Below are 72,089 nucleotides of genomic sequence, written 5' to 3'. Positions count from 1 at the left end.
AAATGTTCATTGTATTAACTGAAATTTTTTCTAAATATTTTTTTCCATTGCAGAGGTCAGGTACCCAAGAAATCTAGACGCACACTAGCGGCAGCAAATTTAATCTGCCCGCAAGTGTTGTCTCTCAACTCTCAATACCCTTCTGAGCTGTATTCCTCAGAATCTGGACGGGCCAATCACATCGTGTATAGAGTCGTGGGCGGGGCCATAATGACGACGGCCGAGTTGCGTTTGCGTGCTTCTAGTAAACACAGAAACTGGCGAACGGCGGTCTTTCGAATCAGCTTTGACTGCGATTCTGGAAGACTTGGAGTTAAGCTTTTCTCTGAGAAAAGAACAAAGAACGGCACTGAAGTCATTCTTAAAAAGGGAAGATGTGTTCTGAGTTTTGCCGACCGGATACGGCGAATGTTTAATCTATCAACAAGCTCTGTTTCACCTTTGTTACTCTGGTTGGTGTAGCGCTATCCTATCGCGTGCAGAGGGAGTTTGAAAGACAACCGTTTATCCCGCCCCTCGGATTGAGCCCTGTCTATGGTGAGTTTCCAGACCAAACATCTTGATGTGGGTCTGGCTTGTCAGGCTAGAGGTCAGGGGGAAATTTGTTGATTTAATGTCTGCTTCAAAGATTAAATAATACTTTAATTTACTATAATATTCCAATATTTAATATATGGATGGCTTTATTTACCCAGGACTTCAATAACATTCTCTATTAGATTCCAATTCAATATAATGGCTTATCTTTCCTCTTTTAGGTGTTTTTGTGTGTGCGCTTGTGGCTTTTTTGGAAAATTGAGCGTCTGGTTGGGAACGTGGCCATTCATGAGTCCATCTCCGGAGAGCCCCCTGTGAGAGCTGATGCTTATTCCTGCAGCTCCTATTTATATACAGAATTCTGAATGAAGAGGAGCTGGTAAAGCCGACCGGAGAGACTGTCAATGTGGAACGGTCCGGAGTTGATTTACAAAGAGATACCCACAAGACTTCTGAAGAGTCTGTTCCACTATAGATCAATAATTCAATAATAATAAGTCAATAATTTAAAAAGAAAATCCAGTTATTTTCCATAAAATTATGCTATACACATGTTACCATGGAATTATTTGAAGTAGTATAATAATATGGTTTGAATGTATTTCCTTCAAAAGCAGGCATACAGTGCGAGTGTTTTCACTGTCACTTCTGTGGCTTGATCAGGCCTTGTCAGGGCTTCCTTGGGGCCGACGAGCAGGGCTTTTTAGCCTGCAGAATACCTTGGTCCAAAGCAGATCAGCTCAGACTAGAGGAGTGATTGCGAACAAAGGCGGAATTTACCTGAATTTGGAGTGTTTAAAATAACTTCTGTTTGCGATACAATGTGAATTCTGATCACTGTATAAGACAGAAATAGTGATGTAAAAGAATATTTGCGCTAACCGTTAACACAGTAAGCATGGTAAATAGGACTGCTTGAAGAAATCGGTTGAGATGCACAATCATTTATGTATTTTATCTGTCACTACAGAACTGTTTTATAGACATATGGGTTGACAGATTTTTTTTTTTAGAGCTTGAAATGTAAGTGAAGAGTCAAATGTCACACCCGGATTTTTAACAGTGTGAGATGGAATCAACGAGGCCCTGTCAATAGGAAGACTCAATCCAGGTGTTTTCAACAGGGATGGTGGACCGTAAACAGTAACCTCTGTTTAATACATGGAATCATGAGGTCTAGCAAATACCAACAGTTAAAAAATCAAAGCCTGACCGCTTCTGAAATTGTATAATGGGCCATGGTTGGATATTCCATCAGAACAATGATCCAAAACAAACATCAAAATCAACACACAAATGCGTCACTAAGCAGAAAATGACGCTTCTGCCACGGCTGTCCCAGTTCCCTGACCTGAATCCTATAGAAAATGAGTGAACTGAAGAGAAGAAGCACCAGCATGGAGCTCTGAATCTGAAGGATCAGTAGAGATTCTGTATAAAGGAATGATCTCTGATCTCCAAACTTACCAGGCATTATAGAAGAAGACTCTGAGCTGGTATCTTGTCAAAAGGAGGTTAAAAAAGGGTGCCAATTTAACCCCTCCTGTTCGAACCGCCCGCTCCATGTGGGACTCAAACCCGGGCGGGCGCATGAGTCGGACAGTCTAACATGGAGGCTAAAGGCTGCAACCTCAAGCATCAATCGCTAGAGCGTATGTATCTTGAAGTGAGATTTACTCGCAGAGCAACTACTAGTTTGCCTCCTTTACACAAATAATTCCCCCCCCCCCCTTTTTTTATTTTTTAAATAATTTGTATAGACAATTTTTGATCTTATTTACCTGGGGTGCAAACAAATTATTTAATATGGCATATAATGTAGTACCATAGGTTTTGTCATCTAATAAGAGTACTTGATTTGTAAGGGCTGAAAATGTTTTTCCTGTGTGTTTCTTGGTTTCTTTTTGCATTGGTAAAACACTGTATGCTGTTGTTAAAATATAATGCAGGTTCTTGTTTGCCACTGCTTGCTCATTTAAAAGCCAACTGCTTCCTCTCTGTGAATGTGTTCTGCTTCAGTCCCCTGCGGGTGAACTTCCTAATCGCTCGCTTTTTGTAATGAGAGATTTGGTCAGTGGGCTGCACAGTGCTGTAAATGAACACTTATTCCTCCCTCATTAATGGAACCATTTTTTCCACAGTCTCATGACTCAGAGGAACCAGGTGTTGAGATCTCAGCAGGTGTGAGGACAAACCCAACAAAAAGAAAATAAACACCTGAAGGTAAACTATCTTACCCGTTTGGTGTCAGCTTTTAACATACATAAATATATCATTTCTTTATTTTTCTTTTCTTATTCTTTGTCTTACTTTTGCCCATACCCATGCAATTCTAAAATGAGTTTCTTGCATTTGTACTATTTTTTATATAAATATATGTATTTCATATAAAGGATAGCTTTTCCCCATGTACATACATTATATTGCCAAAAATATAGGGACACGTCTCCAAATCATTGAATTCAGGTGTTCCAACCACTTCCATGGCCACAGGTGTATAAAATCAAACACTAGACTACAAACATTTGTGAAAGAATGGGTCGCTCTCAGGAGGAGGTCCATTTGTATAAATGTCCTCACTACTAAATAGTCCACGGTCAACTGTTAGTGGTATTATAACAAAGTGGAAGCAACTGGGAACAACTGCAACTTAGCCACGAAGTTGTAAGCCACGTATAATCACAGAACGGGGTCAGCGCATGCTGAGGTACACAGTGCACAGAAGTCGACAACTTTCTGCAGAGTCATTAGCTACAGACCTCAAAACCTTGTGTGGCTTTCAGATTAGCTCAGGAACAGTTTATGGAGAGCTTCATGGATTCCATGGGTTGCCCCTGAACTCTAGAGCAGTGGAGACATGTTCTCTGGAGTGACGAATCACACTTCTCTGTGTGACAATCCGATGTATGAGTCTGGATTTGGTGGTGGCCAGGAGAACGGTACTTGCCTAAATGCATTGTGCAAAATGTAAATTTTGGTGGAGGGGGAATTATGGTGTGGAGTTGTTTTTCAGGGGTTGGGCTTGGCCCGTTAGTTCCAGTGAAAGGAACTCTCAATGCTTCAGCATACCAAGACATTTTGGACAATTTCATGCTCCCAACTGTGTGGGACAGTTTAGGGATGGCCCCCTTCCTTTTCCAACATGACTGCGCACTGGTGCACAAAACAAGATCCATAAAGACATGGATGAGCGAGTTTGGTGTTGAGGAACTTGACTGGCCTGCAGAGAGTCCTGACCTCAACCTGACAGAACACCTTTGGGATGAATTAGAGCGGAGACTGTGAGCCAGACCTTCCGTTTAACATCAGTGCCTGACCTCACATATGCACTTCTAGAAGAATGGTCAACAATTCCCATAAACACACTCCTAAACCTTGTAGAAAGTCTTCCCAGAAGAGTTGAAGCTCTTATAGCTGCAAGGAGTGGGCCGACTCCATATTAAACCCTACAGATTAAGAATGAGAAGTCATTAAAGTTCAGGTGCATGTAGCAGCATGTGTCCCAAAACCATATATATCCATTATAGTGTATGTCCTTACTATAGCAATTACAATAGCTAGGTATCAACAAAGTACTAACCCTTAACCTATCCCTAAACCTTACTTTAACCCATGTAGTTAACATATTACCAGTACTTTCTTCGGTAAGTACACTGTAAGTACAAATACTGTAAAATTAAGTATAACAGAAAATGCTTTTCACTTATTTATTTTCCATTAAAATAATATTATCAGCATAACATTTGATAAACATTAATTTCATAAATTAAATAATTTATTTTGAATGTTTTAAAGAGCATTGTGTGGTTTTAGATGAGTTTCAGATTTTCAATGTGAACTATATATTCTATATTTTCATGTTGTCAACATTTGTACATCAGCTATACTATATATTTGCCCACCATTTTTAACAAGCACTTTTTATTATAAATTTACAATGCCTTCCTCTCATGTTTTCTGACGTATGACACTGTTTCCACAGGGACACTGATGAATGAGTGTTGATTTCCGACCCTCCTGTTAATGTAGTTACTAACACGTTTCCTATTTTCATTTCCCTTTTCCCCCACAGAGACTACAGCATCTTTTTAGCGGCACAGAACAGAGCAGCATTGCACGTCCTCATACATCATGCGTGTCAACACTCAAATCTACTGCATTGAAAATTGCCCCACAAATCAGCAAGCAATAAAGGAAGCAGAGCGTTGAAAAAACACATTTTTACAATTACGCACAGCTGTGGATCTGTGTATTGAGCACAAAACAAGTTTAGTTTGAATTTCTGATAGAGAAAAGAAAAAGCAAAGCTACAGTTATTCAAATTGTTCATATGAATCCAAACTGACTGCGGAAGCTGTTGTACAGGTTATCCCGTTGCGTGTCTGATCTGGTCACTTTATGCAATAGATTTTCATTTTGGACTGCATTTATATATGGACTGCATTTATATAGCGCTTTTATCCAAAGCGCTTTACATTTTTGCCTCACATTCACCCATTCATACACCGACGGCGATGTCAGCCATGTAAGGCGCCATCCAGCTCGTCGGGAGCAGCTGGGGTTAGGTGTCTTGCTCATGGACACCTCGACACTTGGTCAAGTGGAACCGGGGATTGAACCACCAACCTTCTGGTTTGTAGACAACCTACATGAACCACTGAGCCACTGCCGCCCATTTTGATCCAGTGATTTACATTAAGCACAGTGTGTTTGCCCTTAATACAAACATCTGTGGCTATTATAGCAGTTGACATAGTTAACACACACATTTAGTTAAGCTCATGCATTCAAGTAGACATTTGGATGTGCATTATAGCATTAAGAGAATGGTACAAATTATGTCCTCATTGACGTCATTCTAAATCAATGTGACATTATTTCTTCTGTAGAAAACAAACAAAAATATAACGTAATTTTTCTATGCAATTACAATGAACAGAGACTAAAAAAATAATTCAATTTATTGCATCATTATTGTGGCCAATATGACTTGTGTTCTGTATTTCAAGTCTTCTTCTGGAACAGATAACAATTTAAGTTTTTATTTCCTGAAAATCAAAAACTCTTTAATATGATTGTTGTTATTTTAAAATAAAGCTGAAATAAAATCTAAATGTTATATAAAAAACATTTTTAGAAATTTTGCCTTGGTAATTAACTGAAATAAAATAAGTTTTTGATAAAGTACTAAAATTGCTAAAACTAAGATTAAAATCATTAAAATACAAAATTACATAACAAAATGTTTAAAACTTAATGTAAAATTAAAACCACTGCAACCAGATCAGTGAACTCATTTGTGAACTCAAACTTAAATTCATGAATCTGTGAAGGAATAATTCAGACCAGTTTTTGTGAAATGGTTTTGCAATCTCACATCCATTTTTGGCTCTAGTATGGTCTGGAACATCCCCAATCAAATTGAATTTTATAATTCAGAATGGTATGATATTACGGATGTGAAATGGGTTCCAAATACCATTTCCATGTAAGGTGTATTTAATCCAGAACATTCATTGGTAACCCTTAAAGCTACACTGTGTGATATTTTCCCCCATCTAGCGATGTAAAGGTATATGACCATCCAGTGAATATTAGTTTCTGTTCCTCTCAATTCCGATTTTGTTTTAAATCCTACAGTGGCCTATTTAGTCCAAGATTAACATGGCTTCCAGTTCGACCTCGTTCATGACTGCCATCAAGTGTTAAAACGCGAAAAGCGAAGCTTGAATTTACGGGTATGTCCCTCTTTGGCTAATGTACTTTCAAGATGGAGGGACAACATGGCGACCAGCATTCAAACCCCTCACCCGTATGTATTTTCAATGGCATATTATAAACTTACGAGAATACTTTATTACTTGAAAGAAGTAAATATACATTAATGAGCACATATATTTTTGAAAGAGTTGAAAGTGTTTTTAACTAAGAATAAACTAAAAAAGTTACACTGTCGTTTTAACAATAACTGCATTCTATGAATAATTAGTTATGCATTAATAGACATTAATAAGCAGTTTATAAATACAGCTATAAATTAATGCTGTGTTCTTGAAAAGCATATCTATAATGTTTAATTATTGTATTATCATTTCTAAATTAAGTATTACATTATTTACAAACCAGTTATTAAGTTGACCAAGATCATATATTTAAGTAAATGAATGATAAACTATTTAAAAATACATTTATACATTATTAAGACACACATTAATAGTTACTCAGTGTGTTATTCAGTGTAACATGTAATCATATTACAATGCATGATTATTCAGGTAGTTATAAAACATTTAGTAGTTGTCAGTATTTTTGTGAGCTCATCTAAAGTGAGGGCTATTCATGCCTTGTAAAGCTTTTACAAAGGAGATAAGTAAGATTTAGTATGAAAAAACAAATTTTAAATATATTATAGATATGCTTATAAATCACAAATTAAGGATTTATATCTGTATTTATAAACTGCTTATTAACATCTAGCAATGCTTTATAAATGATTAATTAACTATTTACTAATGCTTGACTGATGAAGTGTTACCCATTCATTTAATGCTTTCCATGCCAGCGTTAAAAAAAGAAAAGAAAAAAAAAAAGTTGCCAGCTAGGCAACTAGGCAACCAGCTAGGCAAATACCGCTAGTGTTTTTGACAATTTTCACAAAAATGTAATAGCCCATAGAATATTTTGTTTAAATATCTGAGCATGCAGTATAGCAAAATAAAGAGCTGCCCCTTTCTTTAAACAACAAAAAAAACCTTTTTATTCTAGCTTCATGCATTCCTTTTTATCAACGCTTGGGTTTCATAAAAAAAGCTACATTTTGAACAAAAAGCTGAGAAAATCATATTTTTGTGAAAGACTGTTTTCAGATCAGATTCAGAGATGATCAAACGCAGATGGAGTAGATCAAGTCCATCAACACCACTAATGCTTCACAGTCCTCTAGCTCGCCTTGGGTCCATATTTCCACATGGTAACACTTTAGTATGGGGAACACATATTCACTATTAACTACGACTTTTACAACAATAAACGTATAATTAAGTGCTTATTAATAGTTAGTAAGGTAGTTTTTGTAGCATTTACGTTTAGGTATTGGGTAGGATTAAGGGATGTAGAATAAGTTCATTCAGAATAAAGAATTAACATGTGCTTTATACGTAAGTATTAATAAACAGCCAATATCCTAGTATTATGCTTGCTTATAAGCAACTAGTTAATAGTTAATAACTGAACCTTAAAATAAAGTGTTACCGATAGTTTTAATTAAAATGCTGTTCAATGATGATGATCATGTTATTTTACATATGCATATGATTACATGCGATTGCTTGTTTTACTGCGTCATAGTCGTGTGTGTTTTGATCAGGATATTCAGTACTCATTCGGAGGATGCGTAATAGCGCCCCCCGAGCATCTGACAGTGGAAACACAGAAAATTCAGTTTTTGGCCGGGAAGAGTTTTCTCAAAAATAAAGGAAAATTCTGTGTTTGGCAGGGAAAGAGTTAATACTGTTCGAACTGTGTAACATATTAATATAAATCATGTGAGACTCCAGTCTGTTCCACTGTAGCACGACACCACAAACTGCATGAAGAACATCTCTCCTGATGTTTTTTTCAGCTCATAACACAAATCACAAATTCTTTCTGCTCTTCACTGTCTTCCCCGAGCATCAGGACAGAGTAAAATCTATACAGACAGCTGAGTTGCGGGACGTAGCGTAAGAGGGGGGAACTAAGCTGGATATAATCCCAGTGCAGTGAAGTCTGTGGATCTGGTCAGAGTTGAGCTGTTACTCTGGATTTAGACTGACTGGTGTGTGCAGCGAGTGATGCTGCTTATGTTGCAGGGGCTGTGTAGGTGGCAGGTATTTATTGCTTTAACATGGGCGGCAATGAGGCGTCGACGAACACTGGCCATTTACACACCGCTAACGCTCTTGCCCCAGGCCAGAGAGAGAGGGGGGAGGGAAATGTAGAGGTGGTGGAAGAACACAAGGTGATGTTGTTGGATAAAAGGGCAAGATATATAAGTCTGGGGTTTATGCTTGTGTGCCATAGAGGGTTTCTTTCTGCCTTTTTTTCTTTTTTCATCACTCTATCTCCCTTTGCTTTTGTGCATTCATACACAGAGCCTGAATATTGCAGCAGAAGGCAGCGGAAAGCATGCAGCCTCCTGTTGATTTGGGGGTTATCGAGTTAAGTTCTGATGTTTGACAGTAGCTTCATCACTACCGCTTTAATGCGCCCGCAGGGACCTACAGGTGCCAAGTGGGTCCATTTCTAGCCTTGTCCCGAGGCCGTTGGATCAGAGTTAATTGTTTAAACTGCAAAAAAGGAAGAAATCTAACTGTAGATCAGAATTTGCCCGTCTTGACTTTTTGTTTGACACACTCTCCTCTTCTTTTTTAAACCAAATTAAATATTTAGTCTTGCAGGCTTCACAGTTCTGTTGTAAATCATCCAGTAATCTCCACACGTTCCTGCAGCACAATACAGCAGCTTCCCAGCTTGATTTCCGAGCTACTCTTTTTAATTAGGTGACATATTTAAGCACCCCTCCCCCTGGTTTTTATATCCATGCCTTCCATGCCACATTTCTATCTCTACCCCTCAAAAAATGCGCTCCACTCTTTTCCTGCGGTTCCTGTGAAGAGAATCAACACCCCTAATGAATTTCATCAGTGTAATTGATGCTGTAGGGTTGCTTTTACAACCATATAGACCACTTAGATCCCCAGGGTTCGCCGTCTAAGATCTATCTGGGTCTGAAACCACTTCAAGCACGCACAGTACCATCTAATCTGTGAAATTACACAGACTGTACATGAGTCACTGTATAGGAAAAAAGTAAACTTAGGGAACTGTGCACATTGTAAGTATGCATGTAAAAATGGGTCTTTAACTTTTAAATATTAGAAAGTAATATATTAAATAATGAGGCTAGCTAATGCTTTTACATGATTTATAACTTAATAGAAGGCTTATAGTATATAATAGAACTAATAAAAGACCTATTATATGTTTACCTCCAGTTTCACAGACATAAACCCTATTCGGACGAGACTGGTTTAACATGGGGACGTTGGAGTAAAGTAATTATTACCAGAGGTTATCGGAGATTTTAGTCTTGTCCGAATGTGCCATCTCGGACAATGAATCACGGACAATAAATTACACCTCGGGTAATTTACCCCGATCGAATAGACCCGGTGTAAAAATTAATGTAAAATTATGTCATTTCCTGTTTAAAAGTTTAAAAAAGCGCATTTTGCGAGCTTGGGGGCACTTGAAGCATTCGGTTGCGTGGTAGGTGGTGGGAAGACTCAGTGGCAAATGTCCAGTATTTTCCGCATATCATTTAAAGCAAAAAGAAGATCAAAAGCACGAATTAGAGGCACAACACTTATTTTAACTCTAGGAAAGTGTCTATTACCAACACAATCCAGTCAGAATTGTTAGACTGGACCTTACTGTTTTATAAAACATATGGAGACAGAGTTCAGACTGGCACTCATGTTGTGTGTTTGCTCACGTGATAAAAGCAACGTCATACACACATAATGACAAGGAGTTTACTGTGGTGCGTAAAGCGAGTTACTCCTCCCACTTCTGCTAGGTTTACTGAGATGTCTTATCCCGTGCGAATTGCCCATTATTATTACAGATGTCCTGAGGTAAATTTACTTTTCCCCCACATCTCCGTGTTAATCTAATCCAGTCCGAATAGGGCTTAATGCGTGTTTGAACTGCTTTAAATCTTATGTCAGTGCCATGGTTTTGGCTCAAGGTGCACACCAGTAATGCTTTTTTCTAAAGCACGTTTATTCAAGCTGCAGATTTGCTAAACAGGGCAAATTAGCGCAAGAGCGCAAAACCAAAAAAGCACAGACGGGAAAGTCTTGTGTGTGATCTACTGACAGCATGCAAACTGAAGAACGCAGATGTAGGATCATTTTCATAATGGCCAACACAATCTTCCAAGAGCAGTGCAAATTAGCGTCTGGGTCCTGTTTTTTGGGAGGGAGCATCAAATAATGGTTAAAATATCAGTAAATTGACAAGTGCAAACCTTAGTAAATCACCTTTCATGATGCATTAAAATACTCTCCTCTTATAAGCTTAGCGTCTGTAAGGGAAGCTCCTACAAATGCATATGCAATAAGGTCATCCGCAAAAATAACCCTGTCCACACCTTATAGCGCGATATCGCCCTTTAGTAAATCCTGACTGTATTTTTTTTACTGCTAAAATAGGGTTTGTGCTGGGGCAAGCTGTTAGTAAATCTGGCCCTAATTAAACAAAGACCTAATCCTGGCTTAATCAAAGCCCTGTCTGTGAAACTAAGCCATGTATTAAGCTTACATATTTATATATATATATAAGTTGTGGTCAGAATTATTGACACCCCTGGTATTTATGATCAAAGGTGGCTGTAAAAGTAGATAGATCAACCCCTTCATGGCAAGCATCTTTAGTACTTAGTAGAACACCCCTTTGCTGCTGTGATCTGCTGAATAACAATATGCATAACCAGACAGCTTCTGGCAGGGTTTCTGATGAATCTTTGCCCATTCCTCATGAGCAATGGCCTCAAAGCTCAGTAATATTCTTAAGTGTATGTGCTGCAACCACCTTCTTCAAATCCCACCAAATATTTTCTATGGGGCTAAAGTCAGGCCACTTTAGAATCTTCCAGAATCTTCCAGGGCTGCAAAAAAAAGCCTTTAGAGGAATTTACGGTATGTTTGGGATCATTTTCCTTTTGGAAGCTCCCTCACTGACGGCATGACATTTTCTCCTAGGATTTCCTGAAACCTCATTGAATCCATCTTGCCTTCCACCCGCTGCAGGTTTCCAGTTTCCAGAGGATGCGAAGCAGCCCCACAGCATCACCGAGCCACCAGCATGCTTAACTGTAGGCCGAGTGTTCTTTTCAGCATGTGCGTCATTCTTCTTCCTCCAGACATACCACTGATCCATAGGGCCGAAAAGTTCCAGTTTTGTTTCACCGCTCCACAGAACAGAATCCCAAAACTTCTGGGGCTTATTTATGATTTTGAATAAACTGGAGCTGACTTTTCATGTGCTTTTGGTAGTGGTGTACATCTTGAAGTTCTGGCATGGAAACCAAATGCATTTAGTATGTGCCTTACTGTGCAAGCTGAAACCTCAGTGCCTGTTTTCACCAAGACTAGCTGCAGGTCTTCACTCAAGGGTTTTTCCTGAACATCAGACATCGTTGTTCTGCCCCTTCCAGGTAGTGTAACCACTGTTTCCTTTAACTTTGAGCTCCCGAACTATGCTTCCAACTGTGTCTCTAGGAACATTTAGTGCCTTCACTATCTTTTTGTTTCCTGTTCCTTGTGAAGGGTGATGATATCTTCACTTGACTTTTTGGACCATTCTGTTGACTTGTTTGATCAAATATACAGTAAAATCTCTTTTTTTTCTTTTTTTTTTTCGTTAATACATTTTAATATGATTTATTCCTGTGATCAAAGGTGAATTTTCAGAATCATTCCTCCAGTATTAACTAGTTGCTTATTATCATGCATATAACTACATATTGGCTGTTTATTAGCACTTATAAAGCACATAATAATGCCTTATTCTGCATGACCTTATTCTACATCCCTTAATCCTACCTAATACCTAAACTTAAATGCTACAAAAACTACCTTACTAACTATTAATTAGCAGTAAAAATATGAGTTTAATGAGGCAAAAGTCGTAGTTAACACTGAACATGTGTTCCCCATGCTGAAGTGTTACCATATATATATATATATATATATATATATATATATATATATATATATATATATATATATATATATATATATATATATATATATATATATATATATATATATATATATATATATATATATATATATATATCCTTTATTTTTATTTTTATTTTTTTAAATAAATGAAAAAGTTTCCAGCAGAACTTTTATGTGTCCTTCATATTATCTTCAAAAGATCAAAATTAACCCAAGGGATTTAAAAAGTGAAATTAGTCACAGTAACTGCAAAGAATCAAATGCGCCTGATAAGTTATGTTTCTCTGTTATCAGCACTAATTGTTAGATAGGCACAACGTTTGAATGTCTCTCTCTCTCTCTCTCTTTCTCTGAAGGCTACTAATATCTATCATGCTTCATTTCAGGTGGGTGGTGCTTTCAATGCCCTTCAGTGTGTGGATATGTCTCTTCCTTAATTGTTCCCTGTGTGGCCATTTCTTTCACTCCTTTTTTTAGAATATATATATTTTTTTTTTTAAATCGACTTTTTTCCATTCCTTCATCCTCATGGAAAAACATTTCTCTGTTGGCTCCCGCATCACTTCCTCAGCCATCGCCGTGGCGACACCACCCCCCGCCAACAGCAGCAGATGTAGCCCCAGCACTTTTCTAGGGCTTTTGCTGAGCTGAGAAAACAGCACTGAACCCGATGGAGCAACATCGCTCCCTCAGAAAAACCCTGAAAACCCACACAACTAAGGTAGAAATACAGCGTCTGGGGCGACAACTGCATTTTGTTTTTTTGATAATCTCGGAGAATTGTTTTGCAGGTTTCAGCTGTACATATTGTCCTGCTGCTCGATCTTTGCCTGAGGCCAGATCATAGATTGTTGATGCGGTGTATCCACAATCTCACCTTTGAGATGGTATAGATACATTCATAATACAACAGTGGTTCTCAATGTTTCTGGACTTAGGTGTGCAGACCAAAATGCTACCGAAATTCTTTATGGTATAAAAGTGTTTCGAATTTTTACGGTTTCATGCCAGTTGGTAACCACACAATAGAGGTTATGTTCTGCAAACCATGTTTATTCTTGCTGTGATCTATATTTAATATGGTCTGGGTTGTATTTCTGTGCCTTGTGTAGTTTTATTCATGGTTTTCGAGGATGAGGGCATGTCATGCAACCTGTCCATGCTGGCATCTGCTTAGTTTGGCTGCTTCTTCTAACTCAGATCAATTCTTGCCAAAATACTATAGGGTTTGATTGGACGCAGCTTTTGACAACAAAATGTATGGCAAGCATTTACCCTGTTTATAGGTCTATTGTTTTTTAAAGGTTTGGTTAGTTAGTATACCATCTGGCTGCAAAGAGCATCTTTTACAAATATAGCTATTTTCTTGCAAGCAACCTATACCCTCATAAGAATAAAGGTTCTTCATTGGCATCTGTGGTCTCATGAAGAAGCTTTAAAATCCATTGAACCTTTTTATTGCAAGATTATTTAGCTAATTAAAATGTTCCTCACACTAAACAAAAAAAGGTGTTTTTTGTGTTTTGTTTGTTTTTTAAGAAGTGTTAACTAGAAGGTTCTCTGAATAAGAAAAAAATGGTTCACTGCGAAAAACATACTTTTGTAACCTTTATTTTTAACAGTGTATTTGGGTAAATGGTAGCACCATTTATTATTACTATTTTTTTTTCCTGTTCATACTGTGTATGTATTATAATAATTACAATAACTAGGTAATAACCAAAGTCCTTTAAGGCAAGTCATTTCACTTGGTGGACATCTTTGAAATGCCTCTTGTGCAGCTACTTCAGTCATAAAAGTGCATCTCTTTGAATGAGGAAACATAAAATTCTCCAAAGCTGTTCACCGGGCTTAAAAATATATAACATTTTTGAACTCACCAATGAAATCTAAAATCAATTGTCTCATAAATATGGTTTTGTATGTTTCATTTTTATTTTATTTTTTTCAAGCTGGACCAGTCAATATGCATGTGTAACCCCTCCTGTTCCAACCAACTGCTCCAAGCAATACTCGAACCCGGGTCTGCCAGCATGAGAGTCGGACGATCTAACAAGCAGGCTAAAGGCTGCAACCTCTAGCGTCAGACACTAGAGCATCTCTTGAGGTCAGAGGAGTGAGGTTTACTCGCACATTGACTACTAGCTGGCCTCTGTTACACATGCACAGTCCTATGTCTCAGAACATTGTCTGTGGGTGTGTCTCAATTAGCCCCCTAGTTTAGTAGTCAGGGCACGGATCAGGGAATCGGCTGTCTCAATCGGAAAATCCCCCAGGGCACTGAAATGTTCACTCCCTAAAAGTTGAGTTATAATTCTACATCAAACCTATGCCATAGCTATGTCGTAGTCTCTAAGCAGCATGCATATCATATGGCATAGCCTGACGTGCACCTCTCCAAAAATGTAACGATGTGTCAATTCTATGTGGACTGCAAGCTCTGTGATCGGTCTGCTAGAACCATAGACTGTAAAAAAATATGTACGTAGTGTCCCTGACGTCACCCAGAGGATTCTGATAAGCCGTTCTGAAACTTAAAGTAGGGGCGAGCTGGCCGTTGCCATCTTACTAGCACGTCATCCCCTTGTCACTCCCGGATAACAGAAAATAGGCAAAGATGCGGGGATGTGGGCGGAGCTTATGTGATGAAATGACTATAGACGGCAGATAAATGGCTATCAACCTGTCACTCAAAGTAACCACGCCCTTAATTATGCAGAACTTTATTGCTTTATGTGAATGAGTTCTAAAAAAAAATCACCCCCCTCAGAGTTTTTTCCTCATATGCATTTCCCCTTGCGGATTATAAATGTTCTGATCTTCGATATTTAACAACAATTTAAGCTGCAACAAAATTAGATTTTGTATTTGTCGCCATCACTGCGGCTGTTTCTCTGAAAACGTACACAAGCTGCTTCTTCTTTGGCTTTGGCCTTGATACTGTGGGTTACACCATCAACATTCCTGTGGACATTGCCTACCAGTGTTGTACATGTGTAATTGCACATTCGTTTGTAAATACCAGTAGTAATGTTATACAATGAGGACATTGTCACGTCGCCAGAAATAGTCAACGGTGTCCCAATGTGTAGTGAACCAGCGTCCTTTACTGTCCTTCCCAGTACTCATATTTGTGAACATGATTGTAGTAAAGTTCGTTGTGTATGGAAGGAAGAAGACAGGGGTCGGCTTTGTCTGGGACTTGCTTTTATTCAGTCTCTTTGAATTCAAACAAAACAAACACTCCGTGGCGTGACTCTCTATTCCTTCGATCTCGATCGTTCCTTTAAGGATCCTCTTTTAACAGCTCAGGTTCACTTTCTCAGTTGCGAACAGTCGCGAAGTCCCAGTCCAACTCTCTCTCCCAGCTCTCTCCCGGCCACGGCTTAAATGCGCTCTCTCCCTGCCAATTACTGCAATCAGAAACAGGTGTTCATCATCTGTGCTTGACCTACTTACCTGCCGCTCCGCTCTGAGCTCTCTCTCCCGCTGCAGACCTCGCAGAACCACGCCCCCTTTGCCACAATGATATACTTGGCTCTTTTATTTGGAAGGTGGGACTTATTCAACCATATTGTGCATGCCAGTTTCTCCCATTCATAGGCCCTGTCCCAAATGGCACCCGAAAAAAATGGATCTTCCAACGAGTCCACACTTTCATGACGTGAACTCGCTTCAGTTCAGTTCGGGCTCTACAGAATTGCACATTGAGGGCGAACACCCTTCTGAAACTTAAGTCCCAAATGGCACACTTCATATGCACTTTCGGTCTTGTGGATCTACAATGGCTGCCACGAGTGTCTGGTAAGTCCATGAGATCATAGGTTGTCCCAGGGGTAAGGCCTATAATGACAAACGGAACACCCTATGGTCTCATGGACTTAATGGACACGTGCACTAGTCTTAATAACTAGGTACTAACCCTGAAAAAACTGTCATTACATCAGTCAATCCATGATGTCATGATGTAATTTCTTCTGTCTCCATACTCTAGAATAATCACATTTCCACCTCAAGTGGCTCAAAAAACACCTGGATAACGGAGGGCCCAACAACTCCATTGAGATGACTGGGAATGTTTACAAAACAGCTTTATCCAGGTATTTCGAACCTAACTATGCATGATTATGTAGTTAGTTGCATTTAGTGTTGTTTTTATCCAGCTCTCAGTGACTTTATCATAACAAAACAGCTGTTTGTTTTTGGGGCAAAACCCACCAGTTGAGAATCACTGCAATAAAACACACATTAAAACACAAAGTGCCTTTAAGAAAGTGTCTGCCAACAGCCAGAGCGCAAAACACCATGGATCTTACAAAAGCGAGCTGGACAAACCGATAACATGGTGACGGACGCCATGCCGTATGCAGACAAATGAGAACGGAGGGTGCGATAGGATATCTGAAATGCGAGCAGGACAGCTGTGAAGCTCTGAAACGCTGGAGCGTGGCTGTTAGAGATTGCATGTAGTGTGGGAGAACGATTGTGGGCAGCGGATGGGCTTTTTTCAGCACAATAATACAGGGATTTGTCAGGGGCAATGGTGATCACAAGAAAATGTGGCATGTTTTGTGTGTGTTTTCATCTGCGTGCGTATGTTTGCTCATGTCAAGTGCTTTTCTGTGGATAGGATTTGATTACCAGACAGTTTGAGTCACAGTTCTGAGTCATTAGTTTCATTTGCCAGTCCTTCCATAAGAGCTTTGAAAACATGCCGTAAAAGCGCCCTCTCCTCTCTCGGCCTCTCTCTCTCTTTTCCTGCTCTCATTTTTCTCTTCCTTTTTATCAACGCTCTCGCTAACACCTCTATGCGCTGTTCCCTTAATGTTCCCCCAATATTCCTTCATGTTCCTGAGTGTTGTTAATGTACATCGATTAACAGTGCATCTGCTGTCTGCCGGATAAAATTAAAACAAATTATACCACTTGACACAGGACGTGATGTCACATGAAAAAAAAGGAAAATTCTATATATATATATATATATATATATATATATATATATATATATATATATATATATATATATATATATATATATATATATATATATATATATATATATATACATGGCATAACATTATTATCACGTCAACTGTCCTCAAAGTTTATATGTTAGCAGCAGGAAAAATGCTACACAAATTTGACAAGAACCAAATTGTGATGGCTAGACAGCTGGGACAGAGCATCTCCAAAACTGCAGCTCTTGTGGGGTGTTTCCGGTCTGCAGTGGTCAGTATCTATCAAAGGTGCTCCAAGGAAGGAACAGTGGTGAACCGGTGACAGGGTCATGAATGGCCAAGGCTCATTGATGCACGTGGGGAGCAAAAGCTGGCATGTGTGGTCCGATCAAACAGATGAGCTACTGTAGCTCAACTTGCTCTAGCTGTCAGAATACACAGTGCATCACAGCGTGCAATGTTGCTAATGGGGCTGCATAGCAGCAGACCAGTCAGGGTGCCCATGCTGACCCCTGTACACTACTGAAAGCGCCAACAGTCGACATATGAGCATCAGAACTGAACCACAGAGCAATGGAACAAGGTAGAAGAAGGCCTGGCCTGATGAATCAAGTTTTTTTTTTTTACATCACGTGGATGGCCGGGTGTGTGTGCGATTGCTTACCTGGGGAACACATGGCACCAGGATGCACTATGAGAAGAAGGCAAGCCGACGGAGGCAGTGTGATGATTTGGGCAATGTTCTGCTGGGAAACCTTGGGTCCTGCCATCCATGTGGATGGTACTTTGACACGTACCACCTACCTAAGCATTGTTACAGACCATGTCCACCCTTTGATGGAAAAGGTATTCCCTGGTGGCTGTGGCCTCATTCAGCAGGATAATGTGCCCTGCCACAAAGCAAAAAAGGTTCAGGAATGGTTTGTGGAGGACAAAAACAACTTCAGGGTTCTAGTGGAGTCAATGCTTCGATGGGTCATGGCTGTTTTAGCAGCTAATGTGGGTCCATCAGAATATTAGAAATTGTGTCATAATGTCATAATATTATGTCTGATCTCTCTCTCTCTCTCTCTCTCTCTCTCTCTCTCTCTCTCTCTCTCTCTCTCTCTCTCTCTCTCTCTCTCTCTGTGTGTGTGTGTGTGTGTGTTTGTGTGTATATATATATATATATATATATATATATATATATATATATATATATATATATATATATATATATATTCACTGTAAAAAAAACATTTAGAAAAAAAGTTACCTGGTTGCCTTAAAATTTTGAGTTCATAAAAATTAAATTTATAAATTATAAATTAAATTAAATTAGTTATAAATTTTGAGTTTTTTTATTTTTTTTAGATTCGACCACCTTTATTGAAATATTATTAAAAGATTTTGTAAGCATATTGGTTAATTGTGTATGTTTTATTTCTGATGACGCAGTGAAACATGCCAAATAGTGCTCTTTTCATGATTTATCAATTGTTTTATGTGGTTCAGATACAATAATATTTTGAGTTTCTATTTATTAAACAAATTTCCTTCATTGTATCAACTCAAATTTTTAATTTCAATAAACTCAAAATTTTAAAGCAACCAGGTTACTTACTTTTTTTAAGTTAAACAAAAAAACAACAACAGTGTATATATACATACATACATATATATATATATATATATATATATATATATATATATATATATATATATATATATATATATATATATATATATATATATATATATATATATTGTAAATATTTTTCTTGTATTTATTCTTGTACTTAGTTACTTTTCACCTCTAATATATATATATATATATATATATATATATATATATATATATATATATATATATATATATATATATATATATATATATATATATATATATATATATATATATATATATATATATATATATATATATATATCAGAGGTGGACAGTAACTAAGTACAAGAATTGACAAAAAAAATGAAAAAAAATGTGTACCTTAAAAAAAAAAATGCAATGTAAGTTGCTTTGGATAAAAGCGTCTTCCAAATGCGTAAATGTAAATGTAAATGTACATTTACTTGAGTACTGTACTTAAGTACACTTGTTGAGTATCTGTACTTTACTGGAGTATATTTTTTACTGGAAACTTATGACTTTTACTTCACTACATTTGAAAGACAAATATCGTACTTTTTACTCCACTACATTTCTATCTAGGTCGAAAGTCATTTCTGCAGCAGCTCTGAAAGACGGAGAATGATTTTTTCCATCTTTAAACGTTTTTTTTGTTGTTGTTGTTTCAGACAGTCTGTCAGGAATCACTCTTATAGGGTCATATACATTTCCCCAACTTTTTTTGAACACTGATCAGTTCATAGCAAAATGGAAGAAGACGGTTCTTATGCACAAGTGTGTGCACCCATAGCAATACTTTGAAAGTATGTTTCAGTTAAAAAAAATAAATAAAAAAAAAATCAAGATTAGTTTAGTTGGCATACACTTGGTGTATGTCTTATAAAATATTAAAAATATAAACGTCTGGGAGAAAGAGAAGAGTAAAGTTGGGAGAATATCAGAGGTGTATCAGTGTATTGGATCCGTGTATTCGGCCTTAAGGTGACAGCAGCTTTGTAAAGATCTTTGTAACTTACAAGTATTTAAATTAGTGTTTAGTTAGTCGTATGGTAGTATGTCAGATGGAGCATCACTGAATGACTTAAACCATGATGACACTGCATTTATACAACAATAATAAAATAATGCATTGGCATAAAAAAAGGAAATTTACTCTTATACTTAAGTACTTGTGAAAACAAATACTTCTGTACTTTTACTTGAGTAAAAATCTGTTTTTACAACTTTCACTTGTAACGGAGTAATATTTGACAAGTAGTACTTTTACTTTTACTCGAGTAATAGAGTTGTGTACTTTGTCCACCTCTGATATATATATATATATATATATATATATATATATATATATATATATATATATATATATATATATATATATATATATATATATATATACATACATACATACATTTAGGGGTGTGATCCTGGTCAAGACAATCTCCTGAACTCCAAATTGAATGTCAGAATAGGAAATAAATGCGATTTAAGCAATTTTGAGCGTGGCATGGTTGTTGGTGCCAGACGGGCCGGTCTGAGTATTTCACAATCTGCTCATCTCCACTACAAATAGGAAAAAGAGGCTAAAATTTGCACAAGCTCACCAAAATTGGACAGCTGAAGACTGGCAAAATATTGCCTGGTCTTATGAGTCTCGATTTCTGTTGAGACATTCAGATAGTAGAGTCAGAATTTGGCATAAACAGAATGAGAATATGGATCAATCATTCCTTATTACCACTGTGCAGGCTGGTGGTGGTGGTGTAATGGTGTGGGGGATGTTTTCTTGGCACACTTTAGGCGCTTTAGTGCCAATTGGGCATCGTTTAAATGCCAAAGCCTGACCAGGTCCATCCCTTTATGACCAGCATGTACCCATCCTCTGATGGCTACTTCCAGCAGGATAATGCACCATGTCACAAAGCTTGAATCATTTCAAATTGGTTTCTTGAACATGAAAATGAGTCCACTACCTAAAATGGCTCCCACAGTCACCAGATCTCAACCCAATAGAGCATCTTTGGGATGTGGTGGAACGGGAGCTTCGTGCCCTGGATGTGCATCCCACAAATCTCCATCAACTGCAAGATGTTATCCTATCAATATGGGCCAACATTTCTAAAGAATGCTTTTCCTTATTGGAATATCATTTTTAATTATTTATCTCCAAAACACGTTGGCTACAATTATTTGCACCCTTTTATTAAGAACGTTTGCCAAGATAACAGCTCCTTCAGATTCACAGCTCTATGTTGGTACACTTTAAATATATAGGGTATATTGGGGACTGTTACGGCCATTGCAAAAGCCACATTTTGCTAAGTGAGATATTTTTCCCATTAAAATAATTATGTGCAATTATATTTGTGTTTTGGTGGAAAAAAAACGATTTCATACTATTCATTCTATTTAAATACTATTCATTTATTTATTAAAAAGTTTAAAATAAATAAATAAAAATAAAAAATATTACCTTTTCCTACAAATGTGACCTTGGTTACATCAGAAGAGCGGGACATCATTTCAGAAGTGGTAAGTAACTGATGACTAATGCAAAATAAGGTAATGTTGCAGTTAGAAAGTCTTCAACTTGACTAGTCTAACTCCCTATTTGACTATCTGTTGTGCACAGACTCTCAGTGATGCCTTATTTAAAAATCAAAATGAGGACAAGCCTCCAAAGCTTTATTCTCTTTAAATCATAATCACATTTTTTTTTTTTTTTTATCATGCAAGCTATGCTTCATGGCATAACACGAAACTATAAAGAGAAGAGGATTTAAACATTTCTGTCCACTCCATCATGAAGAAGTTTACACAGCTGGCTGGTTTCTTCACTCAAAAGCACACGGAGGTCTAATCGAATTATTTGTTCTTCATTATTTTACCACATATTCATTAATGATGTTACATTAGAGTGCCACCTCTAGCTCATTATGTTTATTATAAGCTTGTCTCGCGCGCGAACAACCTGTGAATAAGGCCGGTGAATACACTACCAGCTGCCCACAGATCATACGAGATATGCCAGAGCAAGAGTGAGGATAAGGTTTTGCTTTTTATAGCCTACTAAAGACGACACAGCAGCTGATTCTGGATCAGTTCAAATCTGATGCTTTATATAGGCTGTGATAGTGACAGGCTGGAGTTGCATGTGCAGAGTGTATGTCAGCTTGTGCTGATAAGGATCGGTGGATATGATTGCAATCAGAAACAATTCGACAAGAGTTAATTAGCTTTTCTTTTCACGTGTACCATCGAAGAGCCAACTAGGATCGAAACCAAACAGAGCACAGCGGGCACGCGCACGCATACTACATCGAAGAGTTTGTCCTGTCCCAGGTGCACAGGAATCGTAGGAGCTGCGTGTGGTTTGCCCTACTTCCTGTACAGTGCGACTGTACCTCGGACTGTGCGCGAGCATGTGTGTAACGTTGCGACAAACACTGACCCATTTCAATGTGATGTAATATTAACAAGCCCAGATAAGTTATATTTTTCACCCCTTGGAGTAGGAACTGTTATGCAAACGGGATTAATTATAGTACATGAACCGCAGAATTCAAATTTGCACCTTTTAGTTGCCAAGATCAATTAACACCCGTACCCCCAAAGTCAAAGTTTACCACGGGCAAGATCGGACATGACAAATGCCGCGTAAAGTGAGTTCATGCGCAGTGCCGCCACTAGAATAATAACCAAAGCGACGCGCTCGCAGGCAGACTTCTCTTAAGTGCGCTCGTGAGTATGTTGCGCGTCGGACGCACGTCCTAGTTTTGGCACTGATGCGAGTGTGTAGGAACCCAGCGCGTCCTCCTCTCTCTCCTCTAACCCCATCACAGCTAGACGCACGATTCCACAGGATGCCTCACCATATGCTTCTCTTAACTACTGAGTTTGGGGTTGGGATGTAGGCGATCCATCGGGCGCAGAGCGAGTTCTGGATTTGGATGCTTCGCTGGCACTGCTTTGCGGGTGATGGTGAAGCGCGTCTTGCGCGCTGCCGCACGTTTCCTCGATCTTTCCTCGGGACGTTTGGCGAAGGGAAATGTGAAGAAGGCTTAAAGAATGGCATGTAAACATGGTTTCTGCCAAGAAGGAGATGGTGACTGCGATGTACCCCACTTCTATTTCCACTCTCCTCTACTTTCTCTGTGTGGCGGCTTGGTGAGTTCTAACTGGATGTGAGCGTTACGCATGGCATCTTTACGCCTCGAGGTTACACACGTCAAACTCGGGCGTTTTTGAACTGTTTGTGCTGTTGATTGATACGAAAATAGGCGTAGATTTAATGTGTGCGCAATGTTAAAATGCTTCAGTTTGCTCTGTGTTGTTTTTAGCATAAAGAGAATATCTGGACAGATCAGAAAGGATGAGAAATTATACCCGGAAAATTTCACGCGCATTCTGGACCGACTACTGGATGGATACGACAACAGGCTCCGACCTGGATTTGGGGGTACGTGCCAAAAACCTTAACAGTCATGTGGCCAGAAAAAGCGCAGAGTGATTTAAAAGCTTTTTGCGCCAGGCATGCTCTCCAATTGTTGTGTTTTTAAAGCAGGTCGCATGCTGTTTACTAAGTGTTGTTTGTTTGGTGAGGGTTGGTGTCCTCTGAGGGGAGATGGAGGTGTAAGCCAACTCCAAATGTCCTTTTGCTGCCCACTCTCTTTCTCTGCTCACTCTCTTTCTCTCTGCTCTGTATCTGATAGATCAGTGCCGTTTAGATGTTTAAGCGAGTTTGGTTATGTAATCGCGCCGCGAAAGCCGCTTAATGCACATTTTAAGTAGGAAGAGTACAGATGTTCGCTTTGTGTGCGTAAACCGATAAGATTCCCGGCGCTCTCCTATCATTTAACAGCGCGCGTCAGTGTTTTAACCTGTTTAGCGAAGATGCGCTGCTCTTATAGTGAGCGATCAGCAAAGAATCATTTTACCGTAGCTCTAGTTTTGTGTACAGTAGCCCAACGCGATGGTCAATGTGCCTGAAACTTCAGAATTAACCCCTTGCGTGTGCATGACATTTTTAAAAAATAGCCAAAAAGATCTTGAAATTAAAGTTTCGTGGATATAGTCAGTGTGAAATGTAACACGTTATATTAACAACACGAAAAGTAATATTAGATTGTATAATGTTTAGAGATCATTTTGTGTTAGAAATGGCATTACACGTTTTCATATAGCTATGATGTATTAGTCATTACATAATATTGATGATAATTACTTATTCATGAAAGTTACTATATAAAGATCAACATCAAGACTTTCTGCGCACATCACAGTTTCTGCTCTCCAGTTTTCCTCTTTTAATTATTTGAGTCAAGAAATAAATAATCAAAGCAGAGACTGTGGATCTCTATGCGTAATGCTGGGATGTGATTGGAGCTCTGGGAATGAAGCTCTGGTTTTTTATGTAACTTTAGTGAAGAGGCAGAGAGCACATCTCTCCAAACAGAACAGCACACCCACCTTCACATGACAAGAGCTCTCGAGCGGAGCTGGATCAGGCTGGAGGGGCTTGATCAGCTCTCAGCTAGATGGTGTGGGTTCACAGTTCTAGTAGGATCGCATGAGTTGCCCTTGCCAAAGAATGTAGTGCTTCAGAGATGATAGATATCAAGGCTCGGGCGCGTCTCTTACCATTGGCCTGCATGGTTGCTGTCTGAAATGCGTTTGATCGTGGTGCCATGAGGACTTGAGTTTGAAGCAATACACTTTTCATCATACACTGTAGCCTATTAATTGTTTAGCCAAAAATGACATTTCAGTCATAGTTTACCCGTACGCTGTTATTTTCTTCTTCTTCTGTGGAACATAAAAAGTAGCACATTTGATGCATGTTGCTTGTGACAAAAAGCACCATAAAAATAGTCCATAAGACTTGTGCACAACATTTGAGGTCTTCTGTATTTGATATGACAAACTAAATTTTGTGTTTCTGTTTCTCCTGGCTTGCGATGACTTTGAACACAGAGCATGAGTCATATGGACTATTTTATGATACTTAAAAGGTGTTATTTTTTTATATATTTTTTTGGTACTTTTTTAGAGCTTGACATCTGATTACTACGAACTGTTTTGGGAGGAAAGCTGTGTGAACATTTTCCTTCTGTTTCACTTATGATGCAGGTTTTTGAAAGCACATTTTTTGAGGGGGAAAAAGAGATGTGCAAAAATATGAGAACTAAGCAAAAGTCTCAATTTGCTCTTTATTTTTATCTCATTGCTGTAGGAGAAACAATCGAGATATTAAAGAGATCTCTGTTGTGATTTTTGTGTGCATAGGGCTAAGTAGATTATTACTGTCTTTCATATTTCTGTAGGATTCATGGTTGTCAACTGTGAGAGATGCTCAGAGTGTGTGTTTAATGACAGATTATCCATTTCTTGTGTTTGACTGAAGGCACTTCTTTCTCAAGTTATTTACTCAGGAATCTATAAAAGAGCGTCTAGAACATTAAGAGTTCAACCCTCACCAGTTCAGCCAATGAGACTATTCAGTGATGAATCATGTGATTTAGAGCCTGTTGGATGTCTTTTTTCCCAGTCTGTTTTCAGTGACACTTTCAGTCTTTATTTATTTATTTATTTATATATATATATATATATATATATATATATATATATATATATATATATATATATATATATATATATATATATATATATATATATATATATATATATATATATATATATATATATATATATATATATATATATATAAATGCAGTAATATTAAAAAAGGTACACAGTGTCAATCATTCATACAGACACAAAACACCTTTGGAGTTTTGGAGTTTTTTTAAAGCTTTTTTAATTGGTAACAATGGCATTGGTTTGGATGTGTGGATCAGAATGGATCAGAATCAATCCTGCTCTAATGAGCTCAAGGATTTAAAGTGACAGACAAGCATGTAATTAAAATAAACAGAATTATATCTTCCTCTGGATTGGACGCTAATATAGTTATCTTAGTTATTGTTCTTGGTGTGAACGGGCCCTTAGGTTGTGTGGGTTGCTAGTTAATGTTAAAGCTGCAGTCTGTTTTGGTTAAAAATGATCCAAAATCAATTTTTGAGCAATAACTAGCTGGTGGTCAAAACTATCTGTTTACCTTAGCCCGATTCAAGACAGTAAGCTTGTAATGATGTTTTATTTTGAGAGGTACTGGTGGATTTCCCCGGAAATGTTTTTGCGTCATTACATCATGTCTGTATACATAAAAAAGGAGTCCGGCTACACTGTAAAAAAATTTGGTTGTTTTTTGTTGGCTTAACTTAAAAAAGTAAATAACCTGGTTGCCTTAAAATTTTGAGTTTATTGAAATTAAAAATGTGAGTTGATACAATGAAGGAACTTTGTTTAATAAATAGAAACTCAAAATATTTTTGTATCTGAACCACATACAAATTTTGATAAATCATGAAAATAGCACTATTTGGCATGTTTCACTGCATCATCAGAAATAAAACACACAATTACCCAATTACCCAATATGCTTACAAAATCTTTTAATAATATTTTAATAAAGATTGTCGAATCTCATAAAATCTTCATTGTATTAACTCAACATTTTTATTTCAATGAACTCAAAATTTTAAGGCAACCAGGAAACTTTTTTTTTAAATATTTTTTTTACAATGTAGTAGGCTGTCGCATGTGATGATGTTGCAGGTGGCGGATCATTTATAGCCTTTTCGCACATCAGCTGCAATAGTTAAATGTACTATTTTGATGGCGGACTATAATCCAGAAAGTTTCCAACAACAGTCATCAGTGACAACTGGAGATTCACTCGTATTCAAAAGCAAAAGATTGGAATTTACAGAAATTGAAATATAAAGGTAACATTAATAAACACTAAATACATGTAGTCACGCAATGCTAATGCTGTTACCATTAACAATTGGAGAACAGAGTATAACAATAATAGTAATTTGACTGGATTGATGTGATGTGACCTAAGTGATCGTAAGATTTAATCACAGTTGGTAGCACTTTTTTTTTCTCTCAGTTGGTCAGAACAAAATTGGCAGACATGTTACTCACTTGTTCAGATGAGATTTTTTTTTTTTTTTTTTTGGGGGGGGGGGATGCTTATTTTGTTCATACTTTCAAGCGGTAGAATCTGTGATTCCAAACTACAGTATCCACACCAGTGCGGTGAATGAATGACAGCCACACATACTCCTCAAAACTTTAGCCCATCCGTGCCGTGGCAATGCACAACTCGCTTACAGATGATAACTTCACAGATAACTGCAATTTCAGGTTTCAAACAGAGATGTCGACAAAGAGGTAAAACAACTTAAAGACTGCAGCTTTAAAGGGGTACTTCAGCGCTGGGAAGATGAATCTGTATTTAAACTGGGTCATTGATGTAGTAGAAATGTGAAATTATTTTTGAATTTGGTGCTTTCTAGTTTTTTATAGAAAAGACAAAAACTGTATTTTTGTCTCATGGGGATGAAAGACAACAATTCCCAGAATGCTTCGCTGCCCTACGAGGCCACTCCCAAAGCCACCGCTACTGAATCACTGTGACTGGATCACTTTCCCACTGGCTTCATTTTCACAAAATCAGTTCAGTTAGAGAACAGACACTACAATTAAAAACTCAACGTGTCTGTTCAATATGTGATTTAGCCGCTGAGGGAGTGTCACACAGCACAAACGCAGCAGGAGTCAGATTACATTTACCGTGATGAATGAGCTGAATGAGCTCTCGTGATGAGAGCTGAGGTAAATGCGTCCGCGCTTGCGGCATACATTCACAGCGAGTGTTCAGTCCGGCTCGTTTTCAGTTCATGCCTTTGGAAGCTTAACTTTCATAAGAATTAATTTGAGAAGTTAAAACACTCACTTTGCTCTGCACCGCTTTGCTTACATGAATGCCTGCAACTGCGAGCTGAGCTGTAAGTGTGATCTTTCACCGCCAATGTGCAGGTTGATAACGTGGAAATAGCTCCCTTCGCTGGCTGTAGTCTTTAGCCTCTGGCCAAAAAATTGTCAGATGATGCAAATTGACGATATTGATGAAATTGATGAGTGGGGAGTGGGGAGTAGGGGGTGGGGGGTGCACAATCATTCGAATATACTCCCGGGTTTCTACTGATAGAAAGCCATATGCTAATCGCTGAAGTAACCTTTTAAGCAATATAGCCAAATAGCTGGTTAGACTTTTTTTTTTTTTTTTGGCCACCATAATGTAGGAAATGCAGTCTTTCTATTATCTGTGTGGTTATCTAATGCCAGATAAGGTTACGGCATTATTAACAAATAATGAGAGATTTTTCAATTAGCTGCAACTCACATTCAGCTCTAATTTATCCTGAAATGAAACAAATACTTCACACCATCAAAGACATTTCTTAATGATCAAATAAAGTCATGTTCAAGAGTTTTTCTTTAGCAAGCCAAAATACGTTAAGAAAGGATTCATGTTGACTTTGACAGCAAAAAAAGCAAACGCAAACATTTCTTCTAGCTCTTTTTTCTAGTCATAAGAGGCTTATGGTCATGGTAATGTGATTCTAAAGATTTCTGTTTCTGTCCAGGTCCAGTGACGGAAGTGAAGACTGATATTTACGTCACAAGTTTTGGCCCAGTTTCTGACGTGGAGATGGTGAGTGCTCTCCGATGCTTATGATTATATGTGAACAGGTTGGATGTGTGCACGAGCAGCTGTTATATAAGGCGTCATATCTGTCCGCTTGGATATTATTAAAATAAATAATTCAGGCAGCTTGCCATTTAGATCAATGCAAGATGCTGTTGACTGCTTAGTCAGAGTAAATCAAGTACAGTGTGGTAGAGATTCGAAATAAAAAAATGTGATTGAGTCAACATTTTCGGCAGAGATTTTCCCCTGAGAACAATTTGAGGTTCAGCACCTCACAAAACAGCATACCAGTGCCAAATGGCAACACATTTCAGATTGGTACCTACAATATTAAAACCAGCATAAAAAGAATGCATTAAAGGGTATTCATAATGCATTTAACTCCATTGATGTATATGCAAGTGAAACAGAATTTTCATTTTTTATTTTTTTTTTGTCTTCATTTTTTTCCCAATCAATTCATACTCCAGTATGACTTGATTGTTTTTTCTCAGGCCAACACAATGTTGATCACATTAAGAGAAAATCAAAAGTTGTTTCAGAAGTGTAGAAAGTTTGGTCTTTGTTGCAGGATTATGCAAATAAAATATATTCTGTAAAATAAGATTGACTGATTAATAGTCTAGAACACAACCAACAATTAAATAAATACGTTTTAATAAGTAAATAGGGTTCATTTTGATTTTATGTTCTTTTTAAGTTGCAATGCATGCTTTTTGGGGGTGGGGTTAAAATCGTTATCCAAAATAAATAATCTAGCAACTACATAACCAGTCAGTGTTCAATATGATCCTCCCCCAAAATCGGGTCTCCCCAAACTGTCAGTCAGTGATTTTCCTAAGTATACAAAATATATAAATTTAAATTACATATATAGCTCACCTACAAAAACACATTAGTGCATTATAAAACCATCTTAATTTCTTACACTTCATTTACTGGTCCCAATTAACGGACCCAGTTTATCACTAAAGCAGATTGTTAAGCCTCTTCTAAAAGCAGCTGGATTGGAATGGAAGGTGCAGTATGTAATATTGACAGCTAGTGGTTGAAATGAGTACTGCAGTCCACAATTCAAAATATTGGAGAGAGTCGTTTCCCCCGCCCCGCGCCATCCTCCTCATACTCGATGCTCAGTTGAGGACATTGAGGTTGCCATATTGAGGACACACAACAGAAGCGAGTGCAGTTGACAATTGAAGGTGTGGAGACTTACAAACTGTAAGTTGATAAGTTGATTTAGTCGCGTCTTAATACTCCCGTTCAGAGAGATTGGATGCCAAGGCTTTTTAGGTTGGTAGATTCAAAATACTGCTGGGTAAACTGGTAATCTGCGGTATCGCACAGACCAAAACAAAAACAGACATTCTGACGTGGAACGCACATTTTAAAGTAGAATAACTGGCCGTAGCATTGCTTTTCAGAGAAACGGGTATGTGAGCTGAACATGTTTCCTAAATATCTGCAAACATATTATGGTATTTTAATGCTTCAGTAGATACAGCACCTTTAAAATTGTGATTTTAATGGCAGCTTGTAATCATGAAAGTTCTGAAGTTTGGAAACCTGGAATTATTTTTGTGTAGATCTGCTTTCTACATAGACTGGGTAAACCCAGCCAGATCTGCCGGTGATTTGATTTCGCCCTGCAACTCAGTCTGGAAACCTGTACATTCATTTCTACTGCTTCTGTTACACTTTTGCGGAAACCAATCACAGACTGGCTTATCCACATGGCCTGCTATTGGTGGGTTTAACACAATGACAGATTTTCTTTCTGTTGTTGCCTGTTGATCACCCCTCTTGTGGTCTGATTGTTTGAAGGACTATCCAATTGCATACAGAGTCATTTGAATAATGCCAGTTGATCAAGTCTCTTGTGCAGTAGAAAATACAGAGCAGACTACCCAGACCAATGATCAATTTTAAATTGAGCTTGGTATGGTGATCGCCAGGTAACTTTGTACTATGTACTGCACTTTGGACCAATCCATGTTTAAATTATATATTTTTTTTTTTTTTTGTATTTCATTGTTGTTATCACCAATAGTCAAAAGTAAAAGACCTCGGACACTAATACACAATAAATACACAAAAAAACTATAACTATAATAATAATTTGGATGGGTTGACATGTTCTGAGTTAACATTGTAGCCTGACAAGCCAGACTCACTTCAAGATGTTTGGTCTGGAAACTCACCATTGACAGGGCTCAATCTGAGGGGCGGGATAAACGGTTGTCTTTCAAACTCCCTCTGCAATTGGATAGAGATACAACCAACCAGAGCAACGAAGGTGAAGCGGAGCTTGTAGACAGATTAAACTTTCACCGTATCCGGTCGGCAAAACTCAGAACACATCTTCCCTTTTTAAGAATGACTTCAGTGCCATTCTGTTCTTTTCTCAGAGAAAAGCTTAACTCCAAGTCTTCCAGAGTAGCGGTCAAAGCTGATTCGAAAGACTGCCGTTCGCCAGCTTCTGTGTTTACTAGTAGCACGCAAACGCAACTCGGCCGTCATTATATTAAGCCCCGCCCAATGACTCTATACACGATGTGATTGGCCTGACCGGAGTTTGGTTTTTACAGCTGAGAAGTGTATTGAGAGTTGCTAGACGACACTCCTGGCATATTTGCTGCCACTAGGGTGCGTCAAGATTTCTAGGCTATTAACTTTGTGATCGTTAGATTCAATAATTTGATTTAGATTTCATTGGTAGCGTGATTTGTCCACACAATCTCATGGTAATCGTATAAATAGTACGAGTGTGAAATCTCGTGGAATTGATATGCTATGCAGTTTTTCAAGTGCATATGATACGCACTTTATGGCGTGTATATAACACGCTCTTGGGTAGGATTAGGGTGGTGGGGTGAGGGGTTTGTACGTATAATATGCCATAAAGTGCATATTATATGCATGCAAAAAAAAAAAAAAACATACCATATGCACGCCAAAACTCATTTTGGCATATACATTCCACGGGAATGCACACTCGTAGTATTTATACGTATTTTCGTGAGATCGGGCTCTGATTTGTTGATGAAGCTGCAAATAAATGCATTTTCTGGGTTTCAACAGAGATGGCGACAAAGAGGCAAAACTTACACACTACTGCGTTAAGGGTTACAAGGGATTTGAATTTATTTTTTTATTTTATTTTTTTTACAAGGAAATCCTTTATTTTTTGATGAGAAATGTTTTCATATTGACTTTCATACAGACATCGCAAAAAGAAAAGAAAAGAAAAGTAAATACAGTTCATTTTGATTTATTAATGTTGTTAAAGGTTACAGGGGAATTTATTTCTAGTTTTTTTCTGACATTTCTTTAAAAAGTAAATAGGGATCATTTTAATTGTATGTTGTTTAAGGCTTTTGGGGAATTTGGCAGAAGAACAGTTTGTCAGCACGAGGGTGTTTGTTTAAGTATCTAGACAATGTTTTGCAAGATTATGATGGATTTGTTGCTTTTTACAGAATCTCTCTAATGAAGCTTTCTGTCAGGAGTAAGTCAGATTGATCTGCGTGCGGTTTTGACTGCTGTATATTTGTACATTCTTCCAGGAGTACACCATGGATGTGTTCTTCCGCCAGACGTGGGTGGATAGGCGGTTGAGGTATGACGGCCCGGTGGAGATCCTCCGGCTAAATAACCTGATGGTGACCAAAGTCTGGACCCCTGACACATTCTTCAGGAATGGCAAAAGATCCGTGGCTCACAACATGACGGCTCCCAACAGACTCTTCCGAATCATGAAAAATGGTACCATCCTGTACACTATGAGGTACAGCACCCATCCATCCAGTCCTTTTACGTAGAAAAGACTTTGGCAGGCTATGCTTGCTCGTGGGTGATCATCATTTTGCCAAATAGGATGGGTTCCTGGATCATTTTTTGTTGGTTCTGCAACAGCATTTGTGTTCAGTGGAAAATAGCAGGTTGATATGAATGTGGCTGAGGCTTCAATCCCAGCTCCTAAGGCTCACTTTCAATACTAGTTGGTTGTTAGAAATGTTGTTTCATGTCCTACTTGGTGAAAGCCCAGCAAGCAATTTTGTGTTTAAAAGACGTCTAACGGTGATCCAAACACAGCCCTGATGTGTAGCCTATAACAAATCTAATAGACGTGTAACCAATAGCTCAATAATAAACTAGTCATCTAGATTATAAACATGTCAAAAAAGCCTATAACCTAATCTGTTGACTTTGTTTGCATGATGGAATATAATACATTCCAAGTTATTTTGGCAAAAACGACATTTAACCATATTCAAGGTTATTTTGTCTAGAAATGGGTTACTCTAGCTGGACTATATCAGGCCTATAGTCAACCGAGAGTAGACCATTAAAGGTGTTGGAGGACATCACACCCTCACTATTTTAACAATTTTTTATCTGTTTTCCCCCCACAGATTGACAATAAGTGCAGAGTGCCCAATGAAACTCGTCAATTTCCCAATGGATGGCCATTCCTGCCCTCTGAAGTTCGGCAGCTGTAAGGATTATACTTTATATATGCTGCCTTTTTTTTTCATCCCACAAAACACTAAAGCATAATTTGAGAAAGTGTTTCTGAGTAAAGGAACATGGCAGTTTATTTGACATGTTTGGGGTTAGGAGAAGAATATTACTTACGTACTGGTTCTTGAAGAGCACTGAAGTAATCCCTTCTTTAAAAAGGGATTTCTCTCTCTCTTCACTGTCAGATGACTTAACAAATCATGCAGGGAACAGAGTGGATTATTTAAGTGTTTTTTATTTTTATTTTTTATTTGCGAGTAGAGACCAAATACAATCTGAGTTGAAGTTCATCTATATGCTAGTCTACTTCTAAAAGCTGACAGAAATAACTTACAGCATGGGTATTTAAAGTGAACAGGTTTTCTCCAGCGGCAAAAAGGACCAAAACTATTGGTGACTCATCTTGTTTGAATTCCATTGCATTATTTTTTCCAATCAAATGCTTTCTAGAATGAACGCTGTGTCCCAATTAGCATTTTATCCATCCTTTGAAAAAAAAATTGTGTGCCCCAAATGTTACATGTTTGATTCGATCTACTAACACAAATAAAAGTGATTAAAAACTACAAAAATGACAGATGTGAGTCAGTGACGTTTAGAAGAGGTTTAGATAAATGGGTTTGATTAATTAATAATCAGTATCTAACCTGAAAAAAAATATATTTCAATATATTTATATTCAATGTTATCCACATTATATTTCATCTGCAACAGCATTGTAAACTTTTATAATAATGCATTCGGCCATTAACTTTTAAATGCATCAGTATGCAAACACACGAGGAGAGTCTCCGCAGGAAAGACCCACGACTGGGAGATCAACATGCTACTACATTTCCCTCCGAAATGGTATTAAATTAAATGTAAAGGATTTTAACTGTGACAAGATGATTGACAGGGCAGTTTTAACGGTGACAGGATGCATGCAACTAAGTGACAGAGCTGCCCAATAAAGAAGCAATTATGAAGCAGTGATATGTCCCAAAGCTTACCTACACTGTAAAAAATTATATGTCCAATAAGTTGTGACAACATGTGCTTTTACAATGCTTTAAGTCATCAAAATAAGTTAAGAAATGTTACACTTTTTTTGTTAGTTATGCAAGATGTAACTCGTTTTTTAAAGTCAGTTTAGCATAATCTATGTTGAAATAACTTAAACATCCAAGTCGACAAGTCGCTTGTACTTAAAAATTTCAGGCTGTGACTTTTTATTTTACAGTGTACTATCCCGCTACGCACTCAAAAGCATGTACTCTTTCTTAACAAAAACAGTACATACTTTAAGGGCGTAGTATAAGTAGGCGAACTGGGATGCAGATGTTATCTCAGATGCGAATGATCCTATATATATATATATATATATATATATATATATATATATATATATATATATATATATATATATATATATATATATATATATATATATATATATATATATATATATATATATATATATACAGACATAAGACACCCAGACATAAGCTACAAGTTTAATTATGCCCTTTACCTTGGATCTGAAAAAAAAAAAAAAAAAAACTCTTCTCCTCAAGGAGAAATTACTTTTCCCTCTGAGTGTGTAAATACAGACTTAGTTCATATTCTAAAAACTGAACAAAGAATCTCCATATCAGCAGGACTGTTCATGACAGACAGTCAGCAAAAATTAAAATGAAACATGAAGAAGAAAAAAACGAGAAAAGAAAGAGAAATCTGAAAAGAAGGCCTAATCTCAATTGTGAATATGTGGCAGGTGGGTTGGGCTCTTTTATGGAGACTGCTGGAAGATCTGGAGATAAAATCAGTCCAGAGAGCTCCTGCTGGCGCAGTGTGACATTGTGATGGAGGACGATTTCGATGTTGTGGTTTTTTAGTGGTGGTCGTGCTAATGTGCTGACGGATATCTCACTCTCTCTTCTTTGTCTTCTTATACATATTTCTGTCCTTTCTCTGGGCCTGGGGGGAAGCATCTAGACAGAGAGCTGTTCGTCCCCTGTAGAGTCGAGAAGGTCACCAGAGCTTTCCCTCGTGCCCCGGGACAGCGCAGACCTATAACAGATCTCGCTTTCATTTTACACTTATTCTTTGCACTCTGATACAGTTTTCTACTCCTCTCTCATGTCAAGTCATTCTCTTCTGTATTCATTTAACAGTAATGTGTGCTATGGTTACTTTCATAGTTAGGGTTAGGGATTTTTACTAAACTTCTCTGGCTTTGTGCCGTTGTCAAAGTGCAAAGACTGATATTTAAATATATATATTTCAGAGTGGAGCACAGCATTGTATATGTATATATGTATATATGTATATATGTGTATATATATATATATATATATATATATATATATATATATATATATATATATATATATATATATATATATATATATAGGTCCTTCTCAAAAAATAAGCATATGTGATAAAAGTTCATTATTTTCCATATTGTAATGATACAAATTAAACTTTCATATATTTTAGATTCATTGCACTCCAACTGAAATATTTCAGGTCTTTTATTGTTTTAAAACTGATGATTTTGGCATACAGCTCATGAAAAATTAGCATATCATGAAAAGGTTCTCTAAACGAGCTATTAACCTAATCATCTGAATCAAATATTTAACTCTAAACACCTGCAAACGATTCCTGAGGCTTTCAAAAACTCCCAGCCTGGTTCATTACTCAAAACCGCAATCATGGGTAAGACTGCCGACCCGACTGCTGTCCAGAAGGCCATCATTGACACCCTCAAGCGAGAGGGTAAGACACAGAAAGAAATTTCTGAACGAATAGGCTGTTCCCAGAGTGCTGTATCAAGGCACCTCAGTGGGAAGTCTGTGGGAAGGGAAAAGTGTGGCAAAAAACGCTGCACAATGAGAAGAGGTGACCGGACCCTGAGGAAGATTGTGGAGAAGGACCGATTTTTATAGACCTTGGGGGACCTGCGGAAGCAGTGGACTGAGTCTGGAGTAGAAACATCCAGAGCCACCGTGCACAGGCGTGAGCAGGAAATGGGCTACAGGTGCCGCATTACCCAGGTCAAGCCACTTTGGGCTACAGAGAAGCAGCACTGGACTGTTGCTCAGTGGTCAAAAGTACTTTTTTCGGATGAAAGCAAATTTTGCATGTCATTCGGAAATCAAGGTGCCAGAGTCTGGAGGAAGACTGGGGAGAAGGAAATGCCAAAATGCCTGAAGTCCAGTGTCAAGTACCCACAGTCAGTGATGGTATGGGGTGTCATGTCAGCTGCTGGTGTTGGTCCACTGTGTTTTATCAAGGGCAGGGTCAATGCAGCTAGCTATCAGGAGATTTTGGAGCTCTTCATGCTTCCATCTGCTGAAAAGCTTTATGGAGATGAAGATTTGGTTTTTCAGCACGACCTGGCACCTGCTCACAGTGCCAAAACCACTGGTAAATGGTTTACTGACCATGGTATTACTGTGCTCAATTGGCCTGCCAACTCTCCTGACCTGAACCCCATAGAGAATCTGTGGGATATTGTGAAGAGAAAGTTGAGAGACGCAAGACCCAACACTCTGGATGAGCTTACGGCCGCTATCGAAGCGTCCTGGGCCTCCATAACACCTCAGCAGTGCCACAGGCTGATCGCCTCCATGCCACGCCGCATTGAAGCAGTCATTTCTGCAAAAGGATTCCCCACCAAGTATTGAGTGCATAACTGAACATGATTATTTGAAGCTTGACTTTTTTTTGTATTAAAAAAACTTTTCTTTTATTGGTCGGATGAAATATGCAATTTTTTTGAGATTTGGGTTTTCATGAGCTGTATGCCAAAATCATCAGTATTAAAACAATAAAAGACCTGAAATGTTTCAGTTGGTGTGCAATGAATCTAAAATATATAAAAGTTCAATTTTTATCATTACATTATGGAAAATAATGAACTTTTATTACATAAGCAAATTTTTTTTAGAAGGACCTGTATATATTTATTTGTATTTGCTTGAGATAAGAATGCCATAAACAGCTGTGGCTTGAGGGTGAGTATATTATCAGATAATTTAATTTTTTTGGTGAACTATCCCTTTAACAACACCCTGGCAACTAGCAACAAAACAAGAATAGTGGAACTTGGAAGAGTGGACAGAAAACACCAGAACAACAAAAAATGTAGTTTTTAATAATACTCATGATGTACTGATACAGTATGTGTCTCTCTGTCACACTAGGGTTCGTTCACATCCCTTCGAAAAATTCTGTCATGCCCAGCATGACTTTGGATCAAAACTCATTTAGTCTCTCTGTCCCCTCTCTCTTCTCTCTTGTGCTCTCTCTTTCTATTTTCATGGGGTTGTTGGTGGGTGTCTTGGAAGCCCTTCCTCTGCTCTATTTCCCAGTGTGTGGGGGTTTAGAGACAGAAATGGAGAAAGAGACAGCGAGGAGGAGAAAAAAAAGAGAATTAAGCAAAATAGAGAGAGATGATGGTGGTGATGATGATGATGATCTCAAAGGAGGACAGGAGCGCAGGGAGCGTGCCGACGGACTCCTGGATGTGCAGTCAGTCTCTACTCTGTTTGATGTATGGATTTCTCCTCCATAAATGAAATCTGTCTGATTCTGAGCAGGAGAACATCTCAGCGGATCTGTTTCTGTGTCAGGATGATTGTTCTGCTTGGCTCGGATTTGAGATTGGCATGAACAGTGGAGGAAGTGGGCAGCAGTGAGGAAAGATCAGTGTCTTAGCGGCGACCGTTCGACCCTGAGCTCGAGGACTAATACTCACGGTTCCATGCGTAGGCATATCCAGAGGAAGATTTCATTGCTCATATATTGCTCTTTCATAGCTCGGGAGACCTAGTGAAGTCCTCAGATATGTTTCATTGAAGTATTAAATCCTTTATTTCATTGGGTGAAATAAAAATTAGACAATTGTTGTGAAATTACATCAGAAATGTTGGAGTTCGTTCTTCTAATGCCATTTTGACATCCTGCAGGAAAGGAATGTCTCAGATGAGATCTCTTTAATATCCCAATTGTTTCTCAGAGACAGATATTAAATTAAATGGAGATGCAAATGAAAAAGTCTCAGACATTTCTCTTGAGAAATACACTGAAGAACAAGCTGTTGAACAAACATAATTTAATTAAGGAAAACTTTTAAACGTAATTGAATTAAATTTGTCCAACAAAATGTAATATATAAAATCTCTCTCTCTCTCTCTCTCTCTCTCTCTCTCTCTCTCTCTCTCTCTCTCTCTCTCTCTCTCTCTCTCTCTCTATATATATATATATATATATATATATATATATATATATATATATATACACACTAACCTAAAGGATTATTAGGAACACCATACAAATACTGTGTTTGACCCCTTTTCTCCTTCGGAACTGCCTCAATTCTACGTGGCATTGATTCAACAAGGTGCTGAAAGCTTTCTTTAGAAATGTTGGCCCATATTGATAGGAGAGCATCTTGCAAGGTGCTTCTGTTCCTTCCACATCCCAAAGATGCTCTATTGGGTTGAGATCTGGTGACTGTGGGGGCCATTTTAGTACAGTGAACTCATTGTCATGTTCAAGAAACCAATTTGAAATGATTCAAGCTTTGTGACATGGTGCATTATCCTGCTGGAAGTAGCCATCAGAGGATGGGTACATGGTGGTCATAAAGCGATGGATATGGTCAGAAACAATGCTCAGGTAGGCCGCGGCATTTAAATGATGCCCAATTATGGGCCTCATCCGCCTCAAGGTTGTGTGTGTTGCGGCTTCACAAATGCTTTGCTGCATACCTCGGTTGCAACGAGTGGTAATTTCAGACAAAGTTGCTCTTCTATCAGCTTGAATCAGTCGGCCCATTCTCCTCTGACCTCTAGCATCAACAAGCATTTTCGCCCACAGGACTGCCGCATATTGGATGTTTTTCCCTTTTCACACCATTCTTTGTAAACCCTAGAAATGGTTGTACGTGAAAATCCCAGTAACTTGTGAAGATTGTGAAATACTCAGACCGGCCCATCTGGCAAGAACATCCATGCCACACTCAAAATTGCTTAAATCACCTTTCTTTCCCATTCTGACATTCAGTTTGGAGTTCAGGAGTTTGTCTTGACCAGGACAACACCCCTATATGCATTGAAGCAACTGCCATGCAATTGGTTATATATATATATATATATATATATATATATATATATATATATATATATATATATATATATATATATATATATATATATATATATATATATATATATATATATATATATATATATATATATATATATATATATATATATATATATATATATATATATATATATATATATACACACACATTAACAAAGATAAATATCTAATAAAAATACTGTAACAGATGTGTTGTTCATTTTTAGTTAAAACAATATCTAATGTTATCTTATAGGAACTTTTTTTAAATGCTACTGAAATCACATAATTTCACAGCTCCACTACAATGTTTGAAATATTTGCCAAAGCTACCGAAATCTGTGATTATAAATCTCAGTATAAGCATTTCCCCCCTATGATATGCAGTTTCCAGCAGTATGCCAGCAATTGCCTCATTTGTCTCCATTTTACCTAAAGCCTTTTTTCTCTGGAGAAAAACCTGAGCATCAGAAGTCTCCATTTACTAACTGTTCCATCTTATTTCCACCGGGATACACACAATGCCACAGATATGGTCTGATTGTTAGGGTTATGTACACATGCACATTCCTTCTGTTCGTGTTATAATAGCTCTCTTTTGTTTATCAGATGCTTATCCAATGACTGAGATGATCTACACCTGGACCAAAGGCCCGCAGCATTCCGTGGAGGTCCCACCCGAATCCTCCAGCCTGGTCCAGTATGACCTGATTGGACAGACTGTGTCAAGCGAGACTGTAAAGTCCATTACAGGTACACACACACAAAACACAATCACAATGACACTATTTGTTTTTCTTTTCTTTCTTTTTTTTTCTTGGAAGTGAATATCTGGCAGTATACACTACCGTCCAAAACATTTGGGGTCAGTAAGATGTTTTATTGTATTTAAAAGAAGTGTGCATTTATATAGAGTATAACATTAATATTGTGAAATAAAATTACAATGTATTTAGTTAAAGTCACAGTCTCGACACTTCACTTCCACAGCCGATGGAAAGACATTTGACAAACTTGGGCAGAAATCATGTTCTTGAATGAATGAATGTATTAAAGTTGTATTAAAGTAATGGTGGTATGAAGCATGACACGCCGAAATCCACGGGAGCGAATGCTAATGAGATAGACCTGCGCGAAACACCGATCTCAGGGCGTTCATTATTTTGCTTCAGTCGCCGCTTCTGCTCTTTTTGGTGCATATGTGGGGTAACGCAGCTCTGTTTAACATGGTTAAACAATCATACTAAACACATTTGAATATGTCGAATGTTACGTTTTAACATTACTCTGTGCTTTCGCTCTGTGGTGTAAGAGACTTGATAAAATATATTGTATAACGGAAAAAGCGGTCTCTGATTATGCTGTTAGCCAAATGTCAAATTAGTGTCATCTCTGAGGCATGGTAAAAAAAGTAACTCGCGGTGAATCAAGAAAACAGGTGATTCTTGCACTGAATAACAGTGATTCGTTTTCTGTTGATAAACGTGCATCCAAACATTTGCTCAACTGTCTAATAAAATGCATACAATATTAAGCGTCTTTGGTGTTTCCATGGTTTCTATGCAAATCAAGGGTAGTGTGCGCATGCCTAACCCGATCACACATAAATGCGTATAAATAGTACGAGTGTGCAATGTCGTGGAATGTATACGCCAAAACACATTTTGGCATGCATATGATACGCTGTTTATCGCGTGCATATGATACGCACTTTATGGCGTATATATGACACGCGCTTGGGTAGGTTTAGGGTGGTGGGGTGAGGGGTTCGTATGTATAATACGCCGTAAAATGCGTGTCATATGCACGCGAAAAACAGCGTGCCATAGACACGCATTTTTGTGAGAATAGCCTGGCATGCCGTCAATGAAAGTCGATGCAAGGACATGGTTTGTAACACTTTTGTTTAAATAGCTGAACTCTCTGGATTTAAACATCGAGGGAAACATTCGGGTACACGTCAACAAAATGTACAACATTTTCTAAGGTGTTTTTGATTTTAATGAAAAAAAAAATCTTATATGTTTTGCCTTTAAATATAAAAAAAGTTGTATTTTCAGCATCAGCAGCGTGACATGATCCTTCAGAAATCATTCTAATATGATGATTTGCTGCTCAGGAAACAATTCTTATTATTATCAATGTTAAAAGCAATTTTTCTGCTGTCTTTAAAGTCACTTTTGATCCGTTTAATGCATCCTTGCATTTTGTCTTTCAAAGTAATCTTACTGACCCCAAACCTTTGAACAACAGAGTAGTGTATTAAGAAAAGCAGCCTGTATTGAGATCTAGATCCCATTGAGCATTAAAATATCTATTAATTTTTGGCCATTCATTTATGTACATACAGCTCTGGAAAAGAAATAAGAGACCACGTAACATTGATTTCTCAATGTTAAGGGGTCTCTTAATTTTTTCCAGAGCTGTATAGAAAATAGTAATAATAATAATAATGATATATATATATATATATATATATATATATATATATATATATATATATATATATATATATATATATATATATATATATATATATATATATATATATATATATATATATATATATATATATATATATATATATATATATATATGATAACTATAACATAAATATGTTCTGATTGTTGCTGTAAACACACCACTTTGTGCCCGTTACACTTAACAGCGACTATATGTAAAACAACAGTATTTCATTGACACAGATAACCTTATTTTACCAACTCTAATCTTGTGCTGCTTTCCAAGAACTGCTATTTCTTTCTGGAAATGCAAATCTAGTTTTGATTAGACTTACTTAATTATAGGCTACCGTTCGCTCTAATGAAAGAATTACATTTTAAACACTGAGCTGCCACAGATTTTATGCTTTTACAGTTTATCCTGTGCATTACAAAACCAAATGTTTTCTTCCACCAAAAGTCAATGGGTCTGAATAAATACTCTTAAAGCTGACTGGCTCTTTAGGCAACGTTACGCATACAGTAAGCCCATCTTTCAGCACACACGTTCAGAGACACCTGGTCTGTGTCCGAGTCACCTGATCAAGGGATATAGAGAATATTTGATAGCGACATAAGCTGGATTAAAAAAATAAATAAATTACTCATGCCACATGGCCTAATGTCAGCTTAAACATAAAGGTCAGTGTAAGTGCTTTCAAAACGCCTTGGATTTTTAGAGCAACCGTGCACCTCAGTTAAACAGAAGGGGGTGGTGGGGGGGCAATGCCAATTGTTTATTTATTTATTACATCTTTCTTATCAAAATTACATAAGAGATTTGGAGCATTCAGCGTGTATTTTGATGATGCTCTGGTTCCCAATACGGCTCCAAGCCTCATTCTGTTAAAATAAGATGAATCTGCCAGCGCAGCTTAACAGCCAGAAAACTTTGCCGTTCAGCCAAAATAAGTCTGCTGTGGTGACAGACTGTCATTCTGACCTTGTTCCTATACTTGTTTGCTTTCAGGATTATAAGGCACTTCCTGTTTCTGTTTCTCTGCTCTTTCAGGTGAATATGTGGTAATGACGGTCTACTTCCACTTGAAACGGAAAATGGGCTACTTTATGATTCAGACGTACATCCCTTGCATCATGACCGTAATCCTTTCCCAAGTGTCTTTCTGGATAAATAAGGAATCCGTACCCGCCAGAACTGTCTTTGGTATGTGTTACTCTCAAATCTTTCCCCCCTTTGAGCTGCCAACACCATTTTCATGCAAATATGGAGAAGAGAGCTGTTTCCTTCTGTCATCTCCCTCTATCCATTTCTCATATATTATACGTCTCTTCCTTTTAAACGTTTTGTTTTATTCTGCTGTGTTTACTGCCGGGTTAATTTCTTTTTTAACCTCAGGTAAAGGCCACTTTTAAAAGTGCGCTAGCATAATTTTCTTCCCAGATTGCTTTGCTAAGGATATGCAGTGTGGAGTTGTGCCGTGTTTGAGATGCAGCATTAAGTTGTTTAGTAAATGACAACCAATTATGAACTGCATTTAACCTGCGTTTAAAGTTGGTGTCATTAAATATTCATTCACTTTGTACAGTCATAAAACGCACACTTTTTTTGTGGAGGTATGAAATTTCTGACATTTTCTTGCTTTTTTGTCTTGCATTTTCTGTTTGGTGTACAGTAGTTCTTATGACGAGAATCGGATTTGCATGCTCATATTTACATAGATGGACAAGCTACAGGTACAATATCATAACAAATATTTGAAGAAGTATTACTTTATTCAGCAAGGATGCATTACATTCATCAAAAGTGATAGTAAATAAATGTATAATGTTACAAAAGTTTTCTATTTTAAATAAATGCTATTAAAAATGTAATCAAGCAGCACTGCTGTTTTCACCATTGATAATAATCAGAAATTTCCCAGTATTACTGTTTTTATTTTTATTTTTGTTTAAATAAATCCAACTCAGCAACTAGTTCCTGTCTCTATCAAGCCCCTCCTTTCAAAAAGTGCAATGTGCTCTGATTGGTCGGCTGTTTGAGTGTGTGTGTGTGAGAAATGTCACACCCCTTATCATAACCTTGTTTTTTTGTTACTTGTGTCTTAGGCAGGAATTATTTAAATGAGGAATGTAGTGTGTTCGTTCCCGGAAGAAAACTTGTCACACTTTAATTTAGGGCCCAGTTCTCACTATTGACTATGTTTATTACTTTTGCTCCAAGAAACTCAGAATTACTGCATATTAATAGCTAGTAAGGTAGTCGTTAAGTTTAGGTATTGGGGATTATGGGATGTAGAATAAGGCATTAATATGTGCTTTATCAATCAATCAATCAATCAATCAATCAATCAATCAATCAATCAATCAACCAACCAATCAACCAATCAATCAATCAACCAACCAACCTATCTATCTATCTATCTATCTATCTATCTATCTATCTATCTATCTATCTATCTATCTATCTATCTATCTATCTATCTATCTATCTATCTATCTATCTATCTATCTATCTATCTATCTATCTATCTATCTATCTATTTATCTATCTATCTATCTATCTATCTATCTATCTATCTATCTATCTATCTATCTATCTATCTATCTATCTATCTATCTATCTATCTATCTATCTATCTATCTATCTATCTATCTATCTATCTATCTATCTCTAACATCAACTTTATTTTTATTTATAGAGCACTTTTACAATGACGATGGTTTCAAAGCAGCTTCACAGTGTTAAACAGGACAATATTGCAACAGAATTAGATTTGGCTGTACAGTCGTTCTGGAGAAAACAGTGATGTTGCAGCTTATATTAATTTATCATATAGCGACAATATTGGCAGTATCATTATTCAGTATAATGATACTGTCAGTATTATATCAGTATTATAGTTTACAGAATTAAACAATACCAAATTAATTATTTTATTTGTATATTTAGTTGAATAATTTAGATCATAATTTTAGTGTCACCAACTAAGCAAGCCAAGCCAAAGGCGACATTAGCAGTGTTGGGGAAAGTTAAAGTTGAAAAGTATTACAATATTGTGTGAATCTCTTAACAAGTGACTAATAACTTAGTTACTTTTTAAGAAAAGTAATGCATTATGTTACTTTTGCGTTACTTTTTCCCAACTAGGCTGGGCTTGTTTTTTGACATCTTAACAGCAAAATTGAAATAGGCCTTAGGCTGATGTACAAACTCAAATTTATATATGTATAGTATAAGGTGCCGCAAACAAACCTTTCAGCTGTGCTGCCATTTGGGATAATGGAAGAATAAGATGCAGGAGGAAAATACCAAATAAAAACATGGTTTAAATGAATCATCTAAGGTTAGTAGCAAGACATTGATCAATAAAGGTAGATTAAATGCATAAAAACATTTGGTTTATTTAATAATTCATTGGCGGTTTGCATATTCTGATTTTGCATTTGACTGATTTTATTCATTTTGAGGAGTACTGAATCTGTATTGTGCAATTCATTCTATAACTACAATAATAGAATAATAGTTTACACACGAAGATATCCATATTTAAAACTTTATATATTTAGATATTTAGTAAAATGGGGTAATTTTCAAGCTAATTCTGGGTGAACTATGCCTTTAAGACTACAATTGAGGCATTTCAGGGAGTACAGAAACAGTGCACAATGATATAAAGAATACGTTTTTTTGAAGTGAACAGCAACATTACACACTAAAAATTGAGAGAGAGAGAGAGAGAGAGAGAGAGAGAGAGAGAGAGAGAGAGAGAGAGAGAGAGAGAGAGAGAGAGAGAGAGAGAGAGAGAGAGAGAGAGAGAGAGAGAGAGAGAGAGAGAGAGAGAGAGATTGGTTGTGTGTGTTGCAGGATCAAGTGAACACAAAACGTGAGCGGTGTGTGCTTGTTAAATTTTTTCATGAGCTCACCTGCCCATCTTAATAGTTAAGAGGCTCAATATCCAGGCTCAGCTCAACATCCCCCTCCCCAATAGGGAGAGAAAGAATGGAAGAAAGGAGGAGACGGGTAGTTGGAGGGATGCTGGAAGAATTGTTCCTGGAACGGCTCAATAACTGCTGCTTATATAAAATTATGATTGATAGGACTGAATGATTTGGCTCCTTCTGAACCTACCTTTGTAACTTCATTAACTTAATTACAAATGTTCCAAGTCTTGAAATGGTAATTTAAAAAAAAAATCACTGTCTTTATAGTTAGTTAGCACACTCACGGACCATCGGTTGAACATCTGATGCATATGGCACACTATTCTGGAAACTTCAGGAGTTTCGAAGTCGCCATCTGATTGGTTGATTTATAAAGGATCTTCATGAGACGTGTGTTGCGCTCTTCATTAGAAACGAATGCTGTGATGCCAAACCCCTCGTAGAAGAATACGACCGTTGCGTTTACGACTGTGACAATGAGCGCTTACCAGGATCAACTAAACGCTGAAGTTTGTGAAGTTCGCGGCTCCATTGTTGCAGTAAACTTGCACAACTTACTTGAATTAATAATTTATAGATGCAGGCCGTTCTGTTATTGCAGGGACATCGGCTTTAGAATTGCACACCCCTACACATGGCGCGGAACAAAACGAACTGTGATTGGTTGCTTTACATGTCAGTCAAACGTCCTCTTGTGCGGTCCTTGACCAATGAAAGCTGTGATAAAATCCAGGCCTTCTGCCATCAGTCTAACGGCCTAGCTTCGCTATTCTAGTAATACAGCCTCTTAACTCATAAAAAAGCATTCATAATACATGCAATAATGTCTTTGTTTGCATACAGCCAAAAGGACTCCACAAAAAGGAAAGGAGAGTTCTCAAAAATTCACAAAAAGAAGTTCTCGTGTGTATAGTGAATGTGTGGAGTTTTACACTAGTCTCTTCTTCCCACTAAACGTTCCTGTTCATTTCCATTGGCAGGCAGCGCTTTAGCACCATGTGCCGATCAGTCCTGAACGGGCACTAAAGAATGCATGTGCTGCCTGCGACCTTATCTGCAAAACCGACAAAAACACATACTTACACTGACACACGCTTGTGCACGCACCTCCTGTTTCCTTCCACACTTCACCTGGGGCAATAGAGATGCTGAGAATAGCATGCTCTCATTCTCCACTGGAAAAGTGTAACAATGACCCACCTTCAGATGGCTACTAGCAGAGCGGTGCGCTTGGTCTCAGGCCAGAGGAGCGGATTTTCATGTCCTAGATGGAAGCGTGCTTAGTGAAGGGGTTTCTGGGTAACGACAGGGTGGGTTTTTGATGGCCGGCGCACGTACAGAATGGACGCAGCAGGAGACCACAATGATCTGTTCCGGGATGGCTTCCATATTTCGCTTTATCCACACCTGGCTCTAGTGTATTTTGGAAAGGCTTCCTAATGGCTCTGTTACTGTTTTTTGTTTTACTACCTTTGTCAGCACAATGTAGTTTGAAATTAGTTTTGTAGAGTTTAATAAAAGGATTTGCTTTGTTTTTTTTGCCTATAAGCTGTAAAAATAGGTCAGGAACAAGACACTCATATACAGTATGAATGAGGTATTTTATATAGCATAGCGCTGTACACCCAATCTCCTCAACCACCACCAGTATACATTAAACTCATAAAGTGTGATATAGCAAATTTCAACTTCTTGATTTTTTTGTTTTGTTGCACTATACAAACTGATCACCCAACTGCCGAAGCCATGCACTCCATTTTTAAATATCCTGCTCTTGAAAATAAGAAAATGAATGCTGAACACATTTACAACGTATTACTGATTCAGTTTGTAAAGAGGTCTATGTTTTGGATGGATCATCCTTCTCAGCCAGAAGGGCACTAAAGCAAAGCTCTCACAGTCCTGTGGATTCGGCAGTGGAACAGAAGCAAAACACATCCAGCACCTCTGGCTAAATGTAGCATGCGATGTACCTATTGATCGCTCCAGATCGGTCTGCACGTGGGCGTTTGTGAGTGCGCTGCGATCGTGTGAAGTTTTCCAGTGAGTGTAGATTATTCTCCAGAGCCGTGAGCTCATCAGTTTTTACACCGGGTTCAGGTTGGTCTGAACCCGAGTTTGATGCAAATCCCTCCGTCTGCCCCCGCAGATCTGAGTGCCACCATGATGAGCACAAGCGGCACCTGTTTTCCACTGTAGCTAGGTAACTCAGGTGAAGATGTTAACTTCACTGTTTTATTCATGGTTTTATTATGCTGTTACCAACAAAAATGATCACAAACAGAACAGCATGTTGTGTTTGTCTGCCGCAGGTATGTGGTATGTGGAGATGCAAAGAATGATGCTCACAGAAGCCAATGTGATAAAATATTGAATATAAAAGAAAATGAAGCCTATTTTAGGACCATTAGATTGTTTTTACTTCTCAATATTTTATGACAATTGAACACTTTAAATTAAACCGTATTCTACATTAGCCTATATATATATATATATATATATATATATATATATATATATATATATATATATATATATATATATGATATGAAAAGGAATAATATGATACATACATTAGATTTATTGTTATAATTAAATTATTTGGAATATTAAGACAATGAAGCCTATTACATTTTCAATCTAAATATAGACAAATTTTCCCTACAAATCTCCACTATTTTACAATGATCTATTATAATTTAAATGCATGTTTTAAAATATATTATTTAAATATAAATATACATTATCATTGTTAAATGTAGTTTAAATATGTGGGGGAAATATGTATTTGTAATTATTAAATAAATCTTAATATTTCACAATTTAATTAAAATATAATTTATTTAATGTATTAAATTTAAATGTAGTTTAAATATGTCTTTATAATAAAATATTTCAATTAAAAATATATAATTTGAAATATCAAGAAAATGTTGTTGCTTTTAGGACCTTTAATCTGTTTTTATTTATTTTTTATGTAATTTATTACATTTTCACTGTGATTTATTTTTTACACCATATAAGAATTTTTTTTAATATTTATTTTTATATTTTACTGTATTGGTGTATAAAAAAGTACTGTAATGCAGTGCTTTTATTAAATCAGCAAAAAGACAGAACAACAAATATTACCATCATTTATAATTGATGTATTCATTGCAAGATAATACACTGTTTTTTTTTTTTTTTTTTTTTTGCATTACGATAAGAACTGAAGGCAAATGTACTTAATTGTCATGAAAAATTATTTTCATTTTAAGTCAAATATATTTTTGGTTCCTTTTTTATTTAGAGTTGAAATATACGACCCAAATATGTTCTTGACAGGCTTTGTTTCAAATGGACTCGAGTGGTTCAGAAAACAACTGTCACGCCAACCAACAAACAACAAATTATTAGTGTGAAAGTGTCTTTTCATGTCCATGTTTATTTAGTAACGTCTTCAGGCACTTGCAAACTCAAGAATACAGAGAAAATATGTAGGAGAGTGTGTTAGTCTTGTGTGTGGGGTTGGCTTTATGTGCAAGAGGTTTGTGTGTGTTTTCTTATGTTTTATTAGCGTGTGCGTGTGGGTGTATGTGTGAGTCGAGAGAAATTCTGTGTGTGTGGGAGGAGAAGGGATACTGGTTGCCTCCGTGATTGTGTGTATTTGTGTGTCGGTGTATATGTGTGACTCACGTCTGGCATGCTCGCTGCTCGGTGGCAGAAACGCTTCCAACTTAAGACTCTCGGGTTAAGAGTGAATTCCTGACTCCCCCTGGTGGTTCAGAGTGTCACTGCTATACAAATACCTCGTTTTGGATCTGACCTTTACATTTTTGTCAGATCCCATAAACCATATAAACCAGAAGACTAAGCAAAACGTGAATATTTGGAGAAATTCTGCAAGCTGAATATTGTGATGTGCAGAGCTTTGGTTAAAACAAATTGCCAGTTAAAGCTGCAGTCTGTAATTTGTTTTGCGCTCTAGCGGTTAATAAGCAGAACTGCATGCATCTTGCGGAAGAACATTGCAGCCAGAGATACTTCTCTCGGTTTATGTCTATGGCGAGTCACGCAGGGACTGTGCTCCTCCGCTGCGGTTCCAATCAGTCTGGTCTGAAATAGTCCCAATATAAACACTTATTATAAGTTATAATTATTCAGGATAAGACAAAAACACGGTTTGGAAAATGGATTCATGACTTTCTCATTATATGTTTTTTCTAAATCTTGGTAAAGGTACTGACAGCAGCTTTAAAATAGCATGATATATAGGTTAATCATAGAGGAGAATTCTCATAAAAGTAAGGAATATCTCCTGTATGTTTTGTTGAGCATGTCATTTCAAGCAAAACGTTGAATCAACTTCTGAAATATAATCATTTTTCACAAATCCCTTGTTTTATTATTAGAGAAAAACCCTAAAAACATTTTGTGCAATGGAAAGATTCCATGATTGTTAAATGTTCTTCATCTAACCTTGTCAAAAAAAAAAAAAAAAAAGAACCTTTATGGAAGATTGTGGATGTAAAATGGGTTGTAAATACAATGCCTTTAAATTGCAAGAGCTCTTCTAAAGAGTGACTTCTTGAATATTTTCTTTGAATTATTGTTTCATTGTGCCTTGTTGTGTCGTTATATCCAGTTCCTTCCGTTAGCCTAATGTTATGGGCTTGTGTGGTAAACTAATGGCACACTAATAGTTTTCCTCATCAGATTTCCTTGATTTTAAACTCTCAGCAAATTATGCTGCTGCGTGGACATCAGTTTTAATGCACTCCTGAGGGAAACAGACAGGAGAGAGAAGGGGAAATAAAGGAATCATAATCACTAATGGACACTTGTGGACTATTGGAACGATACCCAGACAGTTTATTTACAGTCATGATTTGCAGTCAAAGATGAAGTATTTTTACCTGTTTATAAGCAATAAAGATTTTGTTATTCGTATTATGTCAGTAGAAATTACCCATAAAGAGCAGTTATTTCATACTCAGCTCATTACAGACAATCTTAATTATCATTACTTAAAGCTACACTGTGTGATATTTTCCCCCATCTAGCGGTGTAAAGGTATATGACCATGCAGGGAATAATAGTTTCTGTTCCTCTCAATTCTGATTTTGTTTTAACTCCTACAGTGGCCGATTTAGTCCAAGATTAACATGGCAATCCCCCTTTTCACATTCGACACGGTGCCATCGAGTGTTAAAACGCGAAAGGCAAAGCTTGAATTTATGGGTATGTCCCTCTTTGGCTAATGTACTTTCAAGATGAAGGGGGAACATGGGGACCAGCATTCGAACGCCTCACCCGTATGTATTTTCAATGGCATATTATAAACTTAAATAATTAAATATGCATTAATGAGCACATTCATTTTTGAAAGAACTAAGTGTTTTAAGCTAAGAATAAACTAAAAAAGTTACACAGTGTAGCTTTTATTGTGGCAGACAAAATATGTAAAGCACTGCACTATGTTTGCATAGCACTTGGATTTGCATCCATACATTCACACGTTTTCATAATACACAACCTTAAAACGTGTGCACAAGCATGCTCAAACTTGCATACTTGCATTTCTTTGTCTTGAATTAAAGGGATAGTTCACCCAAAAAATCTAACTCAAGCCTCGGAGTTATATAAAAAATGTCCTGGCTAATCCATCATTATAATGGTAGCCCAAAAAAGTATGTCCATTCATTATAAAAGTAATCCATACAGCTTCCATATTGAACTTATGAAGAAAGTGTAACGCCTCTAACAGTTCAAAACACTTACGGCAGTTACGCTTTTTACATTAGTTGAATACGGAAAGTGGTCTGGGGGAAGCTAGATATTTTACTTTACAACGTTTTAATTAACGATATTTGTCTTACACAAACCCATTGATTCACTTCAGAAGGACTTTATTAAGCCATATGGAGTATGTTTATAATGGATGGATGAAACCTTTTTGGCCTTTTGGGCTCCCATTCACTGCCATTATTAAGCTTGAAGAGGACATTTTTGAATATAATTCTGATTGTATTCGTCTGAAACCATTTGCCATCTATATGGCTTGCAATCATCAGGTAATTTAATTTTTGGGTAAACTATCTTTTTACTAGTTATTGTCATTAACTTTTTTTTCCCTTTTTTTTTAAAGGACCAATTTTGCTCTTTTTCAAAGTCTTGATTTTGTTTTTGGGCTATACTAGAATAAGTTTTCATGCTTGAAAGTTCTAAAAACATTTTTTTTAATTATTATTATTTTTTATTTATTTTTACATATTTTACATTTTTGCAACATTACATTAATTCAGCACAGCTGTCCAAGTTTTTACCGTACAAATAAATGTGTTAATCATTCCTTTTAATGTGGAATCCTGAGTGAAAATGTCCTACCTTTTGACTGTCCTCGCCAACAGTTTTAATCTAACCCATAAACATTATATTTGTTGGTGTAAAGTCAAGTTGATTTGGTGCTATTAAATCGTTTTTCACTTAAAATAATTTGAATAGATTTTTTTCAAAAGTAGGCCTACACTGAAAAAAAAAAAAAAAATGTTGACAGAAATGCGCTTACAATGTGATGATGTAAATTAATTGGTTTGACTCAAGTTAAAGCTATAATTAGCCTATCTAGTTTAAATTAAATGTACTAATTAAAACAAAATGTAACTAATTATAGCAGTATATATATATTTAAAACGATACTGTAATTTGTTTGAAATAATTTGTTTAATTTTAGTTGGCTCTACTCAAACCAATTAGTTATTTTGTGTGTTAGGTGTTTAGAGTTTACAGTGCAGATTAGGCAAATAGACTGTCAGCATAAAATTCATACAATATGCTAAAATGTGATTCCCTTTTAGTCAGTGACGTCCGCGCGTCTCCGTTCTCTCCCTCGGGGAACAAGGGTTACGTAACTGAGACGTTTTATTTTTCAGTTGAGAATATTTCATAGGACTGACTGAACCAGGCCAGCATCGAAATTAGAATTTGTCTAAGTTATCTAAGTTTTAGATATGTTAAAGCGCACATTTACATATGATGCATACATCAGATTTCAAATTATTTAAATTAGTAATATTGTGAGGTGTTAGTTCACAGAAAACGTGATTTAAAAAAAAATTCAGAATGTGTATTGATATATTATTGCACTGATAACTTCCTTTGGAGTGACTTTGTAACTTTGCAGACCTTTTTCTTCCTCAAACATTACATTACACAACATTACACACTAAAGAAAGATCTTTATGCTATCTTCTCTTTGTGTTTCTCCAGGAATCACCACGGTGCTGACGATGACAACCCTTAGTATCAGCGCCCGACACTCGTTGCCCAAGGTCTCGTACGCCACAGCCATGGATTGGTTCATCGCTGTGTGTTTTGCTTTCGTCTTCTCTGCTCTCATTGAGTTTGCTGCCGTGAATTATTTTACCAACGCACAGGCGGAGAGAGCCAAGAGGAAACAGGCCGCTGCCGCTGCAGCCAGTGCCAAGAGCTCCACACTGTCAGCCAAAGCGAAAGACACAGAGGAGGTTCTACAGGTGAGAGGATGTTACAGACATTACAAAGGCTACATATACATAATAAAACACACAGTTCTGGTTTAAATTTTCATGGAATGAGCCATGTCTGAAACTCTGTAAAACTGTTTAATTATTAATGTATCACAGTGCACAGTTGCCTTCAACTCCTCCTGAGGGGTTCTTACTTACAAGCTCAAAAGACATAATTATGATGTGATGTGCGTTCAAGTGATTTTCAATGAGGAAAAAGTGGACGCACTGGCACATTTTTTACTTGCTAACAAAAGCAATATGGTTGGTAAAACCTGTATCTTATCATTCTGGTGCTGCCAAAAAAAAAAAATTAAAAGGGTTTAATATGGAGTTGGCCCACCATTTGCAGCTATAACAGATTCAACTCTTCCACAAACGGTTCCCTCAAAGTTGGGAGTGTTATATTGTCCAAAATGTATTGGTATGCTGAAGCATTAAGAGTTCCTTTCACTGGAACTAAGGGGCCAAGCCCAACCCCTGAAACCCCCCACACCATAACCCCCATCCACCAAACTTTACACACGGCACAATGCAGTCAGGCAAGTACAATTCTCCTGGCAACCGCCAAATCCAGACTCATTCATCGGATTTCCACACAGAGAAGCTTTGCGTTGCACTTGGTGATGTAAGGCTTGGATGCAGCTGCGTGGCCATGCAAACCCATTCCACGCACTTTCGCACTCTCTACGCACTGTTCTTGAGATAATCTGAAAGCACGATTTGGAGTGCTGCACCTATTGACTCTGCAGAATGTTGCAGACTTCCGTGCACTGTGCACCTCAGCATGTGCTGACCCCACTCTGTAATTTTACGTGGCCTACCACTTTGTGGCTGAGTTGCAGTTGTTCCTAATTGCTTCCACTTTGTTATAATGCCACTAACAGTTGATCGTGGAATATTTAGTAGTGAGGAAATTTCACAAATGGATCACGGTACCACGCATGAATTCATTCAGCTCCTGAGATCGACCCATTCTTTCACTAATGATTGTAGAAGCGTCTGCATGCCTATAGTGCTTGATTTTATACACCTGTGGCCATGGAAGTGAACTGAACACCTGAATTCAGTGATTTGGAGGGTTGTCCCAAAACATAATTTCTTATTATTTATGTTTTCTTTTGATTTTGGGTTAAATTACCTGTCCCTGTTCTTGACAGGTTTTCATGAGCTTCGGGACAAAAAGCCCCCAGTTTCATCTTATAACACTTCTGCAATATATATATATTTTTAAACGGTATAAAGAAGCATAATGTGTAGAAACGTCACAAAACGGATACTAGTTTAATTACAGCTGATGGAGCAGCACACTTAGAGTATGCATGTGCGCTGTGGATTTGGTCTTTTACTGGGATGATGTGCGTAAGCTGAGATGGCGGATTAGAAGTGGCACATGCTGACAGCTGTGAGACTTAGTGAGAGTGTGTCTGACTGGTAATGTGATGTATTATAGCCCTGTTTTTTGGTCATTTATATTTTTTCAGGCTGTTGAAGATGTTAATGTCCCTTATCTAATGGTGGCTCTCTGCAAGCCTTTCAAATTACCAATATTTCTCTACCTCCTTTTCTCCCCTTTTTCTGTCTTCAGCTCATCATAACACACATTTCTATTTGCAGAGTAGAAGGATGGGGATCTTTATGGTGAATGTAGAAAATCTCAGGAGACGCAGGTTAACGGAGCTCATATGACTCAGTCTGTGAGCTCAACACAGCGGGAACTACTGTACATTTGACTTCATACACGTTACAAATAATCCAGCCAGGGAATTTATCGGCATTAACTCAGCACTTACATCCCAAATGTCCAGTACTGCCTCATAATTGTATTGCTAGAGTTGCACTGACACTTTATTTTACAGTGTTATTGTTTCATAAAAAAAGTTAACGCTTTAGATTATGGCCTGGAAAGTACTGCGTGAATTTACAGCATAACTTTCAGTAATTATAGTGTAACTATAAAGTAAGTACGTTTAGGTATAAGGGAACAATATGTAATATTCAGGGAATAAAGAGGTACTATACGGAAAATTAACAAATGATTTATATTGTATTTTTTAATTAAGGGGTAATGATTCTTCTTCTTTTAAAATAAACTTTTCATTTCAAATGATAATAAATGCAGTCATGATGAGCATACACTTAAAACCCTAATTATTCCGGTATAGTTTAACGGGTAAGTTCACACAAAAATTCAAATTCTTTCATTATTTGCTCGCCCTCATGCCATACCTAACCTCTAAGGCCTTTGTTAATCTTTGGAGCACAAATTAAGATTAAGTTAATTAAGTTTTGATGAAATCCGAGAGCTCTCTCACGTTCAAGGCCCAGAAAGGTAGTAAAGTTTAACCTTGATGTTATTAAACAACAAGAATACGTTTTTATTTTATTTTCAATGACGTTTCAGTTCCATGCCTATGGATAGTCCAGAAACCTCTCAGATTTCATCAAAATATCTTAATTTGTGTTCTGAAGATAAATAAAGGACTTACTTGTAAATGATGACAGATTTTTAATTGTTGTGGTAACTAACCCTTTACATTTAGATATATACAATACTTTTTAAAAATATGATAACTTAGAAAGTAACAGGACAAATTACAGCATCTTATTGGGGCTTTGAGTTTTCTATTTTGCATAAATGGTACTATCAGGGAGCGCAATTCCCTCTTGTGTTTTTACATGCTTGATGTGGACCCAGGGACATTAAGAGGAAATCCCAATATGGAGCAATTTATGTTTATGTGCGTGCTAAACAAATAATGTTCACATATTAATGAGTTGCCTTTAATAGATTTTCCTGTTCCTTAAAATGAAAAAAAAATGGAAAAGAAAATGTTCTTTATCTCGACAGACAAAGAGCTTAGAGAGAGAGAAAATAAGCAAAGTATACAATTATCAGGGAACTGACATGAATTGCATTATCGGTAGGATTCCAGCAATCCTTTTCAATCCCTGCGTCCGAGTACTGCATCTGCTGAGATTTGAACCGTTCATGCAGCAGACACTTTGTAATCCAATGGAGTGCTGAAGATGCCAGGAAATGTTGTTTTCTTGTGGTTAAATAATAAGTAATTGTTTAAATGGTTAGTTCACCCCCCCAAAAAAAAAAATTGTCATTAATTACTCACCCTCATGTCATTACAAACTCGCAAGACCCTTGTTCATCTACGGAGCACTCAATTTTGCTCTAAGGAACGGCCAAATGTTTCTTGTGAGTCTGATTAAAGATCAAAATGCGAGGTATGTGTGGGAATATATTTATATTGCACACCTGCATATGCACCAACAGACATGTAAGTTCTTCATCAAAAGTAGTATGTATCATTAAGGTAGAAATTCATATGAAGCTTATGTCTCAAAGAGCTGCTCTTTCTTCTATCCTCACAGCTTGCTCTAATATATTTTCCACACAACGAGACACCAATTACACTTTGCCAACTGTTCATTTCTCAGAGGAAATTGAGAAAAAAATATCAGGGTGAAACTGGGCTATCAGGTCCAGTGAGAGAAAAAAAAAGATATCTCTTTACTATATGCTTTGCTTATTCAGCACTGTGATGTACTCTATTTCATATATTTTGAGTGATTTGTTTTATATATACAAATATATATATATATATATATATATATATATATATATATATATATATATATATATATATATATATATATATATATATATATATATATATATATATATATATATATATATATATATATATATATATGTATGTATATCGACAAAAGTATTGTGACATCCCTCCAAATCATTGAATTCAGGTGTTCCAATCTCTTCCATGGCCACATGTGTATTAAATCAAGTACCAGGCATGCAGACGCTTCTACAAACATCTGTAAAAGAATGGGTCGCTCTCAGGATCTCAGAGAATTCAAGAGGGGTACCGTGATAGGGTGCCATCTGTACAATAAGTCCATTCGTGAAATTTCCTCACTACTAAATATTCCACGGTCAACTATTAGTGTCATTATAACAAAATGGAAGCAATTGGGGACAACAGCAACACAGCCACAGAGTAGTAGGCCACATAAAATCACAGAGCGGAGTCAGGGAATGCTGAGGCACACAGTGCACAGAAGTCGTCAACTTTCTGGTTGCTCCTTAGTTCCAGTGAAAGGAACTTTTAATGCTTCAGCATACCAAGACATTTTTGACAATTTCAAGCTCCCAAATTTGAGGGAACAGTTTGGGGATGCCCCCCTCCCCACCAGTGCACAAAGCAAATTCCATAAAAACATGGATGAGCAAGTTTGGTGTTGAGGAACTTGACTGGCCTGCAAAGAGTCCTGACCTCAACCCCATAGAACACCTTTGGGATGAATTAGAGACTGTGAGCCAGGCCTTCTCGTCCAAAATCAGTGCCTGACCTCACATATACACTTCTAGAAGAAGAACAAAAAATCCCATAAACACACTCCTAAACCTTGTGGAAAGCCTTCCCAGAAGAGTTTAATTTGTTATAGCTGCAAAGGGTGGGCCAACTCCATATTAAACCCTACGGATTAAAAATGGGATGTGATTAAAGTTAATGTGCATGTTAAGGTAGACATCCCAAGAATGTTGGTAATATAGTCTATTGCCTTAATCATTGCACCTGTTAGTGGATAGGATATATTAGGCAGCAAGTGAACATTTTGTTCTCAAAGTTGATGTGTTAGAAGCGTAAGGATTTGAGTGAGTTTGACAAGGGCCAAATCATGATTACTAGACGACTGGGTCAGAGCACCTCCAAAATTGCAGCTTTTGTAGGGTGTTTCGGGTCTGCAGAGGTGAACCGGCGACAGGGTCATGAGTAGCCAAGGCTCATTAATGCCCGTGGGGAGCAAAGGCTGGCCTATGTGTTCCGGTCTAACAGATGGAAGTTAATGCTGGTTCTGATAGAAAGGTGTCAGAATACACAATCTGTTACAGTTTGTTGCATATGGGGCTGCATAGCATAAATTAGGAAGGTGTTTTTTTAATATTATATATATATATATATATATATATATATATATATATATATATATATATATATATATATATATAGTTTTGTACAGTGTAGCCAAGAAGATAAAAAGATAAAAAGCAGTCATTGAAAGTGTTATTTCCAACCTGCTCTTGTTGTAAAGTCTCCACCAGTAATATAATAGGGATCTGTGATACTTGTGAACATGCGCGCGCACACACACACACTCACTCACTCACACACACACACACACACACACACACACACACACACTGAGTGGACTCATCTCTTGTCCTTATTTGTATGAAAAAATCTGTTTATAGAATAGCTCCACCCTCCTCCTCCTCCGTACACCCACTAGCAGCAAACCATCTGATCATAAAAGCTCCTTAAAGCCCTGAACGTTACTGCAAGCATGATGTCTGTTCAGTTGCACATCACAGACATGTGCTCGCTGCATGGTACTCTTCATTTGGTTCCTGTTATCTCCTTTAAACTGTCTTCAGTTATGCTTGTAAATATCGTGCAAACAGTAATAGTATTTTTTTTGTAAGTAAAGAATCATTATTTTAGGTTCAATAAAATGGTTTCTTGAAATTGGTTGTGTCAGAAACTGTTGTGAGACTCTTGCATGTCTTCTCATAAAAAATGGAAGTTTGGCAATGCAGAAGTGGCAATGCAATAGTGTCATCAACACATTTAGGAACGATTATTAAAACTTGATTTTACATTGCTTCATATTACAGAAGACAAAGTTTGTTCTTCATCTCTGCTTGTTTTAGGTTTTAAAGTTACTGTCAGCATTCAGTTTAAAGGGATAGTTCACACAAAAATGTCAGTAACCAAATAGTTCATGTGCCGCATTGACTTTATAGTATTTTTATATAGTATTTTGTATTTTATATCATAGTATTTTTCTTTGTTTGATTCCATACTATGGAAGTCAGTGGGGCTAATCATCTGCTTAGTTAGCCATTTTCTTCCAAATATCTTATTTTGTGTTCAGAAGAAGAAAGAAATTCATACAAGTTTAAACAACTTGAGGGTGAGAAAATTATGATTTTTCTATTTCATTTTATGATGAACTATCCCTTTAAGTTCAAGATGCAGTATGTAAATGATGAAAAATGGGCTATTTCAATAACTAATTGTTTTAGCTGCAACCTGAACAACAATAGACGCAACAAAATGTGTTGAATTTACTTTTTACTTTGAATTTTCACTCATTATGCAAATAATTACACAGAAATGACAAGTAACACACTGAATTAAGCAGTATTTTCTTTTATACAACAATTATTTCTTATTCTCAAATTTGAATGGCTGAGTGCCGTGCAATATTCCCCCAGTATCAGCACCAGTATACACATCACAGACAGTGTCAAGGCAGACGAGCAAACCTCCATAATTTTACAAATACTACTGTGTCACAGAATGCAGTTTTAAGAGTATTTTTGGTAAGACCTCAAATGTATGACTTATAAACATAGCACCTTTTTTTACAATTTGTTACAATAGTTATTTGCAACTTTGAAAAATATTTATTTTTACAGTGCAAGTAAATATGATCTTGGTTACGCTTTATTTTACAGTACTTGTACTTAGAGTGTACTTTCTTAAGAAAGGACTGTTTAATATATGATAACTTCATGGGTTAGGTTTAGTTTTTAAAGTGCTACCATGATATTTGGTTTGCTGAGAACATCTGTTGTGCACTTTAATTACGTTTTCTCTCTTTTACTCAACAGCAAATCTCAGACACCAACGGCAACCTGCGAAAACGCGTCAACTCCAGCATTCAGTCTCAACCAGACTCGAAGAAAACCCAAAGAACCGAAACGTCTAGCAAGAGCGCCGCAGCCACATCCACAACCACATCCAAACCAACTCTGACCAGCCAATCATCTTCCACCTCGGAGGGTACCAGCAGCTTCTCCAGCCAGTCACGTTTAAGCCCCAGTTCTGCTAGCCAATCGAATGCAGCCATTTCATCCTCCGCCTCCAAGACTACACCTCCAGCTCCTCCCTCTACCCCAACAGTTCCAGAGAAACCGTCACCCGGCGCGACCGCTGGCTCCGCCCCTCTTCACCATCTCCTTGGGCCTAAATTAGAAAATATAAAAAAGAAGGAACCCAAGGCCGCACCTCAACCTGCCGCTCCTGCAACCGGGGGAGCCAGCAAGATCGACGAATATGCACGTATTTTATTCCCAGTGTCCTTTGGGGCATTCAACATGGTGTACTGGGTGGTTTACTTATCCAAAGACACCATGGAGGCCAAGGCGGGCTAACAAGAACAGGCTTGGATGTTTGTACCATTTTTTTCTACAACAACTTAAGGATTACGCCAACTGTTGTTCCAAGCAATTCCAAGAAACGAGTTTCTATGCGGCAAACAAAACGGGACGAGTGCACTGAAGAGGTTACCTGGGTGAAATAATATTAAAACTGTTTTCTTGATTATATAAAGGGCCGTACTCAAGATTAAGCATGTGGATATATTATAATAAGTAAAGAGAATTAAATTAAACAAAACAATCCAAGCAATCTCACAGGAACGAATCCTAGATTTATCTGTTGTCTCGAATAGCCATATTTCCTGTCTGTCCTATTTAGCGCCGGACACACTGAAGGAAGAACAATGCTACTGAATAGGAAAAACCAATACCAGGGCCGTTTAGTCTATTTTTATATAGAGACACTTCCGGAAAAATATCCTTCGTTCGAAGAACCGTTTTCGGAAACCCAACAGATCTGAACTGACCTTGCGGATGTCTGCCAAGAAGACATATTTCTGACATAGCATTTCTTTCAGTTGTGATGCAATCTAATTTTAAACCACATCATGGTGTATGTAAACTATCAGGCATGAATGGTATCTAATCTTTGTTCTCTCGCCGAGAGAAAGCGTTGGAAGGGAGCGTCTGCTGATCAGTGAAAAACACATATGCATGTCTTTTATTTTCTAAAGAGACTATAATAATTTTCGTCGTTACAAATTAAGTCGTTAAAGCACAAATTATGTTTTTCTCTCTTTTTTTTTAAAAGTTGAATGGCTTGTTTTTAGTTTAGTTTGAAATTATTATTATAATTTTTTTTATTGTTGCAGTATTTTTTTGTCTTATAGCTGATACGTTCTCTGCTATAAACATGGACGTGTGACATAGGGAAGGAGTCTCACCAAATGAAGCGCACGGCATGTGCCAATGGGCCCCCTGGATGGGCCCCCTGGCAACCGCACGGAGTGCAGATGGTTCTGGAGTCATTTGGAACAATAAGAGGGATAAAAAAAACTGATGTTGTCATGGAAGATCCAGAGGACGACGAAAACCTCCACCAATCCATATAGGGCTGTTTTTGTATGTGTAAATTGGATTTAAATTGTGATTGGTTGAGGTCTTCATTATCCACCAATTATTAGTTGTCACAAAAAGTCAGTGTTAAAGGAATAGAACCCTCAAAAAATAGTCCAATGGAACAAAAAAGGAAATGTTTAGAAGAATGTTTTATGTCAAAGTCCCAAAAAGGATCATTTTGAAGCCATATGATAGCTTTCTGTGAGAAATTGAGATTTAAGCCATTTAATTTTAATAGATGTGAATGTGAATGACGTATGGATAGGGATGCACCGAAATTAAATTCTGACATGAAACCGAAAATTCAGGATGCACTTGACCAAAAATAAATATTAAAATAATTATCGATTAATTATTTACTTATTTAATAAGCAGTGTTCAAATAGCTAAATCTTAGTTGTACAAGTGTTTTAATTGCACATAAGGCAGTTTTTATATCAACTTTTTAATATCAGAATTGTTTCTACTCAAGTTTGTTGGTGAACTATAAACATTTAAATGACTATAAATGCAGATTCATAAAGAATATGCAATACAATGCATATATTTAGCAAAATGCTCTTCTCTAAAGTAATTAGTTTAGCTACCTAAAGAGTTTATGGACTTGAATAGCTTTCTTGAGGTAAATGTAACGTTAAGTGACATTGTATAGTCACTGTGTATGCTTTATTGACTTCTTTCCCCATTTGAAACACTGATTGAGTGATTGAGACAGGATGCATTGTGGTCAGTTGTAGCTTCCCACATACCTTCTGATGTTCATGTTTATTTTGTGCTAGTAAAGAGGAAGAGATGATTAGTTAATGCGCGCTTGATCTGCGCTGAGGCGACTGCAGTGATCTGGCACGTACATTAAAGAGCATCAAGACGACATTTATTGTTTGACATATAAAATCTACTGAATTTTAAAGTTGAGACTTTGCTTCATATCAAAAGTAACAAAGCACTATGTTTGTTTGGCATCAACAGAAAACCGCACATTATTATAGATTTAAGAAATCATATCATTACCAATTGAAATCGAGAAATTAATATTGTCAATCCAGAGCTAGTGTCCACACAGCTGGTATGTTTAAATGTTTATCCATGTTGTGTGCATGAAATAGACACTGATCACAGTCAAAATGTGCTATCTGAGAAGCGCTAATTTCAGCCCTCCAAAACCGTTTCAGTCCAAAGCCAAAAACAGTAGCTGAAATTTCGGTGCATCCCAGAGTTTACTGACATTTTAATGTTAGCTTGTTTGTCACACAGAGCTATTATTTGACATGAAAACTGTCATAAAGACAATAGTTTTTATGGTGTTTTTATTTTGGAGCTTAACAGCCTTTAAACATGAAGGCACCAAAAAAAGGTTGTTGTTCAGCCATGCCATAGAAGAACCATTTTTTGAAGAACCTTTCAATGAAAAGTGGTTAATTGAAATATTGAACCTTTGGAACTGTTGAAATGTTGAGTTTGTTTCTGGGTGAGCTTTTCCTTAATGGAAATGGTGATTTGGTGTTCATTAATGGTATGCTGGAGAATGTTGTACTGATTTTGTGACTTTGAGGACCTTCTGATATTTCAGGTGATCTTAGCAGATTGCTTTTGGATGGATCATTTCCACCGCTATGTTATAATGAGGCACATAACATATATGGCACAAATCTGGTTAACTTAATCAAATCTATACAAATAATTAAACGATTATTTGATTATTTAGAACAAATGTCCATGTGTATTTTTAGACCTTTGCCTACATAAGCACATGGAATAGTATGGATGTTCTGGTATGCCTTGTGTGTGAATGTAAATGGAGATACAGCATCCTGAAAGATCCTGATCAAAAGCTGACTAGTGAAATGTTGAATGATATACAGAGAAAAATAGAAAATTAAGCCAAGATTGTGAGAAAACAAGACAGAAAAAAAATGATTTATGTCTTCTGTATATTCTGCCACGATGTTGTCACATGACCTCATATTTTGCATGGTTACTTAAGCAAAATACATTCAGTTATTATATCAGAATTTGGCTTATATTTGTTTAGTTGTTATGTGTGTGTGTGTGTGTGTGTGTGTGTGTGTGTGTGTGTGTGTGTGTGTGTGTGTGTGTGTGTGTGTGTGTGTGTGTGTGTGTGTGAGAGAGATAGAGAGAGAGAGAGAGAGAGAGAGAGAGCGAGGGGGGGGGGGTGGCATCAGCAGCATGATGGAGTGATCAAATGTCAGGTTTCCCCAGAAATTCATTCTAGTGTGAAATTGACTTTGTACCTTCATCCTCCATCACACACACGCATGCTCACACACCTCGTTAACCTGCCACATTAATGTCTTCTTCTTCTTCTTCTTCTTCTTCTTCTTCTTCTTCTTCTTCTTCTTCTTCTTCTTCTTCTTCTTCTTCTTCTTCTTCTTCTTCTTCTTCTTCTTCTTCTTCTTCTTCTTCTTCTTCTTCTTCTTCTTCTTCTTCTTCTTCTTCTTCTTCTTCCTCCTCCTCCTCCTCTTTTCTTTAAAAATGTCAAATGCCAATTCCAAATGACACATATGTGTTTATAAACATTCGAATATTAACTTATGTCTGTGTATTTGAGTCTGTATAGCTGTAGTTTAGATAAGAAATACAGGCTTTTAGGCCTGTATTTAGGGTTAAGTGTGTGTAGAGATAGGAGAAGTGCATGCCTGCTAACATCCACTTTGTGTCCCTAAAGGCTGTGCGCCTGAATGCATGTTCTGCCGCACACCACAGCTTATCGTTCAAACACAGAAGACTCTTTTGCTCCAGTGAGCCAAACTCTATAAGAGCTCTTATTTGAGACGCCCAGAGACCAGAAACGTCCCGGCCTGTACAGAGTACACCAATACCCCTGAGAAAAGCCCAACAGTCTGAAAAGAAAAAGTTCATTTGAGGTCCAATAAGGAACATTTGTTTAAAAGAAAAAAATCCCATCAAGAAAATTAAACATTTAAATTTTAACATTAAAGGAACATATATTTATTCCTTTAAATTCTTATTAATGCAATTATCTAATCAACCAATCACATGGCAGTTGCTTCAATTTAGGGGTGTTGTCCTGGTCAAGACAAACTCCTGAACTCCAAACTGAATGTCAGAATTGGAAAGAAAGGTGATTTAAGCAATTTTGAGTGTGGTATGGTTGTTGGTGCCAGACGGGCCATACTGAGTATTTCACAATCTGCTCAGTTACTGGGATTTCCACATACAACCATTTCTATAGGGTTTACAAAGAATGGTGTGAAAATGGAAAAACATCCAGTATGCGGCAGTCCTGTGGGCGAAAATGCCTTGTTGATGCTAGAGGTCAGAGGAGAATGGGCCGACGGAAGCTGATAGAAGATCAACTTTGGCTGAAATGACCACTCGTTGCAACCGAGGTATGCAGCAAAGCATTTGTGAAGCCACAACACGCACAACCTTGAGGTGGTTTGGCTACAACAGCAGAAGACCCCACCTGGTACCACTCATAAATAGGAAAAAGTGACTACAATTTGCACAAGCTAACCAAAATTGGACAGTTGAAGACTGGAAAAATGTTGCCTGGTCTGATTAGTCAGAGTCAGAATTTGGCGTAAACAGAATGAGAACATGGATCCATCATGCCTTGTTACCACTGTGCAGGCTGCTGGTGGTGGTGTAATGGTGTGGGGGATGTTTTCTTGGCACACTTTAGGCCCCTTAGTGCCAACTGGGCATCGTTTAAATGCCACGGCCTACCTGAGCATTGTTTTGACCATGTCCATCCCTTTATGGCAACCATGTACCCATATATATAATAGCAGGGATTTCAATACCCTTCAAATTATACAAATAGAAAATACGGACAAAGGAAACACGTGTGTGTTGTGTGTGTGTGTGTGTGTGTGTGTGTGTGTGTGTGTGTGTGTGTGTGTGTGTGTGTGTGTCCTGATTGATTGATTATTTATTTACCAATGTTTTTTGGTTTGTTTGTTTGTTTTTGTTTTTGGTGATGGTGGTGAAATATGACCCAGACATGTTTCTGATAGGTTTCGTGAGATTCAGCCAGACAGTTAAAAGTTCTTTAAAAAACGTATCGAAGGTTCTTCTATGGCATCAGAATGTAAACCCCTTATTGGTTCTAATTGTAATAAAACTAATGAATTTTAAAGTTGAGTCTTTGCTTCATATCAAAAATGTATTTTTTTATTTATTTTTTGCAAACAGCACATTATAAGAAACTTGTCAAAGGTTCTTCTATGGCATCAGACTGTAAACCCCTTTATTGGTTCTAATTGGACATTTTATTTTCAGAGTGGATACGGTGAACACAGATCTAGAAAGGAATCTTCAACAAGCTTTCTTTTTAAATTCAGTTTCTTTCTGTCTTTCTTTAATCTGCAAATCCATATTGTGATCAGTCATTTTCTAAGTCTTGGTTATTATCACAATGAGACATTTGTTTCAAGATTTTGTGGACCCAGAAAGAGAAGAAGTCATTAGTGTTGCCGCTCTGAAGCCTCCACGAAGCGGAGGAGAGTGTCTCGGGGCCAGTAGCTGTCTCGACTGATAAACTAGAGAACGTCATGTATAGCAGGAGACAGAAAGACTGAGAGATTGTGTTTATCATGCCCTACAGAGTTTTATCATGTTGGCAGTGATAAGAACAAATATCCATAATCTTCCTCTGGATGGAGCCCAAAAAGAAGAAAAATGTAACAGAAAAAGAGGGAAGAAAACACAAACTAACATCTATTGAGTGGGAAAAATATATTTCGTTTGGATTCATTTGTCAGGCTTCAACCTGGGGGGAAAAATCACACCGCTTCCACTGTATATAACTCATATAAAATGAATGTCTGTTTATAAAAATTAAGAAAATATACAATCAGTGTTTTGTAGTGTATATTATTATTATTATTATTCTTTACTTACTGCCCTATGCAAGAAAACTACTTCAGAGCTGACGAACAGGTGCCTGTGGTCTCGCATTGATGAGGTCATCGCTGACGGTCCAATGGGGAAAGAGAGAAAAATTCAAATAAACATACATCTGTCATATATAAAAAAATGTCTTGTGTCTTTAAATTATTTATTCCTTTATTGGATGCATGTACAGTGATGTATATTCTCTTAATATGAAGACAAGTGAGATGTCTCTTCAATGCCTCAATAGTTTCTCCTAGTCAGCAAAAAGAGAGATAAGAGCAAACTGAGCCTGAACAACAAGCTGAACTTTTCAGCTTCTCTGAGATCCCAGTAATGTGTACGCTTTATTCAAATTTGTTAAAGATGTTTAATCATGTTGCATAGTTGTGCATCTTCCCTTGCATCAGCACAACATGTGTACATTGTGCTGCTCTTGTGAATGCACACATTGGAGATTAAAGGGTAAGATAGCCCAAAAGCATCATTAGTTCTTGCTGAAGCTCAAACGTGCTGTGTTAAACAAGCATAAACCTCATTGGTTCTTGAGGAATCTCAAACGTGCTGCGTAACACAAGAATGATCCTTATTGGTTCTTGCTGAATCTCAAACGTGCTGCGTAACACAAGAATGATCCTTATTGGTTCTTGCTGAATCTCAAACGTGCTGCGTAACACAAGAATGATCCTTATTGGTTCTTGCTGAAGCTCAAATGTGCTGCGTAACATAAGAATGAACCTCATTAGTTCTTGCTAAAGCTCAAACATGCTATGTAACACAAGAATGAACCTCATTGGTTCTTGAGGAAGCTCAAAAGTGCTGTGTAACACGACAATTAACCTTATTGGTTCTTGCTTGAGCTTCCGTTTACCACAACTGATGTGTGAGTTGGTTAATGTTTATATGCAAGGCAAGCCAAGATTATTTATATAGCATATTTAATAAACAATGGCAATTCAAAGTGCTTTACATAGAAATTAATTAAAATAGTCATAACATATGGATAAGAAAATAATAAAATGTGTAAAAAAAAAAAAAAAAAAAAAAATATATATATATATATATATATATATATATATATATATATATATATATATATATATATATATATATATATATATATATATATATATATATATATATATATATATATATATATATATATATATATATATACGAATAAAAGCCTGAAAAAAATCTCTTGAGAAAATTTGGATTAAACATTCATATGGATTAATTTTACGATCTCTTTATAAACTTTTTCAAGTGTGAAAGTGGTTGTTGCGTATTGAACCCTCCATGTATGTCAACAATTGTCTTGTTTGAGACTATTTTTATTCCTCCAAAGGACTTTTAGAAACTTGCAACTTCACAGAAACTTAATTGAGAACTCCATTAAGCCTCCTGAGACATGAGAGTGTGACCTCTGAGCAACAAAAATGTGCCTCTCGGGAGTTATGACAGGAATTTGACAAATTAGAGTTTGTGTTGAGAGCTGAACCATTTTATCTGATAAAACCAGACATGCAAGTTCACAGCATCAAGCTTTCGACAGAAGCCTCACCTTCGTAAAGAGACATTAATCAAACAATCAGCATCTATCAAATCTACCAGAAGAAGAATTATCACATAAAAAAAAAAAAAAAAAAAAAACACAGACAAATTTGGCCTCTTTATTACAGTCAGCCTCCCTCCAAAAATAACCACTGCTACCATGGCAACAGCTGCTTCAAAGTAATAACAGTAAATAGCTTATTGTGACTGTTTTGAATGGGCAGTTTGGAGGAGGCAATTTTAACCCAAGCAATTATTCTCCACTAATAAGATTTGGCCTCAGATTTGGCCAGAGGAGGGCAGGACACAAACACACACACACACACACACACACATCTCTCTCTCTCTCTCTCTCTCTCTCTCTCTCTCTCTCTCTCTCTCTCTCTCTCTCTCTCTCTCTCTCTCTCTCTCTCTCTCTCTCTCTCTCTCTCTCTCTCATCTCTCTCTCTCTCTCTCTCTCTCTCTCCGATTTATTGGTGTTTTTTTGTTTTTTAATAATGAGATCATTGCAACAACAGCAGTCAAATAGAAAAACACTAGAAAAAACTGAGTCAAATACATGTCAATGTATTTGCAATATAGCTACTTTGTGAGTTTTACTGTTTTATCTTTGAACTTTTTTCTGTTTAATGGATTACTGGAGAATACATTTTTGATGTTGCAACCTGCCCAATAAAGATCTGATTGTTACAGTCAGTAGTTCAGTCTTTGTGTGTGTGTGTGTGTGTGTGTGTGTGTGTGTGTGTGTGTGTGTGTGTGTGTGTGTGTGTGTGTGTGTGTGTGTGTCCCTCCGTTGTCTACTTTGGCGTCGCTCTATATGAGAGCGTGTATGCTCTCTTTCTCTTAAGTTGAAGGCTATAAAAGACGCCAAAGAGAAAGAAGAGACACTATAAACTTGCGATCCATCCAGCAAAGCAGCATCATTATGTTTTATGTTATGTTTGTTTAGTTTCTCTTCATTAGTCTGTTGGTACGTCATTTGATTCAGTACACATTTTGAGCAGAACACATTATGCCACGTTACCTTTCCATTTAAAACTACTTAAATAAAAGGGAGGTCATAAAACTGACCACATTGCATTACAGTTTACATACACAAAAGTGAAAGCACTACTGGTCAAAGTTGGTATACTGCAACAACAATAGCCGCATTTCCATTACAGCTTTGTGCAAAACAAAAATGTTCATAAAAACTATTGTTAAGTGACACTGTTTCCTTTAAACCGTTGTTATGCAACTAAAACTATTTTTTTTTCTCTCACAATAAGTCATTCCAAAAATCTAGGGTTGACTATATTCTAGCCACCGCACTAGCCATTATTTTTAATTTAAGAAGACATATATATAGTTTATACTGCATATTATGTCAAATATAATTTAAAAATAAGACAGAGGTCTCTATGTGCTCAGCTTAGAGCTGATGTGTTGCCCCTAGAGGTGGAAGTGGGGTACTTTAAAGGAGTCCCAGGGAAGGACAGGTTATGTTCTGTATGTGATTTATGTGTGGTGGAGGATGAATGTCATTTTATGTTTTATTGCCCACTGTAAAATAATTTAAGAATTGGTTTGTATAGTATAGTGCAACCGGAAAACCCGAAATTATGTTTTGGTTATTTTAAAATTATTATTATTTATTTTTTGTGTATGACAACCTTTGCTGAGAACCTTTGTATTATAAATAAATATAGATATATAATAAAATATACAGTAGGCCTATACAATTATAAACCACCAAACTATTGAAGTCCATTTCTGCCACATAAGAAAAAAAAATATGCTTTGGTAAATCATATGAGATAATAATCACAATTATGATAATTATGATGTTAAAAGTTAAAATTACGACATAACTTTTTCTCATAATTACGACTTGCCAAACCACGATTTCTTACCAGCATACGATTAGCATTGCATTACTGTACTATAGCGGTGCTCTGTATTTAGAACTATTACCTTTTCTGCTTTTAGAATAAAATATACTGTATAGCTATAAGATATATTGCCTGACATATTATTATTTTTTAAGCGTTGCTGCGTTCATACAGTGGCTTGCAGTGTTGTACTTGTTTGTTAGAACACTGACCAACTGACATCCAGGACAACTACAGTATACTTATAGATAATATAAATTCACACCACCAAATTCATTTTCAAACATGACAGGCTTAGGTTGAATCCATGTTTTATTATTGGCCATGACAGCAATCAAGCTGTACATTTAGAAGTTAAAGTGCTCCTGGCATACAGCTGTGAAGGTTATTTTTGTACTTTAAATGCTCTTGGTTCAGGCATCTGAGGGAGAGGAGAGCAGTGGGCGTTTGCCTCTGTTAGATCATATGCTGAGCTGTCAAGAGTAGGCGCAGGTTGGCCACACTTCAGATTGTGTCTGAATCTCAACTCACTTACGGTAATTATGCTCTATGAGGGAAATGTTTGCCTTGCCTTCTTGCACAAGTGCACGAATAACACGCACACACGTTCGAGCACATGTTCTCACATTTTCACACATTCTGCCCCCATATACACTCATATTCTTGTGGATTTCAGGATAACCCCACTCACACACACACAGTCATTGTAACTACCCACACAGGAGACAGCTCATATATCTCGTTTCTACTCATTTAGTTGAATTAATGCATCTCCATGACAACAATTATGCATATGCATGAAACCTCATTAATCTATAATATAATACATATTTCAGTAAGATTTATAATACAGCAGAAAATCTGTCAGAAACTGTAATTTGTGCCATACTCTAGTGTTGTATTGTAAGCATGTTGCTTTTTTAGCGGTCTACTGCTATTCTGTGATGCAACACGTAGCAAAGCTCAATAAACTCTGACAGTCGCAGTGAGTCCATAGTAACTGTTCCCCTGGAAACCACTCAGAAGTAGTGAATAGGACTGTCTGCATATTCTCTGTGTGTGTGTGTGTGTGTGTGTGTGTGTGTGTGTGTGTGTGTGTGTGTGTGTGTGTGTGTGTGTGTGTGTGTGTGTGTGTGTGTGTGTGTGTGTGTGTGTGTGTGTGTGTGTTTGCATTGATGTGGTTTCTATTAGCAAACAAAGAGGATTTGTTCTGCCATTCTGAACCATTTCATTGTTGTTGATGTAAAAATAATTTCCCTTGTTTTTATTTGTTTTACCAGGTTGGTTCGCACAGTATGTCGTGTGCATTATAAATTGCCAACAGTTTTGGGACATCCCTCCAAATCATTGAATTCAGGTGTTCCAATCATTTCCACGGCTACAGGTGCATAAAATCAAGCACCTACGCAGATGCTTTGACAAACATTTGGGAAAAAATGGGTCAATCTCAAGAGCTCAGTGAATTCAAGCGTGGTACCATGATAGGTTGTCACCTGTGTGATAAGTCGATTTGTGAAATTTCCTCACTACTAAATATTCCACGGTCAACTGTTAGTGGTATTATAACAAAGTGGAAGAAATTGGGAAGAACAGCAATTCAGCCATGAAATGATAGGCATTATAAAAAAAACATACCTCCAAGCTTTGTGTGGCCTTCAGATTAGCTCTAGAACAGTGTGTAGAGAGCTTCATGGAATGAGTTTCCATGGCCGAGCAGCTCATCCAAGCCTTACATCCTCAAGTGCTATGCAAAGCGTCAGATGCAGTGGTGTAAAGCACGCCACCACTGGACTCTAGAGCAGTGGAGACGTGTTCTCTGGAGTGACCAATCATGCTTCTCAGCCTGGTAAGAGACTGCCATGAGTATGGGTTTGGCTGTTGCCAGGAAAACGTACTTGTCTGACTGCATTGTGCCAAGTGTAAAGTTTGGTGGAGGGGTGGATTGTGGTGTGGAGTTGTTTTTCAGGTGTTGGGCTTGGCTGCTTAGTTCCAGTGAAAGGAACTCTTAATGTTTCAGCATACCAAGACATTTTAGACAATTTCATGCTCCCAACATTGTGGGAACAGTTTAAGGATGGCCCCTTCCTGTTTCAACATGACTACACACCAGTGCACAAAGCAATGCCCATAAAAACATGGATGAGCGAGTATTTGGTGCGGAGGAACTTGGCTGGCCTGCACAGAGTCCTGACCTCAACCCGATTGAACATCTTTGGGATGAATTAGAGCGGAGACTGTGAGCCAGGCCTTCTCCTATACCTGACCTCACAATTTGTGCTTCTAGAAGAATGGTCAAAAATTCTGATAAACACACTACTAAACCTTGTGGAAA

General features: G+C 37.2%; 1 protein-coding gene across 1 annotated transcript; it reads left to right on the top strand.

The window, feature by feature from the left end:
- The first annotated feature begins 22,474 nt into the window (after positions 1-22,474).
- gabra4 (gamma-aminobutyric acid type A receptor subunit alpha4) lies at positions 22,475-64,407 on the top strand. The gene is made up of 9 exons (XM_067456984.1): positions 22,475-23,078; positions 23,252-23,370; positions 28,472-28,539; positions 32,103-32,323; positions 32,952-33,034; positions 39,808-39,951; positions 42,712-42,864; positions 52,854-53,119; positions 59,847-64,407. Exons 1-9 carry the CDS (start codon positions 22,993-22,995, stop codon positions 60,387-60,389), a joined length of 1,683 nt encoding a protein of 560 aa, XP_067313085.1. The 5' UTR covers positions 22,475-22,992; the 3' UTR covers positions 60,390-64,407.
- The last annotated feature ends 7,682 nt before the right edge of the window (positions 64,408-72,089 follow it).

This window comes from Pseudorasbora parva, chromosome 11 (genome assembly GCF_024679245.1).
Source record: "Pseudorasbora parva isolate DD20220531a chromosome 11, ASM2467924v1, whole genome shotgun sequence".
Classification (NCBI taxonomy): Eukaryota; Metazoa; Chordata; class Actinopteri; order Cypriniformes; family Gobionidae; genus Pseudorasbora; species Pseudorasbora parva.
This window is presented reverse-complemented; position numbering and strand designations above follow the sequence as displayed.

Excerpts from the sequence above, each read along its gene's own strand:
- gabra4 (XM_067456984.1), top strand. The coding sequence starts at position 22,993 with ATGGTTTCTGCCAAGAAGGAGATGGTGACTGCGATGTACCCCACTTCT. Across the intron at positions 33,035-39,807 it reads CCCTCTGAAGTTCGGCAGCT|ATGCTTATCCAATGACTGAG; the intron begins GTAAGGATTATA and ends TTTGTTTATCAG. Across the intron at positions 53,120-59,846 it reads ACACAGAGGAGGTTCTACAG|CAAATCTCAGACACCAACGG; the intron begins GTGAGAGGATGT and ends TTTACTCAACAG.